Source organism: Oculina patagonica, chromosome 9 (assembly GCF_052425735.1).
Source record: "Oculina patagonica isolate OP01 chromosome 9, crgOcupat, whole genome shotgun sequence".
Classification (NCBI taxonomy): domain Eukaryota; kingdom Metazoa; phylum Cnidaria; class Anthozoa; order Scleractinia; family Oculinidae; genus Oculina; species Oculina patagonica.
Genome location: NC_135766.1, coordinates 4,393,630 through 4,452,946, shown reverse-complemented (window position 1 = coordinate 4,452,946; position 59,317 = coordinate 4,393,630). Strand labels below are relative to the sequence as shown.

General features: G+C 37.9%; 3 protein-coding genes, 1 long non-coding RNA gene and 1 pseudogene across 4 annotated transcripts; 2 read left to right on the top strand and 3 right to left on the bottom strand.

Moving 5' to 3' along the window:
• Positions 1–2,593: 2,593 nt before the first annotated feature.
• On the bottom strand, positions 2,594–43,958 carry LOC144665218 (uncharacterized). The gene is made up of 15 exons (XM_078526411.1): positions 43,320–43,958; positions 41,630–41,880; positions 40,684–40,798; positions 40,409–40,531; positions 39,646–39,771; positions 38,625–38,750; positions 38,295–38,420; positions 37,805–37,930; positions 36,667–36,792; positions 35,792–35,917; positions 35,456–35,581; positions 35,245–35,361; positions 5,939–6,172; positions 4,159–4,326; positions 2,594–3,832 (listed from the first exon to the last, which is right to left on the bottom strand). The coding sequence occupies exons 1-15, from the start codon at positions 43,390–43,392 to the stop codon at positions 3,516–3,518; spliced, it is 2,280 nt and encodes a 759-aa protein (XP_078382537.1). The 5' UTR covers positions 43,393–43,958; the 3' UTR covers positions 2,594–3,515.
• LOC144665441 (uncharacterized) lies at positions 18,302–19,145 on the bottom strand. Its single transcript, XR_013572934.1, has 2 exons — positions 18,759–19,145; positions 18,302–18,669 (listed from the first exon to the last, which is right to left on the bottom strand). It is a non-coding gene; the product is annotated as an uncharacterized LOC144665441 (long non-coding RNA).
• LOC144665209 (uncharacterized) lies at positions 27,189–30,823 on the top strand. The gene has a single exon (XM_078526397.1). The coding sequence runs from the start codon at positions 27,281–27,283 to the stop codon at positions 30,002–30,004; it is 2,724 nt and encodes a 907-aa protein (XP_078382523.1). The 5' UTR covers positions 27,189–27,280; the 3' UTR covers positions 30,005–30,823.
• Positions 32,094–33,802, bottom strand: LOC144665247 (uncharacterized). Its single transcript, XM_078526454.1, has one exon. The coding sequence runs from the start codon at positions 33,692–33,694 to the stop codon at positions 32,144–32,146; it is 1,551 nt and encodes a 516-aa protein (XP_078382580.1). The 5' UTR covers positions 33,695–33,802; the 3' UTR covers positions 32,094–32,143.
• Positions 43,959–45,324: 1,366 nt separating the features above from the next.
• On the top strand, positions 45,325–46,227 carry LOC144666548 (uncharacterized; annotated as a pseudogene).
• The last annotated feature ends 13,090 nt before the right edge of the window (positions 46,228–59,317 follow it).

Here is a 59,317-nt window from a genome sequence, read left to right as displayed (position 1 = left end):
AATCTTATATTACAAGGGACGATCAACACACGGGATATGTCACCGAGGAAAGTGCGTAAAAAGTCACATGACCAATATACATCAGGCAATTGAGACCAATTAGCCGTTTTCGAGATGCCTTTCCCTTTGATTCAAACAAGTTGTTTCATATGGAAATGCGTTCTACTTCTACGTATGTTTTCTTGCAAATCAAACTCCAAGAAACAAAAACAACAGCAACATTTTTATTCGCACGCGTGCCACACTTTAAAATTAAGTTTACAGAACGTAATAGTAAGCCATCAGCCATCCTTTTATTAGGGCCAGGCACTAATGACGTAAACACTTCAACAACACACAAACACAAACAAAGACAAATTTCACTTAGTAAAACATTCTCATTGTACACAATTGCCCTGACACGGGAAGCTAAGTTATGGGAGGATACCCGCGACTGCCAGGGCAATTGGCGTGTAGAATGTAGGATACAGCAGTGATCGACCGCCACCAGGGGAGGTGGGAGGGGCGAAACTTTTACAGTCACTTCACCGAACTCCGTTGAACTGGCCACGAGGTGACTGAAACTGTGATATTTGAAGCGAAGGTCGCAATGCATCATCCTACTAGTGCGCAGGAGCAACACGCCGGAATTTAACGTACTTAAGCCATTCCCGCGTGACGGGCTAAATATGTATGCAGTGAGAATAGTCTCTTTTTCATAAACTAATTTGCATATGAATGGTTCAGGAGCACCCAACGAGGGAACTCAGTCAGGGCCTTTTAAAGGGATATTTGTGTAAACTAACATAGTTAAATCTTTTTAGATTTTCTAGCTATCCCCTCTCCCAAAAAGAGGTGTCATATTTTCCATATTACAAAAGTTAGAGGTGATATTTGACTAAAGAAAATCCGAGGGGATAACAAGCCTTACGAAAAAGATATTCACCTTGCTGCTGGAAATTATGCACCGATACCCGTTTTTGCAAAAAAGAGGAAAAAATGCTTTTTTATGTCTACTTCGATTGGAAAGACCTGAATTTGTTTGTTTGTTCGTTTTCTGCAAATAACAAACGCGAATAGTTTACTTTTGCTCATGTTTCATAAGTTCGACCGTTACTATTGCCTGAGTGGTGTATAAGATGAAGTTGAAATTGTGTTTGTGAAAAAATGACACTGGAAACTAAGCCTTGAGTAAGTAGCTTGGAAGACCCCTCTCGCAAAACAAGAGGTATGAACTAAGATGCTTACTCTTAATCTACCGCCGGTTGAGAAAGTATCAGTAGAGGTCGGATAAATTAAGATATTAGGTCGTTGGCATGGCGACCTTTATGGCAACCTTCGGGAGACCGAGACTAGTTTACTTTTAATTTTTAAAGATCTCTAGAGAAGTGCAAAACCACCCAGATGCACATCTCTATGCACTTGTCTCGTGTTCTTAAAAATCCCCGCGTGCTAAACTGGGATACGATAAGGGATCTTAAACAAACTACGACGACAACGTGAACGAAAACGTCGCCAAACAAAGAGTTTAATGAGCAGAATAATTACCTTTCACGCGCGTTTGAGTCTTGGTACATTTCCTAGCCGTTCTCTGCAAAACAACAACTCGAAATGATGCGTAGTTTGAAGAAAGTGAACGACGACAGCTAAATTTTTAAATTTCTACTTGGGATTGAGCGATCTCTATACATATTAAGCTGGTTCTAGTTTCTGACCAATTGATACACTGAATACATCAGGATCATAGCGAGATTCTCGAGTAAAAAAAAAACATCATATTTTGCTAGGCGTTGTCCTCGGCGTCACCGTCGTTATTATTTAAGCTCCCTGTAACTCCACAGTTCACTCGGGCGCGTTGACTTATCTCTTATTACACTACATTGACGATCCTGAATGGTTAATGCTTTTTTTAATAACACTTACCTTAAGGTATACTTTACATATGCAAACACAATTTTTATACAAATAGATCTTAAGGAAGATAGCTTCGATTGCCTACTCTCTATTCGTTGAATAAACATAATAAACGCTGTAGCTGCAGTAAGGAACGCAGCGTTTGCAAATTCCCAATCTTATTTTCCTACAACGTTTTATAATGAAGATGAAGTAATCAACATGACACGAGCATGGGACAAAGAAAAATTCTGAGTCCCCGACGGGAATCGAGCCCATGGCCTCCCGGATACCGGTTGGGCGCTCTAACCAACTGAGCTACGACAGACTCGTTGTGAGCTGGGCTATTTTTACTAGGTTGATAAGGGGGGGGGGGGGGGGTTTTTTGTTTAAAAAATTTTTTTTTTTTTTGTTAAATTAATTTTTTTTATAAAGTTAAAAAAAAAAAAATAATTTTTATTTTTTTAAAAAAAAAAAAAAAAATTTTTAATAAAAAAAAAAAATTTTTTAGTCGGCTGAGAAAAAAAAAAAAAATTTTTTTTTTTTTTAAAAATTAACCCAATTTTTTTAGTTAAAAAATTTTTAGCGTAAAATTAAAAAATTTCAAATTTTACCCCCAAACGCAAAAATTTTGGCCGTTTTACGGCTAACGGTTAACCCCAATGAGACCCCCTGATAAGTGACACGCGTCCTGCATACTGCTAGGATCAGCAATGTCGAATTCATCAAGTTTGTAGTAAATAATAAAGATGGTAGATTTTAAGCTCGGTATTAAATAATGAAGATTAAATATTTAACATGACACAAGCATGGGACGTTTTATAATTAGTAATGTGTAATGTACTAATGTAAAAAGCGAGATGTAAATGTTTGAATTTTTCCTGTCTCAAATAAATTATTATCATAAAGAACTATTCTAAAGAAGCCGCAAGGTTAGTAATGGCCTTTATACAAGAATGCCGCCACGTCTGCCGCTACAGGCAACGGTGCATAATATATTGAATATTTTAAGCAAGCAATTAAATAAGCATTAAAAAGTTAAATATAAACATTAAATTGCTTCCACTTGACGAAAGAAAATCTTTGATTTCAAAACGTCGGACACTCCGTTTTTTTTTTTTTTTTAAATTGCAACTTTGCATGTCTTTCGTGTTTTTGTCTATTTCAAAAATTACTGTTGCCTCTCCGAGGATGACACGGGTATGACATTATATTATTTGGTACTCAGATCTGACTTGGTTGAGATAATTAGCTATTTGGTAGAGCCGATTTTCCAGGTTGAAAGAACTGCTGGGAAAATTGAGTGTTGCAAAAGGGGCTACAAAATGCAGTGGTCTTTCATATGAAGGCAATTATACAAGTGGGGAATAACTGAATTCAGAACTCGAGTTAATCTCATAAAATGAACTTCTATAAAATTGGAGCACGTATTACAGAAGGTGCTCAAGGTACATGTAGATAGGATTATGTGAAGCTTATTTTGTACGAAGGTATGTGATTCTCGGAAATAATCTTTGTTCTTAACGTAACTACGTACGATAATAATAACAAGACACATGGTTTATGACCATTTGCAAGTTCGCTCCTCCCTTAAAATTAGAGTAACATATTCCCTTTAGCACTGTTCGTGCTCATACAATAACTCAAATGAGATAAAACACTTCCACCTCATCGAGCAAGAAGTGATAGGTCCCAGCTAGGATTGTCTGCTGGTCTTTTACTCCATCTGGAACGTCATAAGACCAGCCAAAGTTTGTATACGAACCATAATTAGCGTTTGCATTGCTCGCAATGTAGATGTCCTTCCCTACACCAAATGTTGGACCGAGACTTGGATCGGTGTAAATTGCATGTGGTGCATCTTTCACCATAGCCTGAAATGGTTCCAATCCTTCTTTATTGCTCAGTGAATATATAAAAGCTTTAGTAGAGCTGCGGTATTCTAAATAGGGCGTGGAATCTAGAAGGGGAAAAACAAATTGAGAAATGTGCATTATTCTTAATATTGAAGAGAAGGGATGATACGAAAAAAGAAGCACGAAGATGAAAAAGGCCAACAACAATAACAACCTTTTAAAGTGTACTCTTTGCTCTTACACGAAAAGATTGATACAGAGAGGAAATTTAAAACAGTAATAACAGTACTGGCTGCGTGGAATAACGATAGGGGCTAATGAAGCCAGGCAGCCAGTTAACATTAGCATTAAATGAAAATAAATTACAGGTCGGCAAGAGAACAGATTCACACATAAAATGAAAGAAAAAGAAAAAAAAAAACACTCTTACCGCAGTCAGCCCAGTTATTATTGTAAACAGCATCAAATGAGCACCACAATTTGTAATATGCGAAGCCGGCTGTTGTGCATGTGTGGTAAGTCTTCTTTCTATATTCGAACGGGAATACACAGCATCGACCTTGTGGATCTATCGTCCTTGCCCCTGGCGGACAATCCGCTGTAAAACAAAGATAACAGCAATGCGTGAAAATTTAGTACAAAGGTTTTTCTAAATGATCTGAATAGCGAAACTGAGTGAGTGACATATTACTAAATTGTGCAAAGTTTCTTCTTTTTTATATGGGGGACCGGGCGGGGAGGGGGGGGGGGGTTCAACGGCATCGAAAGCACTACGGTTAATGAGGCTGCATTCAGACCTAAAAGTAACTTAAAAATAGTGAAGCGGAATTGCGCACTTTCACTTCGATATACTTGATGCGCGAGTACCTGAGTGAGCACTAGGTTGATTTATGGAAGCTATGCAGAAATAGAGCAAAGACGTAAACAAAGACAAACAATAACAACCACAACAACAGCAGCAAGACAGACCTTCATAGATTAATTTTGTTTTTTACAGGCATTAAATGGCTTGATTGACTGGGATTTTAATTTTTATAGCTTTAAAGACATTCATAATTATAATACTCGTGGACGAAATGACATTTGTAGGCCCAAGTCATGTCGCTCCTGGGGCCAGAACCGTTTTATTAATCAAGCTGCTCACGAATGGAACATTTTACCCGACAAAGCAAAAAGCGCATTTGACATTTTAACTTTTAAAAGACATATTAGAAGTATTTGATACGTTTTTTAATTTCTTATATTCATTTTTTAAAATTTAACTTTTTCATCTTCCATTTTTAATATTCACTTTTTAACCATTTTTATCATATTTGTTATTTATTTTATGCAGGGCCCCACTGAAAACCACCTTTTTGTGACGTGGGCTCCCTGCTAAAATATCTTTATTATTATTATTATTATTATTATTATTATTATTATTATTATTATTAGACAAGATCGACAAACATACTGACAAACATTCGTACAACATAAATTAAATTTACAGGCACAGAAAGCGCCATAGAGATATCTATGCAATAATATACAATAACCGAGCTATTGCGCGCGTTGTGATTGGTTGATGCCTGTCATCTATTTGAGTACAGACGCACAGATGACGTCACGGGGTGGTGTGACTCGCGAGCCTGATCAGAGTTCAATGTCCAAATCAGAGTTGTCGGCAAAGTTTTTCAAACTCGCGGGGCCACAACAAGGCAAAAAACACAGCTTAATTACAAATCTACAGTGAGAAATAATACGCCAAACATTGTTCACCTTTCAAAGCATTTAACTGGACTAAAAAAGCTTGAAGAAGACAGTGACTTATTCGAGAAATTATCGAAATCTGTATGGAAGTATTTGATCAATGTTCTACAGTTGGACGACGCCACGGGAAACAAAATACGAATGGCGGTTGAACGCTTAGGTTAATGCTTACAGATTTATTGAACAACTTTCCAAGTGGACTAAAGGTTATTTTTTTCCCATTAACTTTCAATTTTCAATTGTTCTGTTTATTTAATCGGTTTGATGGTGCTTCGTGGTTACGGAAACTTTATGGTGAAATGAAAACACCTTAAGATCGCCGGTGAAGTGTACTGAAGTCTTGTGGTATTGTATAAAACAAATATATTCCATTTTGCCGTGGGTCTGTTCAGTTATAGATCACAGAAGACGTCAAAATGTTTTCATACACAGACAACAAACACGAAGAAGAATTTACTTACCCCATGGAATGTCCGTGTACCCTCCAAAAACGTAGCTATCCTTTTCTATGATTGTGACAGTGTTTTTCTTTCCATCGCACCGACTGTGAAAGGTACTGGCATCCCAGCCATGTAAGGAGGCGCGGTAACAAAGCAGCCACTGAGAGTCATTTCCAACAGCAGTTGAAAGAAACCGGTGAAGATGTGGGAGAAAGGATTCATTTTTCAACAATATCGTTGAATTAATTCCAAAACCTGTTTAAAAAACATTATGAGTATGACTTCGATTTTGTGGAGACCTTCTTCTTTCCATTGAGTAGGGAATACTCTCCAATTTACGCAAATGCAGGCACACGCGAAACCACTATAAGACAAAATATCTTTCAGTGTTCAAGGTAATGCTTACTGTCTTTGATTTCTTAAAGCCTACTGAAATTGTTACACATATAATTGAGTTGATATTCCTGTGTGTAAATATTTTTTCAGTCATACTTTCTCGGAGCTCGCTGTAGCCCTTGCCGCGGCTCGGGCTAAAATGAGCCCGATGGTTAAACATAAAACGTATTTACATCAAGTCTATTGTTATACTATTGGACGAGATGGAGCAAAGCTGGGAATAAACCGAGTTTCGCTTGACGATGACAAAACGTAGCGTGGATTAATTTTGCACCCATGATTCTTTTTCCAGTTCCTGTAATTCCTCTTCATATAGATGAGAAGAATGAGAATTTGCTTTCACGTTAAGTTTTCAGCCTTCCGGCGTTTTAAAAAAAGTAAAAAACAGTTGACAGCTGCAGATGGAAATGCCTCTATTCGAACAAAGCTTGAAATGCTGCCAGTCAGCAAGAAGTTAAAACAGCACGAGCAGTTGACTATTTTGGCTTGCTTCGTTATGTTTTGTTTCTGATTGGCTCACAGTTCATAGGTTCACGACGAAATTATTATTATTATCGTTAACCTTTTTAACACGATAAAGGACACAGAAAGATGAACGGCGAATGGTACTAAGGTATTTTTTACTCCAGTGCAAATAACATATTTAATAAAAGTATCAAAGAAGATAAGGTTCACGATCCTGGATTACTTTTAACGTTAGCGTATATATATTTTGGATTATCTGATTCTGATAAACTGAAAACCGGTATAAATTATTACATCTTGAAAGAAAATATTCTGGCTGAAGTTACGTACTTTGCAAACGTCACGTCTCAGTGCAATGACAAAACAGCGTAAGGATCATAACTACGCTTGTTCATCACTTTTGGTCGTGTCTTCGTTTACAAGATATTTGGTACGAGTACGATAGAGCTCTCACCACTTCGTGTTCCTGACCAATTGAATAAGAGAATATCGGTATACGACTGGTGTAAAATTTGATTGTCGAAAGCATAACTGCTAGAATTGAAAATATGTACTCGCATCAATGTAGTACTAATTTTCCAATCTAAAGGTCGCTAATATTACATAGCATTTTGCCAAAGAAGGGTGGTGGCTCTCCTTATGCAGAGCCACATAGTGTTGGAGGCTCTCCTTATGCAGTGCTGCTTGTGATGAGACTGAAACTGATACTGAGACTAGAAAGTTTAATTTGCAGTTTGGTCTTTTTCAATTGTGTTAACATTTCTCCTTTTACGATAACTGACGAAAATGTTTGCATAAGGATTAGTCAATGCAAATTTTAATAACTTTAACCTTAAAAAAAAAGTTTCCAAAGATAGCCACCCCATTTGTTGCTTACATACACGGAGTAAAGAACGACTTGGGGATAAAGAAAAAAGACCACAAAATTCTTGCAATCCACTCGGCTTAGGATGTGATGATTTAACTGCAGGATTTATGTATACGTACCTAAGCAACTGTGGCCATCGCCAGTGAATCCAGGTTTACAAGAACAGACAAACGATCCCTCGGTGTTGTTACACAAACTACCATTCTTGCTGCAGTTGTGGGTATTTTGAGCACACTCGTCGATATCTGAAAACGAAATAAACAAAGTTTGATGAGACCAAATCTAAGAACATTTAAAAGTATAAGGTGTACTTGGTGACTACAGTAAAAAGGAGATTTTCCGAATTGAGCTAAACGGCAGCGAAAAACGCAATCGTTTGTTGGGCTTTGAAATTCGGAGTTTGCGTTTTACTGAAAGGCGCAATAACAGCAACCTTAAACATTTACATGAAATGATCAAGTATAGAAAGGAAGCAATTTACTCTTAAATGTCGGCTCTCTTATATTGGCATAATCTTCTGCAGCATGGCGTGACTAAGCGTACTCGCTCCCTTTCCGCCTCCCACGCCTTTCTTGACGAGGGGACTCCAGCGCATGCCGACCCCTTTTTCGTTTGTTTTTTTCCAACAATTCGTCGCCATATTTTCTTCTCACTTTTGGATGGAAAGATGCCCTCAGCATGTAAGATTAAAACTGTTTAGCGCCACGATCTCGGCCATGGTTTTACCCGTAAAAAGCTGTCCATGTCAAGAGTATCCAGCATTACATGTGCAATTTTATGATCCCTTGGTATTGTTATATACGGAATTGGCATAACAACTGAGGGGTTTTCATATATGTTTAAAAAAATGCAGTTTACATTATATAGATACTGGCAACTAAACACATCACATTTTTTCCATTCGTGCTGACCGTTACAGTTAGCGAATTATTACTTTTTTATTTACCATGTTCACAGTCTTGACCCGTAAATCCAGAGGCACATACACAGCGATATCTTTTACTTGTAAAACCAGCTTGACAGGTTGCATTGTTCTTGCAAGAAGTCTTACTACAGGCATTCTTAATAAACAAGGAAAAGTTTTAATGAATTTAAGAGATACCATTCTCATAGATTTCAATCTCATAGAATCATAACACATCCAAAATAGCACATTCCCCTCTTGCAAATATATACATGAGTCTACAGGCATCCTATATGATCTCTTGACGAGAGCTCGAGTGAAATAAAAACAATACGCCTTGAAAATGAAAAAAAAAAAAATACCTTCAAGATGTTGCCTTTGCAATATTAAAGATAAGTCTATCTCATTGTAGTGGTTATTGTTCTATGGGACACCGAAGCATTCTTCTATTAAATATGAACCATTTGAAACACATTTGAATACCTAAGCAATGATATAAACATGTAAAAGTTGTTCTTACATCTGTTCCATGATATACGAAACCTTCCCTTTTAACCAGGTCCTTATCGTGCTCTTTATGTGTTGAATTGTTCAAGTCGCAGATTTTTGTTCCTGTAAATTCAAAGTTGATACTGACACAGTTGTGCTCCAGGTAGCATTGAAATTCACAGGAATCCTGGTCCAGTACTTTAATGCTTCTTATCACGTGATTAATCAGACGTTTTCCATTGAAGAAGTACGCGTTTGGGAACTCCAATTCACGGCATTCATCTAAAACATTTTAATTATGTCACATTACCTCAATAGTATGGACATCTACTTGTTTTCGGCACACTCAAAGTGTTTTTTCCCAAGATAATTACGTTATCTTATCCTGCTCCATATATTTATATGATAAATTATAAATCTATCTTTCGGCCCCCGGAGACTTCTCAGTACCAAATTTACAATTGAATTGTTGTAAAATGTTGTTCGGCGCATTTTGACATATTTACGGCTGTTACCCCACCAACCCATACTGCACAGCAACAATTTTTTTTAATATAGATCCTTGCAATTGCAAACTGAGTACCTCAGTTTTGAAAATCAATGAATTATTCTTCCGTTTCTCCACTGACGAGAGAAAGCAAGAAGATGAAATGAATTTCTCCTGATTCAACTAAACTCACAGCATGCTGTAGATTCAGTGATTTCGGTTTTACTTTACGAACTGTGCGGTTTCTGCACCCTTCCATTTTTTCAACATTAAAAAAAAGTTAGAGATTTTTTAACATAAATCAGTATTTGAAAACAAACAAAAAGGACACATTTTTCGTATTATTGCAATGACTTTCTAAGTCTCATCTCGAATCTGTGAAATGAAATCAACGAATAGCACTCGCCAGGAACGCACACGCCTAGAAAATACACGGTTCATCCACCTTTTAAAAGGCCGAACCCTTATTTAGGAAGCAATTAATTGAACCTCTTTGGTGAGAAGGTTGTAAAATGTTTTCGTGAATGAAAAATTCAACGAAATACTTAAAAAGAGTCACAAGGTATAAATAAAGTTCATTTGCAACTCAGAACGACTAGATTTTTTGATAACATATATTTTTTTACTGACATATTAATTTTCATTTGGCGTGTGTCAAAAAAATTGCCGGTTCTTTTTTGTGTATTCCAGTACAAAAAACATATTCCAGCATAATTTTGCTTCGCAAAAAAATGTTACTCCTCCAAGAAAAATTTCGGTGGGAAAGAACTATTGTGGGATAATCAGACATCGTCCTTAATAATTATTTAACGAGTGGTGCTGTTATCATCACTTATATCTTACCAGAGTCATAATAATTCACCCCGAAATTTAATGTGTTTTATATCTACACGTTACGTTGCTTCGTTTGCCATTGATATAAAAATACCAATATTAGGCGCCATTCAGTTATGGATATGTCGTAGTTAGTTGCAGCCTTAACCGGTTGTGTTAAAATCGCAACAAATAAAATCTAAACAGCAGTCACCTCAAGACGTATATACCACTTTGCACAAACACACACAAGAAATGCCTAACTCAAAAAAATATATTCGAGAAGATTAATTGAAATTTACTAATTTACACATTTTTACATATAATTACCTTTTAAGCTAAAGTTTAGGGACAAATTTTTGAACTTACCGCCCAAGCAACTTAAAATAGCTTTGACAGAAAAGAGAAGGAATAAGATTCCAAAACGAATATGGAGGTCCATGTTCACAGCTGCTTTGCAAAGTGTGTCAAACGGCGCGTAATGTCGAATTTAAATACATTGCTTCTACAGGTACCTCAATTCAACCCTGTAAGCAATTGGCAGGTAGTTCCATTCTTTAAGCGGTAGTGTTATATGAGATCTTATTAACTTGAGATATCTATAAATAGCGGATTCAAAACAGTCTTGTTTGTGATTGAGATTATTTGAAATTTTTCTTATGTCAGATTTAAACTAAGATAGGACAGAACAGAGTCACGGGGCTTACCCTGATGTCGATGATCATCATGTGAGTCGTCCTCAAAATATGGCTACAAACGTTGTTGAGGGAAGAGCAAAACGATAAATAAGCAGGAGGCAGCTGTTATAAAGAAAAAATAAATTAGCCAATATATAAGACCGGTTAAGTCTTCGTGTTTAGTGTTTATTTTATAGTGAATATAAAGCTCAAACATAAATTACTAATTAGAAAAAAATGCAAACACACACGCGCGCTGGCGCACCCACACGCACACACACTAAGAAGACTGAGGGAGATGACATCAATATCAGTTTTCGCTATTCGCAAACCATGAAGCGAATAATTGCTTCAGCATTTACCGAACAAGTAAAATATTAGTTGGTCCCAAAATAAACGTCTTATTTTACAAGGAACGATCAACACATGAGATACACGACCGAGGAATGCGCGGGGAAAAGTCACATAACAACATCAGGCAATAAAGATGTCTATTCCCTCTGCTTTAAATAAGTCGTTTCATATGGAAGTTAGTTTTAATTGTATGTCTGTTGTTTTGCAAATAAATCTCGTTTCCATATGAAAAAAATCGTGTTTTGTGTGTTGAATGAATTAATGTCAACTTCGACCTGAAATACCTGAAAACATTTTTTTGTAACCGATAACTGAGGTGGCCTCCCCTACATGTATAAGCACGGTGGTTTCTTGTAGGTCTCTTCGACCAAATTTATATTAGATATGTAACAACATCTATTTTGTAGGGTCAAATAAATGATGAAGATGATGATGATGATGATGATGATGATGATGATGATGATGATTTTTCTTTAAATATACCAAACTCAGAGAGTTTACTTTTTCTCGTGTTCATTGGTTCTGCCGTTACAATGGCTGTTGCCTGGGAAACGTTAAGACTAGGTTGAAATTGCATTTTGTGAGAAATGGCACTAGAAACTGAGCTTTGAACAAGTAGCCTGGAGGACAAGAGGTTCAACTATGAGCAAGATGCTTTCAATTGATTTCGGCTGGTTGAGAAAGTTGCAGTAGAGGTTGAAGAAACCACAATATGTGGTCATTCGTTGGGAAATCAAAATACTCTGGAGCTTCATGAAACCGAGATTACTTCCTTTTAAATTTGCAGAGAGCTTTAAAGCACTTAGCAGTACCCTGCGCTTCTCGGTGACCTTCTTAAAATTTTTGCTCTTGCTAAACTGTAAAAGCCATACCTCTTATTGTGCAACATTTATTTAACAACACTGAATTTTCAAAAGCTTATTTTTATTAACACTAGCCTAGCTAAATGATTCCTTTTTATAAAGAGAAATTGAGATTGTCTAATTGGCGTGGGTCGTGGGTCGTGGGTCGTGGGTCGTGGGTCGTGGGTCGTGGGTCGTGGGTCGTGGGTCGTGGGTCGTGGGTCGTGGGTCGTGGGTCGTGGGTCGTGGGTCGTGGGTCGTGGGTCGTGGGTCGTGGGTCGTGGGTCGTGGATCGTGGGTCGTGGATCGTGGATCGTGGGTCGTGGGTCGTGGGTCGTGGGTCGTGGGTCGTGGGTCGTGGGTGTATAAGCCGAATTACCAGCTATCTCTGGATTTTAAATTTACCGAAAAATGTGTGACGCTTAACAAGGCCGAAAATTTGAACTCACTCATTCAAAGACCTCGGATGGAGGTGTTACAATATACGTTGCATGAGACTACCGCTTGAACTTCCCCTCTCTTTCCTCTTTGAACGCCGGCCACGCAGTTAGCCACGCAGGCTACTAGTTCGCAGAAAAACTGAAAAATCTTAAACAAAAAAGAACACTCTTAAAACGATTGCATCGACAAGGACAAGTTTCTTCAGTTTGGCTGATAAGCAGATCAGCTACTTCTATTTCTGCCATTTCATCTGTGTAAAATCGGAATTTTAATTAGGTACCAGTGTGTCATCAGTAGCAAACTAGTGTCGAAATATTTCCACTGGGTTTCTTTGTTAAATATCGAGAAACCTTTGGATGGTCTCTTATACGGCTGATTAGGCCAGATGAAACACACGCTCACAACACACTACATTTCAACATGGCGGCCATACACGAACCCGGTCCGCCCTTTATTGAGCATGCGTACACAACTGCTGACCAATACATTACATTCTTGTTTCTTGTTTTCGCAGGATATATGCAAGAGTAACATAATCCTTTTTATTATAAAATAATGGTCTAAAATATAACTTTAGTCAGTTCAATAAAATGAAACGTTTATTTCGCTACAGTGCTTGACATTGCAAGTTTTGATTTCCCTTTAATCTCTTTAAACGCAGCCTTCGATAGTGCATCTGCAGCCTCAAGCTTCAATTGATAACCGAAGGTCAAATCTCGACGCACCATAGCCGCATTCAAACGTCTTTATAGGCAGCTTTTCTTCCTATTTCGGGGAATTTCGTTTCGTATTGATATGTTAGGGACGGACCATTATTTTCTTGGAAGGGGGGATGAAAAATTCTCCTCTGCAAACATTTTTTTAGTTTATGTACCTCTGCAAACAATTTTTTTCGAAATTCTTACTGTTTTTTGTTATACATATCGTGTTTGCAAACAATTAATTTTGTCTTTCCAGGCCCTGCAAACAATTTTTTTCAATATTTTTCATCCCCCCCCCCCCTCCAAAAAATAATGGTCCGTCCCTTAGTATGAGAAAAAAATAGCTGCTGAATGTAAATAAACATATTCCCTGTTGCGTTGATGGAAAGGCATCTCAATGAACACAATGTTTAATTGTACAACATACAACAGTGTACAACAATTACTGCCTCGCAAATCCTTGACACCTTTCTTTTGACATCTGTCACTCATTTATACTTTGACCTAAAACACAACGTCACGATAACTTAGTCACGCGAGAGTCACGCTTTCCTGAACATTCCCGTTTTCCCAGGTATAAGAGTGTTTTTACTTTTTAAATGCTTTACATCTGAACCAAAGTGCTTTGAAAAAATGGCGCAAAGAAGTCCACATATCACCATTTTCAAACATTTTTTAATAAAGCCCCAAAAAGCTTCGTAAAATGTCACGATACCGGTTATGTATGAAACTTTAAATTGTAAAAATTAAAACCGTATCTTCGAAGTACTTGTCTTGTTTTTGGCATATTTCTGTCGTTTGACCGCGGTCGACGACAAAACTGCAAGTTCGGATTCTGAAACAGCAACATCGATTTGGCCTTGTGAAACAATTATTAAGTCATTTCAAGAATATAAATAGTTCCTTCCGCTATAGCCCCAGGCAGTGCAAGTTTTGATAATGCTTCCGCGAATGCTTTCAGCAAACATGTACATTTCACCTATTTTTAACATTAGAGGAATAAAAAGTTGGCCATGCACAGGAAAAAAAAATCCATTAGGTGTTCTGTAGAAATCCCTTAAAATTAGACTCGAAAAGTTGTAACTTTTTCACTTGAAATGATCAAGAAAAGCCACGAATCTTTAAAAATTATAAAATATATTGGCTAGCGTGACTTCCCTGATAAAATTGGAAAAACAAATAAATAAATAAATAACATGATAATTTAATCGATATGGAATGAAGAACCACCAAGCTACGTACATGAAATCGTTCAATAAATTGGTTGTTACCAAAACGGGACCAAAACGCCGATCAGAAAATTCTCATTCGGAAAACAGCCTACACGCCAAGGTCAAGCAAATACTTGCAATTTTCGGCCCACTTCCGTAAAACTGTCCGGCAGACATGAAGGGAAAAAAGCGAAACGGTGCGCCAGACATAAAAGAAAAACATGTTTTTGTTAATAAGAAAAACCGTATCCAAAATAACAAATCGGTGCATGAAAATGCTCCTTTGCATCCGGGGCGAACTTGCCACGACCCAAAACCCACGACCGACCCACGACCCACGACCCACGACCCACGACCCACGACCCACGACCCACGACCCACGACCCACGACCCACGACCCACAACGCACGACGCACGACCCACGACGCACGACCCACGACCCACGACCCACGACCCACGACCCACCCACCCACGCCATTTAGTTTGACCCAGAGAAATTGATTATATTATATACAAACAGGTCTTACGTAGAAAAAGGTTAAACTAAATGTTGTTATCTCATGCATTACGACGTTAGCATTTTTCAGCCAGCCAGCTTCGCAGAATCAATGCGGTAGCTTCTGTAATGGACGCCTCCTTGCCCTGCAAATTCCCCATCAAGTTTTTTCTACAATTTGTTTGTAATAAGCAATGTATAATGTACTGAAATAAAAAGTGAGTTGTAAATGTATGAAACGTTTAATTTCTGTCTCAAATAAATAGTTATTTTAAAGAAGTTTTCTAAAAAAACCACTGTGTTAATAATTTCCTTTATACAAGATTGCCACCACTAAAGCTATTTCAAGTTAACAGGACGTAATATGTCCGGTGTACACGAATAAACCTCGACGTCAACAAATCGATTTTGTAGTTTTTGTAAAACGATATATCTGACCAAGTAATTAATTAAACAAGAAAAGGTTAATATTAAATGCATTGGAATCACGCGAAAAACAAAAGATATATTTGTATGTCTTCCCTGTTTTGTCTTAATTACTTGAGCCTTAACTGACTATCTCGAGTCTGATATTTTGTTTTTTGGTCCGCAAATATGAATTAGTAAAGATAACTAGTCGTTCGGGGAAGAGCCGATTTACTAGTACAAAAACTACAAGTGCAAAAACTGTATGTCTTCCCTGTTTTGTCTTAATTACTTGAGCCTTAACTGACTATCTCGAGTCTGGTATTTTGTTTTTTGGTCCGCAAATATGACTTAGTAAAGATAACTAGTCGTTCGGGGAAGAGCCGATTTACTAGTACAAAAACTACAAGTGCAAAAACTGAATAAAAATTTCAAGTTGAATCTCAGAAAGGAATTTCTTCAGCATCAAATGGGAGCACAAATAACAATTCGTACTCAAGATAGAAGATATAATTATGTCAAGCTCGTTTTTTATGATAGTTATGCTCAGAAACCATGCGCATCATTCCTTTCAACGTGGGTACGTATGATAATATAACTAGACAAATGATTCATGTCAATTTGCAAGCTCGTGGCTCTTTTCTTATTTAAATATACCCTATCCCTTTTAGCACCGTTCATGTTTCATACCATATCTCAAATGAGATAAAACACCTCCACCTCATCGGGTGAGAAGAGGAAAGTCCCAGCTAGGATTGTCCGCTTGTCCTTTACTCCATCTGGAACATAGTAGGACAAGCCAAAGTTTGTATACGAATCGTTGCCATGGCTTGTAATGTAGATGTCATACCCTTCACCAAATGTTGGACCGAAATTTGGTGCCGTGTAAATTGCGTGTGATGGATCTTTCACCATAGCCTTAAATGGTTCCAATCCTTCTTTGTTGCTCAGTGAATAGATGTAAGCTCTAGTAGAGCTGCGGTATTCGACATAGGGAGTCAAATCTAAAGAGAAAATAATGAAGAGAAAAAAAAATTAAATGTTAAGTAGGAGTACAGAGGAAACGTTTTTCGTTTTGTAGTGTGTGGTGTGTGGTGTGTGGTTTTGCTTGTCTTACTCCACGGGATATCCGTATTCTAAGTCACCTGATACCGGCTAAGTCAACGACTGAGGCCAAGATGACAGAAGCCAGACCATATTCTGCAGGTGTGTGATTGTTGTATTATTCTAAGTGTTAAATAGGGAAACAATACTACAACGAAAAAAACACACGAAAAAAACAACAATAGCTATAGAAAAAGATACTAAAAACAGTGCTAATGAAATCGTATCACTCTATCACGTTTTTCATATAAAGCGAGATTATATCCATTATTACTGAATGGTTACTCTGCTCAACACTGTGATTACCTTACCGCAATAATCCCAGTCGTTCTTGTAGACAGCATCAAATGAACACCATACTTTGTAATCTCGGGCGTTTGTGCATGAGTGATAAGTCTTCCCTCTATATTTAAAAGGGAATACACAGCATCGACCTTTCGTATCTTTCGTCCTTGCCCCTGGCGGACAACCCCCTGTAAGACAAAGATAACAGCAATGCATGAAAATTTGTACTAATAATGAGCTTAAAAAGGCACAAACAGATCATTTGAATGGCGGAATTGAGTGAGTGACATAAAACTACACTATGCGAGGTTTTTTATTTATTTATTTATTTATTTATTTATTTTTTATTTTTTTATCCATTTCAGTACACACAAACCAAAACAGATAAAAGAAAACCTATACACCGATTTCACAAATGGCGGACGTGCGGAAAAGAACTGGTACTGAAGTATGAAAACGAGGCGTTTTAGGATAAACAACTTTCGTGTTACAAGGGGAAAAGTGAAAATTACAGGAGTTTGAAGCTCTCCTCCGTTAAATGGGGGTATTAGATCGCTTTCTAGGTTGATTTCGAGATTACCGAGGTCGAAATAAGTTCGCGGTCTAATATTTGTCGTTTTGTTTCGGGTTCTAAGCAAAACCCTGGGCTGCACATGGCTTGAAATACGGCGGGCCGCCAAAGATTTAAACCTCGGACTCATCAAGAAAGCTCCGGTATCCAGACGAGTGTACACATTTTCTTAAGGATTTTGGTGAGTCATTGAAGAATATCGAAAATAAACACGCCAAAATGTATTGCCTTTGTAAACATAAATGTACGTTGTGAAAAAAATGCGTAACAATGATTTTTCGGGCCGGTTTCTTTATTTTTTTTCTGGTGAAATAACCATACGTGAGCACTATACGTACCTGAAACGCATCAATAAAAACGTGTTATTCTCAATCGACTTAGTAGTTTTTTGGGAATTAGTAGGGGTAGATTTTTTGCATTTTAGAAAAAAAATTGTATTCAAATAATTCAGACAGACTAAAGCGTCTAATTCGATTAAATATAAAACATCAGTTGGCTCTACGCAAAGGATTTACATTTAAAGTGAAGCGGACAGTAAATGTTCAACACAATCCCCAGTGAACAAGATCATCACAATGTTCCCCAAGTCATGAAGGAAAATAATGCTATTAAGAGGCTGTATCTGTAATAGTGGTCTGCCCGATCTGGCTTGTTAAATAGATTTCGCTCTTTTCTAGTGTGTTGCAAGACTTTCATGTACTTATACTAAAAACACAATTCACTTGACCGGATCATTAATTTTTTTCGAGTTTTTAAGGATTTTCGGTTCACCCGAACGAGCACTTGTAACGACCACTGTCAAGGCTTAAATTTACCACAACTTTGAAAATTAATTAAAAAAGAACTAACAACTTCTGTACCAAACAAACACTACAGCCTGTTAAATTATGTCTTTTTAATTTATCACACCAACTTTCACGAACATTGAGCTCGAATCAAGCTAGCAGCAAAATATTAATGACACCCCTATCACACACCTTGATGAAACACTTGAAAACGGCTCAGATTCAAACTTTTATTTTTGAAAAAGTGAGGCGGTCTACTTCAATCAAACCAACGCAGCCGAAAAGTAGATGTAATAGAAAATGTTCCTATCGAAAAAAACCTTTTGGTATCGTCTTAATGAAATATTTACAGCTGTGTAAACTTGCCCAATTTCGAAGATCTTCATGTTTGCAGCCATTTTGAGGGACTCGTCAGGACGAGGAGTTTCATCAACTGGCCTCGCAGACATACCTCACACCTTCAGAAATAAACAAAGATTAGATATAAATGCAGTGCAGTTCAACTGAAAGAGAATAAATCGTGTTTAAAAATGGAAGCTCGACTTACATTTTGACTGTTACGGACGTCTACGGACGTACGGTTGTTACTATTGGAATTTCGCTCGATGATTCCACTAGAAATAACAATATTTGACATACAAACTTCGACTTAATGTAACCTATGAATCAGCTCAAGGCAGTAACTTTGTGCTTTTCCTTCCTTACTGGCGTACAGCAAAGATTTTCCATCGCAAAACGTTGAACGTCGAAGAAACAGCTGAAGAAACGGCCTGTCGGTCACTACTTCATGTATGAGGCACTATACGGTACACATACGGTACACAACGGTACTCCATACATGAAGTATATAACCGACCAATCGATAAACATGTCAGTTTGGTCTTCTTTACCTGATGCTTGCTGTTTTGTCGTGAAAACAACTTCGCTGTACGCCGGTAAAGAAGGGAAAGCACGAGGTTACTAGCTTTAACTGATTCAAACGCTACATTCAGTCAAAGTCTGCGTGTCAAATATTGTTATTTGTTGTGGAATCATCAAGCGAAATTCGAACAAGAATGACCTTACGCCCGTAGAAATCGTTGAAATGTAAGTCGAGCTTCCATTTTTAAACACGATTTATTCTCTTTCAGTTGAACTGCAATGCATTTATATCTAATCTTTGTTCATTTCTGATGGTGTTAGGTATGTCTGCGAGGGCAGTTGATGAAACTCCTCGTCCTGACGAGTCCCTCAAAATGGCTGCAAACATGAAGATCTTCGAAATCGGGCAAGTTTACACAGCTGTAAATATTTCATTAAGACGATACCAAAAGGTTTTTTTCGATAGGAACATTTTCTATTACATCTACTTTTCGGCTGCGTTGGTTTGATTGAAGTAGACCGCCTCACTTTTTCAAAAATAAAGTTTGAATCTGAGCCGTTTTCAAGTGTTTTATCAAGGTGTGTGATAGGGGTGTCGTTAATGTTTTGCTGCTATAGCTTGATTCGAGCTCAATGTTCGTGAAAGTTGGTGTGATAAATTAAAAAGACATAATTTAACAGGCTGTAGTGTTTGTTTGGTACAGAAGTTGTTAGTTCTTTTTTAATTAATTTTCAAAGTTGTGGTAAATTTAAGCCTTGACAGTGGTCGTTACAAGTGCTCGTTCGGGTGAACCGAAAATCCTTAAAAACTCGAAAAAAATTAATGATCCGGTCAAGTGAATTGTGTTTTTAGTATAAGTACATGAAAGTCTTGCAACACACTAGAAAAGAGCGAAATCTATTTAACAAGCCAGATCGGGCAGACCACTATTACAGATACAGCCTCTTAATTCTGTAAATTTAGTGAAATCTATGGAATACTGCGTCGGACGACATGAAATTTAATCTCGGGAAGAAATTAATCACGTGCTAGGCAACCACGACGAAGGTCCATCTGATAGAACACGCTTTCGCTTCATTTTACAAGCTTTTACGCCTTCCGCTATAATTTATATAAAGCTGAGATTATTGGAGGCGATTTTTATTTATTTATCAAGTATTCTCAAATATAATGGTTTATTACAAAGAAGAAACATATCCCCGAGGGGGGGACTCGCATATGAAAGTGACGGGGATGCTCGTCGTCTCGCTTAGGGGTGTAAATTTCGGACTTTTGGTCTCGCTTAGGGTGTTCCGGGAAAAAACGCCCAAAACGCCAATATTTTTAGCCATAATGGTCTCGTTTAGGGTTACACACAAAGAAATATACAAATATAAACTCCATTCTTAGTTTTTTTGTATCTTTTAGGGGTCAAGAAAGGCTTGAGCCACACCCAGATTGGTCTCTTTTAGGGGTTCTTTTCAAAATTTCCGACGAGCATCCCCGTCCGTTTCATATGGGAGTCCCCCCCCCGGGAACATATCATAGCATTGGAATTCAATACCGGTAGTCTCCGTCTTTTTAATTAATTTGTCAACATTTCAACGACTTGCCTTGGCACAACAAAGGTATTTTATGAAGTATAAAAAGAATTAAAAAGCGAAGGAATAATAGTAAATAAAATTTGCTTAAAGGATATGTGACCGAACAAGGTGTCTTAAAGTTGAAGTTTGACTTGTCAAGTCCCCATAACGCAGCTGTTATTTCAAAGCCGGTCTTCGTGCTCCACTAAAGATCCGCAAGGAGACAGAGTTAGCATTTTTCGTTTGCTTTCACAAAAGTAAAAAGAACATACATTGACAGCGTCTGGAAAAGAACCTACCTTGACAGCGTCTGGAAAGGAATGTACCTTGACTGCGTCTGAAAATTAGTTTCGATGTCGGTCCGTGTAAAATTTTACCGGCCAACAGTTGTCGAAGCTCCTTTGGAAAACAAAAACTTTAACTCTGTTTCCCTGCAGATCTACGGTCCCTTTCTGCTTGCAACACGGAAACAAGAATAATTACTAGACTGTAAACTCGTTAAGAATTCCTTAATTTCGAAAACTTGGAAGGAAATCGGTCTATTTCCCCGTTTAACAAACAAAAACTTCGGAACTCGCGTAATTTTCACTCTTCCCCTTGTAACACGAAAGTTGTTTATCCTAAAACGCCTCGTTTTCATGTCTCGTACCAGGTTTTTTTCCGCGCGTCCGCCATTTGTGAAATCGGTGTATAGATACAATAACAATACTTCTTAAATTACAAGACAACACGGTTGTTAAAATACAATACAGTGCAATACTGTACTGTGAGGTTTTCTTTTTTAAGCATACTTCGATTAATGAACCTACATTTAGAAATTTACTCTTTAACAGAAGAGCGTAATGGCGCACTTTTATTTCGGTGATCTCGATGGACAGATACCGTTGTGATCGCGGGCTGCGCAAAAATAAAATAATCAACCATAGACGTAGACAAAAATAAAATAATAATAATAAAGGCAATACATGTCAGACAAATCTACTGACACAACGCATACCAATCTCGTCCCCAGAGGCTGCGATCCTTCTGGTCTACGCCAGGGGTCGGGACCTCTGGGCTATTCTGAAAGCCTGTCACAAAGGCGTCTGAATCTGATTGGCCGTTGAAAACTTGTTCGTTTCACCACAAACTCAGGCGCACGCACACAATCAAACCTGAACCAGGATTTCCTGGTTCCGGTTTTGGAGAGAGAGACCCTGGGAACGAGGTTGGTTTTGGATTCGTCCAGAGCCGTTGAGTTTCTCGACCGCTGGTCAAGGGGAACACAGCCTCTGGGAACGAGATTGAATGCGTACTGTCATACACGTACAGACACAGAAATATTTTTTTTTATACAGCATACCACAATTCGCGCGGACACCGGGGCAAAAGAAAACACCTGGCGACTAAGCTGACAGTATCCGAAAAACCGCGCGTGTTATGATTGTTTAATGTCTGTGATCGATTAGAGGACAGGCGCACACATGACGTCACTGCACCGTGTTACTCGCGCGCATAATCAAAGTTCATAGTCTATCTTACCGGCGAAAGTTTTTCAAAACTTGAGGCCAAAACAAAAACAAAATGTTAAGCTAAATTGCAGGTCTTTAATGAAAAACAAGCCGCCATATATTATTTACCTTGTGAGGCAGCTGGACTAAACAAGCTTGAAGCTGAGTCGAAAAACTATCGGAAGCTGTAAGTGTTTGTCACGGTAGTCTGAGGACGCCGTGGGAAATCCATGTAATCAATTATCTTAAATAAAGCTCATTAAGTTAACTTTCAAGCAGTTGGTTACGAGCCAACTGCTTCCAAGGTAACTTTAGTTTGATAACTGTCCACAAAAGCTACTTTTCTCGTTGAAGTTTCATTTTCAGTATCATTCGGTTTATTCATTGGATTTTATTTACAGTTCTCCGTGATTACTTTATTACCGATAGTGCCCTTGCTTTAAAGTGCTACTATGACCAAAATTTTTGTTTTTCTTTTCGTCTTTTTCTAAAGTCAATTTGTTCAATAAGTCTATATTTAACTAGCGCGCTAGAATTTAGAACGTTGCGAGCAATATAAGCCTTGAAATAGCTTGCCGAAAATCGTGGAAAACCCGTCCGCCATTACTCGGACGTCCAAAGTGAGCCAGCGACTGTACTGAAAAGCGGATTTACGCATGAGTTGGTCCGTGACGTCATATGCGCATCGTCGCTTCGAGCTTCGAGTGTTCCAAGAGAGAATATACTGAGAATTAACAGGGTTATAAAAGATATCTCTTCGACAAATTCTTCGTCTAGTTTGCCCGGTGGCGAAACCCAAGAGAGCCGCAACGAGGAGACATTGCAATTTAGCGGTATCGTTTCTTATAATGAGAATTTAAAGCCGTTTGACGTCGGTCTAAAGGGCAATGTTTGTATGCAAATACTTCAATATTTAAATTCATTCGATGAGGTTTTGGCGCTGTATGACTACAACGAAGCTGCCGTCTTCTTGTCCAATCGAAGCACCGATCGAAGAAGCCTCGAAGAACGAAGAGGAACGGCGATTCATGGACTACATACGTTTGAATACATGGTATGATGAGAACGACATTGAATAGTTAGGATAAAATGTCTGCAACTGAATGTTTGAAATAATAGAGAGCTCTGCGTATATATACATGTAGGTTGCTATTGCCGTTTGCGAAGGATTGAAATGATCTTTACTGTTGTTTTCATTCTTGTAATCTATCATACACGCCATGGGCATAAAATCTATCTCAGCTGTTTATTCCGAAAAAAGCTTTATAAACATGAAATAATCTAAAATTTATACAGAAAAATAAAAGTCAACAAGATGTTGCAGGTGATCAATGGATTTAGCTCCTTGAGTTTTATACAGTTTTACCTTCCTTGACTACAATACAGGTAATAAACCTTTTTAAAACTAAGTGTTTTAATGGGTAATAACACTTCAGACATCTAGCTTCAGCCAGCATTCAGTATTCCTGTTTCTTAAAATAAGAAAACCATTTCAATGCTGTATAGAGTCCTTCACTCTATTTACTGATGTTATGAAACTGTCCCACAAGTAGCAGCAAAACTGAGTAGGAGTAGTTTTTCTTATTCATTTCACCCATTTGTTTTCCTCTTGGCCCCGTTTTTATGATAAAAATAACTGAAACAATATATGCACAACATGGGAACAAGTAAAATAATATTAAGGGTATAAAGTTTTAAGTTCATAAACGGGAACACCTGGACCTCAAACAAACACTGGAACCTTGATCAAACGTTTCCAGTTTTGAACCGGCATTTAAATGAAGCCTGCAGTGAGTCGGGGTCTGGCATCTACTCAAGAATATATTTTTTTTATGGTATCATATGCAATATGACAGTGGCTCTTTCTAGAGAATATCACTGGCAGTACATTGTGCATCTGCAGTATGTGTATGTAATTGAGAGTTCAATTTTGGGACTAATCTTGTGTCAACTTAACGTGACTGTAAACAAGCCAGCTCCGTGTACCACCCTGAATAAAATGCTCCCTTTATGCAAGAAGGCAAAGTCTGCATGCAAGCCTGCTTGCCCATCAGGCCAAGTACAATTGCATCACAGGTTTAACCTCCCCACTCCCCCCACATACATGTAATGACACTGGTCTGGGCTCACACCTGAACAGCTTGATTCAGAGTCTTGCGCACTGAGGTCACCGCACCTAAATCAAAACAACTACCCCATTGCTATGCAACGTTTTTATTTATGGTACACGTTTGACTGTATTTGTTGTCGGCTTCGCAGTTTGTGTATACTCTTTAAATAAATACATATATAATGGTTGCAAGGGTCCTGTGTGACCTCAAAATTGCCCCCTTCTTACAAAAGGCAAGGTCTGCATGTAAGTCTAGTTGCCCACCAAGCAACTAGACTTGCATGCCCTCGTCACACCATCAATTTGCCAATTCCCATTCTACACTTGGAGAGGAGGCACCATGAGAGTAGTCTTGCCCAAGAACACAGCACAATGACACCATTAAGAGTCCACACCTGAACCGCTTGATCCGCGGCCGTAGTCCGACAACTTACACTTAGGCCACCTCACCTCAATCAATACAACATTTTTATTTATGGTACAGATTTGACTGCACTTGTGTTAGAAATTATGATGGATCAGCAGCTAAGGGGTTCTCTGGCACATTCACATGATTTATTGTAGGCTACTACATTCTCAACTTATGAACAAAAAGAGCATGCCAAAAATAAATATATTGCAAACTTAAAATAAAGAGTAGCTAGGATTTCAACGGTGCTCTGTTGCACACAGCATGAGTGATTGGCACAGGTCATAATTATAGCTCATGGCTCCTGTTGTACTTAAATATAATAAAGATATACTGAGTAAAATCCGGATAGCATGAGACAGGCTAACACTGTTCTATCCTGAGATTACTTCTCAAAAAATGTTTATGAACACTATAAGTGCACAATGAAGTACAGTCCTTCTGTAGTGTTTTATATTGCATGGCAGAAATAAACAAGTGAACAACACTGAAGACGTGCTGGTGAGTTTATTAAGACTACAGTGTATACAGAGGACTACAATGGAAACATTTTCAGTACATAATCAGTAAAAAGATATTGCTATTAGCTTTGCATCCTATGTATGTACTTTCGCATAATGTACCGCCTAGTGCGAATTTAGTTAAGTTTATTTGTACAATAGAGGATATATTTCAGGAACATACAGGCCGATTTGCCCAAAAATTACCTTTTGACAAGAAGTATTTACAATAAATTTAAAAATGACTATTCTAGAACACGAGAGCTTGAGCAACAGAAGTAAATTACGCCACTCACCCAATGTTTTGCTTTTAAAAAGGAGCGAATACAGTAAACTCACTGTAGATAATTCGAAGCGTTCTATTCTATTCACTTCCCTTGGATAGTTGAAGAAGTTAACCTCACAAAGGTTGCAGGGAGAAATATCTATAAAGCATTTCCAAGAGTACAAGTTTCCCTCAAAGTTATCAGACGATCTATATTTCATCTTGCGTGGTTCGGGCGAGTTAAAAATTCCGCCTCTTGAAATGTTTTCTGCCACTATGTTGTGCAAAAGTGACTTGGAGATGCCCTGAAGTGTGTTTAAAAAACATTTGCGCAGTAGATACGGCTTCTACATCACTACAGATTAAAAAGAAAACCAATGGTTTTCCAGATCGGTCACTCCAGCCTTCGAAGAAGCCATTTTGTTGATGCGCATATGACGTCAGCATGCTCTCGCCCCAACTAGTTCCAGATCTCTATTTGGTCCTCGGACATTTTTGAATCTAGCAATGGCGGCAAGCCAAAGCCGAAGTTTACGCGTGAAATAAGTGGTCTTACAATTCGAATTTGAACTTAAAATTTTGCAAGGTTACTATTTAATGTAAGTACTTTCAAAAATCGAAGAGAAAAGGGAAGGTAAAATTTTGATCATAGTACCACTTTAAACGACGTCTGTTATTGTATAACATCAATGACAGACCTGTTCCGGGCGTTTGGTAAGCTGGGGATCAACACGAAAAACTGGATAGGCGTGAAGAACGGCGAGAGACAAAAATAACTATCCCCTTACTTATCCCTCCCCTTTTTTCGCGCTACTCCCCAAGTAATGGAATGCCAGAAAAAGGCTTATCAAAACAGTGACCCACTTGGCTAACGGTTCGTGGGTCACTTTTGTGTTCCTACTAGATTCTGCCGCCATCTATGATCTGTAACTCGACAGATGTAAAGCAAAATTAAATATATTTATTAAACTAGCATCGATATACAGAAAACTTACAGGGATTAAAGGTATATATAGACAAAAACTTTCAGACAAAGAAAAACCAACCCACAGATAAGCAACAAGCATATATTAATATAATTTGCTTACCCCATGGAATGTCCGTGTACCCTCCGAAAACGTAGTTATCCTTTTCTATGATCGTAACAGTGTTTTTCTTTCCATCGCAACGAGTGTGAAAGGTACTGGCATCCCAGCCATGCAAAGTGGCCCGGTAACAAAGCTGCCACTGAGAATCATTCCCAACAGCAGGCGCAAGAAACCGGTGAAGATGGGGGACAAATGATTCATTTTTCGACAATATATTTGAAGTAAGTCGAAAACCTGGAAAAAATCAACATCAGTAGAGCCCTTTTTATTTAACGCGCCCTCATAGAATAATAAACCGGTCCCCTAAAATCTCAAGTCTCAGCTGCAGGAGTTTGTCTTTAATATAATAAAGTATGGAGGCCCACTTCTCGGCCACTTCAGACGAAAACTTGTATTTCCTTCCTCAGAATAACCAAAGAAACTTGGAATTTCTCCCAGAGCTAGCTTCATCATTCAGCTTTTTGGTGAGTGAAGGTATCGACCGGTCAATAATTAATTTGCCTTAGCAATAATAAAAATAAAAGCTCCATTTAAGAGCCCAGCTCTCGGCCACCAAAAAGCCTGTGCGTAATTTTCTGTATAAAAATGCTCAATTAATTTCCACAGTCAAAAAAATCACTCTCTAAACTTATTTATGTTATTCTCGGTTTTCAGCTGACGTCATAAAATTATGCAAATTAGGTTTCCGCCATGTTGGAGCCCAGGTTAGGTGTGAAATTGTATGCAAATCTATGCCATTTCTAAGCGCTCACGTTCGAAGACTCGAAATAATTCCTCTTTTCAATGGATATTTCCCAAGAAAGCGACCCAAAACCACAAGATGAGGTACCAGTGCTTTCATCTTACGCAAAAAGCCTCGAAAGCCACGTCCAAGAGCGATATTTGAAGAAAATTTCTGTGGTTGGCGTAGATCCAGCGGCCATACCGAGTGAGCAGTTCAGCTCAGAATGTTTGCCTCCCATAGAAGTCTCGGACTTGCTGTCGTATTTAGTTTTGGAGACAAGCTATTATACAAACCAGCAGTTTAAAGCCTTCAAAAGTTTGGAGGCGTACAATCAAATGGTTTCTGGTTTCGTTGCGTCGGTTCAAGGGAAAGAAATCGCGGGCAAGATTGTTGTTGTGGCCAAGGTGAGACATTCTCAGCGAATGAACGATCCTCTTGTGAATATTTGGATGATTGTAGAAAAAGACGGAACGATTATCTCTGCGCACTGCTTAGGCTGCAAGGCAGGACTGGCTGAATCCTGCTCACATGTAGCGAGCGCGATGTTTTACATCGAAGCTGTGACAAGGATTCAAGGAAAGCTCGCTTGCACCCAAGCAAAATGCACTTGGATTTTGCCAACATATGTGACGGAAGTGCCATATTCAAAGGTAAGAGACATAGACTTTTCCTCAGCAAAGAAACTGAAAAGCGCACTGGAACAGAAAATTGAAATATTTCATTCAAATACTGGGGAAGGAGGCAAAACCTCCGAAGAACGGTGCGATCAACCATCTGCGCCCAAATCCATTCCATCAGATGGGGAAATGCAGGAAGTCTACGCCAAACTAAACTCTTGCAAAATCAAAGCTGTAGCACTTAGCCTAATCGATCCCTTTGCCGACCAATTTATTGATGAAAGCCGCACACTGCCGATTATTCCTGACTTGTTTAAAACGGAAAATCTTGGGCTGGACTACCCGGATTTAATCAAAATGTGTGTTCAAGTAAATCTGGGTGTTACGGAGGAACATATTAATAAAGTGGAAGTGAATACACGAGATCAAGCAAGTGGCTCAGGCTTTTATAGACATCGTGCTGGCAGAATTGGTGCATCTCAGTGCTCTTCAGCCTTTCACACAAACCTGGCGCAGCCCTCCCAGTCTTTGATTAAGACAATCTGTTACCCAAGCCTTTATAAAGTGAATACCAAAGCTACAAGGTATGGCCAGAAGCACGAAAGTGATGCCATAAAGGCATATGAAGCATCCATGAAAGAACGTCATGTAAACTTAGAGGTCAAGAAGTGTGGGTTATTCATCAACAAAGAAAATTCATTTCTTCATGCCACCCCTGATTTTCTCGTGTCATGTGACTGTTGCGGAAGTGGATGCGGAGAAGTTAAATGTCCAGTAGTCATAATTGATGGCAACTTTGAGGACTATGTTAAACATAAAAATTCCTGCCTTGAAAGGGTAAATGGGAATTTAGAGCTGAAAAAAAGCCACAGCTACTACTATCAAGTACAGCAGCAGCTTTTCTCAGCTCCAAATCTCCAATACGATGACTTTGTGGTATGTGCCATTGACAAAGCAAAGAACATTCACTTATTTGTGCAGCGTAAATATCCAGATGAGCAGCACTGGAAATTTGTTGTGCCTAAACTAGAAACATTCTGGAGAATATGCATTCTCCCAGAGATTTTTGCACGGTGGTATACCCGAAGGTGCACAGTACCGCCTACATTACCAAGTAAGGATGCCATTTGTTTTTGTCGCACAGAAAAAGATGAGGACAGCATTTCATGTTGTAACAAGGACTGCCCTTATCAAAGGTTTCACCCTTCTTGTCTCTCTCTCACCTCCGTGGCAATGCCAAAGACCTGGTACTGCCCTCACTGTTGCAGACTTCCTCAGTTCAAGAGGAAAAAAAGTAGCAGAAAATCCGTACAACCTACTGTTGTTTCAGATCATGCAGCCATGAAATGTGACAGCATTTGTATTTGCAAGGCTAAGCCTACCCCTACAGACAAGTTAGTTGAGTGCCATGGAGAAAGCTGCCAAAATGGAAAGTACTTTCACCTTGCTTGTCTTGGTTTGAAGCGGTTGCCAAATAACCACAGAACCACCTGGAAATGCCCTGCATGCAAAAAGGTTGTGCCTGCCCAAGCTACCACCACCCCTACCACTTGTTCTTCTTCGTCAGATTCCTCCAGCAGTGATGATGAAAGTGATGTTGTTATCACGAAAGTCACCCACAGTGAAACTGATAAGACCAGTGCACTGGCAAATCTCACAGACTACCACTTTGATTTAATTATCAATCCTACTGGCTGGCTAGACTGTGATATTATCCAACAAGCACATGTTTTATTACAGCCTGAGAATCCAGCAATCGCAGGTTTCCAGCGACCAACACTTGGCCCTGTTAGAAATTTTGACGTTGTAAGTGGCGAATTTATTCAAATTCTGCACACTGGAAACAATCACTGGGTGTGTACAAGCTCAATTGGATGTGTGCCTGGCTATGTCAACCTTTTTGATAGCCTCTATCATGACTCAGTAGTTCAAGAAGTAGAGGAACAAACGAATGACTTATTAGGGGGACGTTTAATTGCTCTTGACCCAAAGCCAGTGCAGCAACAAACAAATGGGAGTGACTGTGGGGTTTTTGCAGTTGCATTTGCTACCTGCTTAGTCTTTGGAGTAGACCCCACATTCATAAATTTTGATGCACAAGGTATGCGACATCACTTAGTAACATGTCTAAGAAATGGCAGAATCAGCTTGTTTCCTTCATTTTAAAAACAAATGCCTATTTTACAGAGTAAAAGGAACCTGGATAATCATCTTTAATTTTGTATAATGTCATTTTCAAACATTTTAATCCTGAGTCTGTGGATTTGATTTAAAGCAATTCAGACTAAGGTTTTACAAAGGCAGTCATTGTGTGGCTCCAGAAAATAAAATGTGTTGTTCCCAAAAAAATATCCATATAGATACAGAAGGTTCCCCCCTCCAGAAATTCCAGTCAAGCTCCATACTTTCCTTTAAACATTTGGGCATTTGAGACCCCCACCCCCTTCAGAATTTCGAATGACCTTCCATGGGCTTGATATGGATATTTTCTGGAACCTCACAATACCTCCCCCATAGACAGGTTTTTTACCCCCTCCTTTCCCCTGGAAAGGTTCATACTTTTCCTTTAAAATTGTAGCTGTTGAGCCCTCCCTCCCTCCCCCATCGGAATTTGCAATGACCTTCCATAGGGGTGTATGGATATTTTTTGGAACCACACATTTCCGCCACCCTATGATACATGCATACACTGCATGTCAGTCAGTGTGGGACACCTGTATTTCATTTGCAAAGAACACACTTTCAGTCATACAGTATACCACTAAAGATGTAATAATATATTATGTTAAACAGCAGGTTCAAATGATATCACTCAGTATCTTTTCCCAACACAGATCACAATGTTGTGTAAATAACTAACACATTTATTTTTACAAATAACATTTTCACAGTTATCTAAACAACAAGAAAATTCTACATTGAAGTTATATTACTTCATTAAAGTTATCCTACTTGTTTACCTCATAAGTGGATATCCTACTTATTTCTGGCACTTGCAGTCTAGATCAAAATCTAAGAAGTTTGTAACAAGCTGTTCATTATTTATAATATTCTTCACTGTATTTAAGCAATAAATAGAGTTCCTTACCATAGGTAAAGAACCTTAGCATATCAACCAAAGCTTTTAGTGGTGTAAACAGCCTAGAAGTTTTGAAGCAATTCTCATGTTTCCAGAGAAATGAATTTTGGGATCTAGTTGTATCTCACTGAGGATGAACCTTGACAAATGAATACATACATGTATCATAAATAGGAATATGCATATCATTTACATTTTGTTCCTTGGCTGCCTCATTGGGTAATAAAACTTGGTACATGTATATTCTTAATGGCAACTTGACTTATGTATTCTCTTTCATTCAAACAAAACTTCCCCTTGTTTTGTTTGCAATAGCAGAATTATTCAAAGAAAAATAATGTCTACACCTAAACCTAAAAGCATAATATAAACAAGCTTTCAGATTTCTTTTACAAAACCATTCCAATTTCTCTTAAGCCACCCCTCTTTAGAAGAGGGGTGCACCCCTTTCGCCAAAAAAAAAAAAATATAACAGTTATTTATTGAATGGAATTTCTGCGAATTCGGGGTTCGCATCTATTTTTTCATAACATTTCAAATTCTTGAGCCACTTTATTTATGTGTTTTAGTGAGACATTTTATTTTCTTGGCAATGGTATGTAAAAAGTCCTTAAATTATTAAAGCTTTTATTGTTTAAAATCCCAAATTTCACAAAAAAAGTGTCATGAAATGCAATAAGATACTGTCATGGAAACCTGTTTATTAAGCAAATTTAGAGTCAAAACTTTGCAGCTTCACATGTAACTCATATCAGGACCTAATTTCTGATTATAAAACAATTATTCACCAAAGTGAAGGTGAATAGTTGTCTATATTTACCGAGCCGCGAAGCAGCATGGTAAATATCCATCACACTCTGAAACTGACACTGAGGTGAATAATTGTTTTAGTATTTACCAGACAAGTAGAATAACTAGTGGACCAAAACATCACTTTTGGTAAACAAAGCGAGGTGCGAAAGCAGTTTGTAGCTCTTTTGCTGCTCAGAGGTAAATAGTACTTTGCTAAATCACCTTTGAGTAAACCAATCAGCGCGCAGGAAAAGCACTCTTCACTTGTGTGGTAAATACTAACATACCCTCTGTTACCCTGAGCTGCTCTTTGCTAGATTTTTATTCTACCTTTTTTGAACAAACGAATCGGAAATCGAAAAACAGAATCAAAACTTTGCAGCTTTGAAAGTGACTTAATTGAAAGAACAAAGGAATCTAAATGTCAAGTTTATCTAATCAAATGGTACAATTGGAGGACAAAAATTAACAAGAGCCGCACAAACTCTTATCATATGATCGACCAATGGAGTGTGCCTGTCAGAGTTTTCATGATTACATATCAGAAAGTCAGTTGGCAAGGTACCTTCAAGAATAGTAAACTTCCGTCTAAGCAGCCCAATAACACGTTCAACATGAATCCTGACATTCGCGATGCCTCTTGTCTGCTCCACGTCCACTGGGTCAAGCTGAGATTTGCCCTTCGTGAAAGCTGGTATAACCAGTTTAGCATTTTTCAGTCCAACACTGTCAGTGATGGTGAATCCGCGATCTGCCATCACCATGTCTCCAGGAATCAGTTTGTCCAGAAAGCCACAGTTCTCCGTTAAAAATTTATCTGAGACACGACCTCCCCAGGCTTCAGAAACAAATGAAATTGTTCCTTGTGGTGTTATCCCTACCAGAATTTTGATTGTATTGTGATGTTTGTAGCTTGAAAATGTCTGTGCCCTGGCTAGCAAGTTTGAAGGTCTTTCGATAAACACTTCAAAGCAGTCAATGACAACAGTAGTTTTCTTACCAAATGCATACTGAAAGCATTGGGGCATTGTTCTCCACAGTTGATCCCTGTCTGGCCAGTACACAAAGCGAAATAACCTTGTGTCCATCACAACAATCCAGTGGGAAACTATTCTGGAAATTGTTGACACTGAAACAACAAACCGGTATGCAAGATCCTGCAACGGTGCATTTAGTCTTAGCTTCATTAGTACAATGATGAACTCTTGGAATCGGTCGAGCGACTGTGTTTGGCGTGTAACATGTGGGGAGACATGCTCGAAAACAACCATAAGTACCTCCATAGACGGTAGCCCAGTGTAGAAGCGAATTTTGTCGTCAGTGTCAAAGAAATCCTTATTAGGAGCTTGATATCTGCTTGTCTGAAACATGTAGTCAAACTCAGTGGTTTGGCACGCAGCATCCTTGACAGTTTCCGGTTCGATTTCTTGACCGATTTCTTCACCTTCGCTAACTGCTATGGCCGCCAGATCAGAAGAAAAGGCATCCTCATCCCCTTCGTTTAGACTTCCCTCTTCTTCTGTCGAAGTACTTGGCTTACTAAAGTCGATTTGGGCAACAGGAAGGCTGCTTTCCAGAAGCTTTTGACGTTTCTCTGCTACTTCGCGTTCTTGTCGTTCGACCGCAAGTTGCTCTCGCTTCTTTGTCCTTTCTGCTCTTTCTGCTTTCGCTTGATGGTTCAATTCAGGGCGATAATTTTTCTTGCCAAGTTGCAATGTGGGCACCCAATCTACGTCGTGTTTATTCCAGAAAGGAGCTGGCTTCCCAGAAACAAAATGCTTTCCACAAACCCGTTCGCTTTTTAGCACGTCTTTCGATTTCGTGTCTCCGCGACTGATGGCTTTTATCCAGTTTTCTCTCCGCTCTGTAGTCAGTTCTTCTTCAAATTCACCCTTGTTGGTTACCACTGAAGGTATTCGATAAAATCCAATCCCTTTATCTCGGTCACTTCTACTTCCACATCCAAAAACAACGCAAAGAACCATTGCCACGCTTACTTTCTCACTGTGATCTCTATATCGAGCGAGTTTGTTTGGACACCAACATGGCGGATAGCAACCGTCGTCAAGGTGGAGGTCACGTGGGTGAAAACAAAGAATATCGATCCCAAATTATTTTTATGAGGCTTTGTTTTACTTTAGAAAAAGACGGTTTTTAACGCGCCAAGTTGCTTGCCTATGTGTTCACCACGGTCAAACGTGTCAGGCAGCTTTTCTTTCTATTTCGGCGAATTACGTTGCATTGAAGTGTTAGTATAAGCAAGTATAGATAAAATAAGTGCTGAGTGTACATATTTCCATTTCCTCAGGTGAACGAGTGTTTTACTTCTTAAATGCTCCGCATTCGAGGCAAAGTGCTATGACAAATGGCGCCACATATCGCTAATTTCAAAGACGTACAACTTTTTTAGTAACGGTCCACAAAGTTTAATAAATACTCAGGATACCGGTAATGTATCGAACTTTGAACTGTGGAAACTAAAATCTGAAGTACTTTTCTTATTTTTTGTATATTTCTGTCGTTTGACCGCGGTCGAGTCTATGCGCAGGTTCTGGCAAAACTGCAGAATTGCGTCGTGTAACCAATGCATTTAGAGAGTTTATTTTGCGGTGAAAAGGTCTTGAAAGAGTTAGGTGCTGTAGAAATAATAAACTTAGAGATTTAATTGAACTTAATTTTTATATTAAAACCGTGATTTCTTACTTCCATTCTGGCTGCAGTAGATGAAATTATATTAAAAACCAAAGCGCTCAGCTGTGATAGCGAGCAGGGTGGCCGACAACTGGCAAGTACGCAAAAGTCGCACGAAAAAATTTCGAAGTAAATTAAGACCAAAAAATACAAAGGTTCAACAAAAAGTTAACTTAAACAGAAAGCTGAATTATTCTACGTTTCACATGCAAAAAATTAGCTCGTTTGGTTCGGGCTTTCGGATAAAATACGAATTTAACATCCATGAGTTTTAAGGAGCTGTAAACAAACAAGTTTTCGGGAAAATAAATTAACCTACCTCCGCGTAAACTCGACTTGTGAGCTTTCTATAGCAAGTTGAAGAATCAAATTCAAGATACTTAGAGCACAAGAATCAGACTATCGTTTGATGGAAATAACGTTTTCTTTTAATTCAACTGGGGCGTGAAAAAACGCGTTGAACACAAAGTGGCCGAAAACTGGACCCGGCCGAGAATTAGGCTCCATACTGTATAGCCAGATGCTTCACGTCAGCTAATGGTTAACAATATTATCGACTAGGAACACGAATCTGTTGCCCCTCCATCCAGCTCCCTAACCCTAAAACCACCCCCCCCCCCCCCCCCCTCAAAAAAGTATTTCATTTCGTTTATTCATGTGTAGTTATCCATCTTGAAAGGCAAAAAAAAAAATGCCGTTATGAATAAAAAGAAATTTCAAGAAAGAAATTATAGAACTTGTAAACCACGGCGTTGAGGATCTTGTGCATCGGATAGATTTGTATGACGTAAACTATCACTCTATATTGATTATCTATATTTCAATTTGGAATATGACAACTTACTACTCTCGCAGTGTTTTCCAGCGAAACCGACTTCGCACCTGCAGAAGTAACTGTCACCTGAATTTTCACATTCACCTTCATTCTGGCATGGATTCTGCACGGCGCAAATATCAAAGGCTACAGTGAAAGGCAAACAAAAAGAGGTTACAGCTTATCCTACTTGATTACTGCTGTGAAGTTAAATAAAAACAAAAACAAGAAAATACTGTACCTGCGCAGTTGTGCCCATCGCCAGTGAATCCAGGTTTACAAGTACAGTAAAAAGATCCTTCGGTGTTGTTACAAAAACCGCCAACCTTGCTGCAGTTGTGGGTATCTTGAGCGCACTCGTCGATATCTGAAAAAAAGTTTTGACGTTACATTAAAGTGACCACAACTTCACATTGTATATTACGAACCCGGGGCTAGCTGTAGATAATTTTTTTAATCTACAGCCATCTGTATGTATTTAAATCAATGGTAAATTCGAAGAAAGATCAGATTAATATCTAAGTCATGATCATTTTTTGCTTTTATCGGAGCAAAACAAAACAACAGCAATATTTACCTGTGCAATTATTTCCGTCTCCAGTATAACCAGGCTTACAAATACAAATGTATGATCCGTTGGTGTTGCTACACAGAGTTGTAGCATTGTTACAGCTGTGGATATTCTCAGCACATTCATTTATATCTGAAAAAACGAATGAAAATTGGAACAGTGCACTCGATTAATCAATTAGTTTATTCATTTTTTTAAGATTCTAAGGCAAGAAGCAAAAAAAATGTGTCCACTTTTAATCGATCCACATGTTTTTCATACAGTCATTATCCAATCAGAAACTAAGAACAGAAACAGCTGACTTGCCATTCGGATTAAATTTGAGTGGTACAAAAGAATGTGAATAATTTGGAAGTGGTCACTCTTCCAGGGGCTACTTGCTGTAATAAGCTTACAAATTATTTTTATTTTATTTTATTTTTTTTTATTTTAAAATTTTATTTGCTTTTTACGATATTACACTACAAGAGAAAAAAAGACAAATTCGCTGATGGAAAAAAAAAAAAACTCACAGTTGTATTGTTATAACACCAATACAATTACACTTAAGTTGAAATCAGCAGATGGTTTATCTTGCTAAGCCCTATGGCCCCATATTGAATCACAGGACATCCACAGACCCATTCCACTTTCTCCTGTTCTGGACCAACTAATTGATTGTATTCCAACAACTTTTCTACTGCTCTTAACTTTTTAACCTCATAACTTCTTCAGTTTCGTTTCCTTAGCCCTCGTTTTATTTTACCATGAAGATTCCAGAGCAATACATACTTTTCTTTTCTGGTGATGGACGCTTTTTGAGCGGATGCCCAATCCACCGCCTTCTTAGTCTAAGGACCTGGATTCCCATTAAAACTCTTCATTATTTTTAATTAACGTACCTGTACAGTTGTGCCCATCACCAGTGAATCCAGGTTTACAAGTACAGTTAAACGATCCCTCGGTGTTGTTACACAAAGCGCCAATCTTGCTACAGTTGTGGGTATCTTGAGCGCACTCGTCGATATCTGAAAAAAAGTTTTAACGTTAAGTTCAAGTGACGCTACCTTGACATAGTCATGGTATATTACGATTTTGAGGCTATCGAATGATTTTCTTTAATCTGCAGAAATCTGAATTTAAAATGTTATTAATGGTAAATTCAAAGGAAGACCAAATTGACATGTGAGTCATTTTCCCCTTTAACCAGAGCAAAAACAAAACAGACAAAAAAAAATATTTACTTCTTGTACAATTATTTCCGTCTCCAGCTAATGTAGTCAGGCTTACAACTACAAATGTATGATCCGTTGTTGTTGCTACACACCCGGAGTAGTCAATTGATAAAAATAAAAATAAGAAAATTATTCGATAAATCGATATCTATCAATAAATTGATTTTAAGGGTTTACAACTGTGGATATATATTCTCGACACATTCATCTAGATCTCCAAAGCGAAAATTGGAACCTCGAACTCCATCATTAATCGATTAATTTATTGAGTTTTTCAGATTGTTCGGCAAGAAACCCAAAAATGTGTCCGAATCATGTACCTGAGAAATTGTGGCCATCGCCAGTAAATCCAGGTTTACAAGTACAGTAAAACGATCCTCTGTTGTTGTTATACAAACCTCCATCCTTGCTGCAGTTGTGGGTAGCTTGGGCACACTCGTCGATATCAAGAAAAGGTTGATGTGATGTATGGTACATTGCGAAACATTAATTATATTGATAAAAAATATATTATTGCGAATACTCCGCAAAAAATGACCAAATGCTCTTTAAATTATGTTGTGAAAATTGCAGGGGAACACAGTATATCCGTTTTTACAGGTGCATTTATATGATCCTTTGGTATCGTTGCACACAGCGTTCAAGTCGCAAATCTGAAAGACGTCTGTGCATTCTTCAATATCTGAAGCATATGACGTCATTAGAGCCTCCTTTTTTAATCTGCTATATTGTATGTTACTATTTCCTCTAAACACCTGGATTCTCATTTAGAATTTGCATACTTTTTCACTGACGAATTAGGTACCTGTGCAGTTGTGACCATCTACAGTGAATCCAGGTTTGCAAGTGCAGTTAAACGATCCCTCGGTGTTGTGACATAAACCGCCAACCTTGCTGCAGTTGTGGGTATCTTGAGCACACTCGTCTATATCTAAAAAAAGAGTACAAAAAAGAGTTATGGCACAATGCGTAATATAAGAGACATAATGGCAGACGTTGAATCTTACTTAGCCCATGGCCCCATAGAGGAGCACATGGCATTCGATAACGCGCGGCACTTTCTCTTGTTTTGGACTGACTTATTAACTGCTGTTAACTTTTCAACCACTGACCTCCTTTAGTTTTGATTAGGAGTTCTCGCCTCCTTTTACCTGGGTATTCTGAAAAAAGTGCTTGTTTGGTGATGTCACGCCTTTCTATGCGCGTGCTGCAATCCACCGCCTCTTTAACTTCGACTCAACACCTGGATGCCCAATACCTGTTTGCATATTTTTTTATTAACGAATTACACGTACCTGCACAGTTGTGTCCATCACCAATGAATCCAGGTTTACAAGTACAGTTAAAATATCCCTCGGTGTTGTTACACAAAGCGCTATCTTTGCTGCAGTTATGGGTATCTTGAGCACACTCGTCGATATCTGAAAGAATGTCAGTTTAAATTTAACTTCAAGTTGCCATAAACTTGACTTATAGTATATAAAGAACCTGGAATTAGCGAGTGATTTTTTTTAATCTGCAGTGATCCCTGTTGAATTAACAGCAAGTTCAAGGGAAGATCAGATTTATGTGAAAGGCATGCTTTCGCTTTTACCAAAGCAAAACAAAACAACAGAAATATTTACCTGTGCAATTATTTCCGTCCCCAGTATAGCCAGGCTTACAAATGCAAATGTATGTTCCGTTGGTGTTGCTACACAGAGCTGTAGCACTGTTACAGTTGTGGATATTCTCAACACATTCATCAATATCTAAAAAAGTGAAAATTTAAGCAGCGAATTTGATAATTAAAATATTTTTGTTTAGTTTTCAGTTCCTTAAGGCAAGAATCCAAAAATGTGTACACTTTTAATTTATCCATATCTTTTTTTCATATCCAACGAGAGCCCAAAAACAGCTTACAGCTCACTTGCGACTAGTGACTAGTGACTAGTGACTAGTGAGTCTGATGGCCTTACTAGGGTTGATCCGTGTGCATTACGCACCGGCGTTACTTAATTTTATAAATATCTCGACACACCCTATCTGTACTGTAATATCATGTTACTGGTCGTTGCCATTTCAAATGTTACTACACTGAAGAGGACCGTTACGGTCGAAAGGCCTATGTAGTTTATTAAAATCGTAGCTGTATGGCGATACACAATTTGTTCTTTTTAGTATATTGGATTAACTTTAATTTGTACGAAAGGATGTGATAATTAATTTTTGAAGTGGTCACTCTTCTGGGGCGTATGGCTGTGATTAAACCACAAACTTTATTTCTATTATTTTTGTTTTTATTTAGAATTTAATATTGTATGTGTTTTCTTAGTCATCAACTAAAAGATATAGAAAAAGAACACTCACAGTTTAATTTTTATAATACCAATGCAAGATACACCTAAAATAAGGCTCAATGGTGCCCAATCTACCACCTCTTTAGTCTAAGCATATGAATTCCCTTCATGACGTTGCATACCTTTTAATTGATTTTTTTTTTTCTTTGTAAATACACTTTGGCTGTGGCGATCGGTAGACTTAATTTGAGAAGAGTGATTTATCCGATCTAAGATGTTTTAAACACTAAATTTTCGGTGGCCTCTGTCCACCTTCATTAGAGTATTGAAAATTATTTAATTATTTTTTTAATTATTTTCTTCTAACCTCTACAGTTGTGCCCATCTCCAGTGAATCCAGATTTACAAGTACAGTGAAACGATCCTTCCGTGTTGTTACACGAACCGCCACCGTTGCTGCAGTTGTGGATATCTTGAGCACACTCGTCGATATCTAAAGAAGAAAAAAAACGAGAACTATTTTAGCTATACCCTTTAAACCTGGTATATCAGTTAGTTGCATTTAGTACACAGTCATTCTTGTGCTGATTTTGACAAGCTTCCAACACGTTTACAAAAGGTGTACAATATTCCTCCTGTAGTGCTAAACAAACGAATTGCAACATTTACCTGTATTTTGACTTACAGATGTATTTGTTTTACCCTTTGATAATGTCTACTGAGCAGTAGTATTGATGCAATGCTGAGAATCATCGACGAACATGAGATACAACTCTATTGCATATCATCGCCTGGTATTTTTCTTCACGTTTTGCTCCAACAATTTACAGGTATGTGCAAATTTATATCGCGGATTGAAGTAAATCGAATGTGAGAAGGAAACGTCCCTAATTATTGAACAGAACAACCCCTGGCAGGATCAGTAATCTCACGAACTAACCCTTGGGCCAACTTTTCTTCCATTGGCAGTAAAAAAATCCAGAAAAAAAAGCTTGGAGCAACTACATAATTCAGAGCCACTTTGCTCCACCTCATTTCCACGAGAACGAACTGCACAACACAATAGATGCTACTCATATTCAATGGCAGGCGAATAACTGGACAAGTATTTGGTATGGCCAAAAAAATACCTGTGCAACTATGTCCGTCTCCAGAGTATCCAGGTTTGCATGTGCAATTGTATGATCCCTTGGTATTATTACACTCGGCATTAACATCACAACGGTGAGTATTTGCTTTGCATTCGTCAATATCTGAGGACAAAAATAAACATTTTGATTATAGTGAACAGCTAACCAAGACCAGTCAAAGAACCGAAAGTACAAATGAAATCTGCTCATAAATGCAGGACTGACAACCTTGCAGCCAAAGTTGCTTGCTGAAAACGATAACAAATATTTCTCACCATGTTCACAGTTTTGACCAGTGAATCCAGAAGCGCACAAACACCGGTATCCTTTCCTTGTAAATCCAGTCTGACAGGTTGCGTTGTTATTGCAAGGAGCCTTGCCACATACATTCTTTAATATGAGACGAAGATTCAAGTTAGATCAAATGCAAATTTCTTATCTTCATTTTTTTTTTTACCTCAAATAATCCCCAGGTTTGTTTTCTTTTTTATTTGTACAATTAATTTTAATTCGACAAAACGTAAAAATTACCAGCCCCAAAGAGGCGAACAGAGACAATGATTTATATTGTTCAAACTGAAACTACACGTTGGGAAAGTAAAAATACCTCAACTCCGAGAATGTTCCCGTTGAAACCAATGACAAAAAATTAAAGTTGTTGGTTGTTGATTGATTCATGAAAAGGTCGTCCATTTAATAACCCTCTCTTTCAAATACAAAATTAAATGGCGACTGAATATCCAAAATTACAAAAAAATATATATCACGCCGTGGCTGGGAAATTGTGTTGCTTCTTCAGAAACAAAAAAAGGTCTTGTTTTGGCTTCAGGAGTGAACTATTGACATCGTGGTGATGTTGTCCAATCAGAGTAACGTTCATTATTGACAATGGTATGTAAACCTGTTTAAGCTGTGCAAACAAACTCGTAAACGTATGTTCTTCAGATATTGCATGCTTAAATGACCGTCACGGTCCCAAAAGAAATTCGAATATTTTACAAATTATACGATTGGACAACTAAAGTGATTCTAACACCTCCCTCTACCTCTCTGTTCCAAGTTAAATTAAAATTATTTTTATTGGAAAAATCCAAAGGAATCTCCTTCCGCGTTAAATTATAAAGTAAAAACGGCGGGAAAAATTACCGAGTCGCACGACAATGTTGAATAGCGAACTTAATTATGTCAAGTGTTGGCTCGTTAACTATACGTTATCCTTACATTTGTTCCATGGTATACGTAACCCTCTTTTTTCTCCAGGTCCTTCTCGTGCTCTTTATGTGTTGAATTGTTCAGGTCGCAGATTTGTGTTCCTGTGAATTGAAAGTTGATGCTGACGCAGTTGTGCTCCAGGTAGCATTGAAATTCACAGGAGTCCTGGTCCAGAGCTTTAATGGTTCTTATCACGTGATTAATCAGACGTTCTCCATAGAAGAAATAAGCACCTGGGAACTCCAACTCACGACATTGATCTGAAACAGTCAAATTACCAAATTATGTTGATTTGAATTTTTGCTCACTTCGAATTCGTGGCATTCAATTCAAAACGTATTACGCTCGGCTTAGTCTCGAAACGTACTGGTTATGATGTGTTATTCGTTGATGTAAGGATTTGGGGAGTCACCAACTCAAACGATTTTAGTTAATTAACTTTTTCAAAGGATATATCTCTGCAGGAGTACTTCAATTTTCGAAGATTATTCCAGAAGACTGTGAAAATGAGATGGATTCCTTCTGATTGATTGAAACACATAAACAGTGTGCTGTAGATTCAGTGATAACAACATAATTTGCAGCGTTATTCTAATAAAGCGCAGGCTTGGTGGTATAAATTTGGGATATCTTTACAATATGTAAGCACACGCTTCCTTTGTCATTTGGCATAAATATAGACTCTCAAGTAAAGCTTTTAACAGCAAACAAATTGCACTTTAGAATCATTTCTGTCAAAGTTTTCTTAAGCCATTGTAACATGCACTCGGCGTGCTGCAATAGAATAATTTTAAAATATCGCATTTAATAGTTGGTTTCGAAGCTTAGAGGAAACTCAGTCTTATGTATTAAATTCTCAACCTCATGAGATATCTATTGGGGTAAACGTGAAGACCAAGTTAAAATCCTATATATATATGGACTATTATTCTTTGCTCTCCTCGTTACATACATGTCCATGCGTTCAAATTGAACAAAACTGACTTCGACTTGAGCCTACAAGAACTGCGGAGAACAACAGCTAAACATGTTGCTACGGTATGACAATAAAAATACGATGGCACCTGCTTAATTTCTTTTATCAACGCTATGGCAACAAGACAAAGAGAAACCTAATATATGGCACATCCACCTGTTAAAGGAAGTTCTAGTGCAAAATTGTGAAATGTTTCGGTAAATGAAAACAAATTAAAGCGCTCAAAATGTGGCTTAAAAATCTAAATAAGGGATTCAATTTGTGTTTATGACCAACCGAAAATATGTATTTGATAGTGTGCAAGATAAAAATTGACAGCTGTAAAATCGCGTGGTGCACAATTTAAAATGGTTCTAATTTGTGCAATCACTTTGCGTTTCCTTCACAATCCTCAAAAACGTTTCTCAAAAATTGTTGTCACAAAACAAATCTTCCGCTAACGTTTTCTTCACTCTAAAGACGAAGAATTTCGGAAAGACTGGAACGAATAAAGAGGCGACCGGAAAAAGATTTAAAACATCTAACAGTTTTACAAATGTATTTATTCCTAATGTGATTAAGCAAACGATGGATACAATCTTAAAATAATGAAAAGATAAATATTTTCAGAAAATTAAATCGTTTTGCAGAGAATTTCGAATACATTGGCGGAAGCATATCTTACCTATATGCCAACCCGGTGGACCAATATCAAACTTTACAAGAGTTTAGTTGACAACTTACCATCCAAGCAGCTCAGAACAACTTTGGGTGAAAGAAGAAGAAAGAAGATTCGAACACGAAGAAAAAAGGCCATGTTCACAGCCGTTTCTTGAGACGTGTCGATTTGCGTATGATATTGAAATTTAAATCGTAAAAAGATGCTTCCAAAGATAAATAAATTCAGTCTTGTGACAGGCAATTGACATATATTTCCATTTAACCAGTTGTTTTATTAGCTTTTCAACGTGTTCAGTTATTTGGACAGTATGAAGATACCGGTTTGAGATAAGTCTCAGACTAGTAATAAGACCAGGGACATGTTTTGGCTATATTGTTTACTTGAATCGTTCCTTGGGGAAGATTTAAAACAGTGTGATGTCCAACACCCAGTTCGTCCTTGAAATTTTACTGCAAAGTGGTTTGTGCAGGTAGTAAAAGGACGACATGAAAATAACAAAAAAGCTGCAGGTGGCAACTGTCTTTTATACACAATTAAAATGATCCATTATATATCACAATTCAAGCGTTCACGAAGCCATTCCTGTGCAAAAGAGTTCTGTCTGTTGAAAGAAAAGTTCCATAAGTGAACCTAACTGAAAACACTGGAACCAGTATTGCGATCGGTAGTGAACCACCTAAAACAGATTTTAAGCCGATCTAATTTTGGTTTTTATTATCAAATTTTCCGCCTTCAACAGAGCGAAAATGTTTTTTGGTAGCCGCTCTACCACTCCTCGTGAGTTAGTGGTAAATGTACTGACCATAAATCTTCAAATCATCTGTAGTCGCTGTAATATCAATGAATTCGAAATCTTATGCAAACAGGACGCGTTTCGGAAAACGTTTTCAATTATTATTTTCTTCACTTTTTTTTTTAAACTGAAGATCAGTTTCGCCATCTTTTCATGAATGGCACTAAGAATAAATACATTTTTTACGTCTTTCCCCGTCCCCTTTTTAATCCCTCTTTAGAGTGGAAAAAATTCCGGGAATGTTTATCATTTGAGGATGGTGCAGAAAACGCACATTTTAGAAACTTTCAAATTGTGTGCCACACGATTATAACACGTTATATAACTGACAAGTTTTATTTTGCACGTTTTAAAAATACAAAATAAAAACTATATGATCACTATTAAACAAATATTTTCGGTTGGCCATAAAGGACTCCCCTATTTATATTTTTAAGCCACATTTTGAGTACTTCATTTAATTTTCGTTTACCAAAACATTTCGCAATTTTGCACTAGAACTTACTTTAACAGGTGGATGTGTCATATAATTTTTTGTCTTGTTGCCATAGCGTTGAAAATCCATCGTCGTTTTTGTTCTTAGCACAAAAACAGCTTCGATTTCATCCCTCCGGGACCCTCCGTCAAAGGCGTCGCTGTCCAAAGTGGAAAGAAACAAAATATCAAAAGCAATCATTGATTTTTTTTTTAAATCATACGGCAAGGAAATTATTTATATGTTGAGTTAATTTATTCATTTATTCGTGTATTTTAATTTAAAAGAATAACAAGCATACAAACACCACAGTAACAGAGTAGTCATTAATTTTATTTAGATCATATTTTAAGGATATTGTTTATATGTTGAGTTAGTTGTTGAATACCGAAAGAAAATATTTCGTGGAATATTGTCTGACCGATATCGGGAGTTCAATTTTTAGTCAGTTTTTTTTTGTTTTTGTTTTTGTTTTGTTTTACCGGCTTGTCTTCTAACAAGTTAGCAATAAAGTTGTTACAGCGTCATGATGGAATGATAGACAAAAAATACCAACTAATTAACAAAAGTGTCCGGGATTTCAAGTGCAGTCGAATCTCGATTTCTCGAACCCTCGTTTCTCAAAACTTCCGATTTTTCAAACCAATTTCCCTTATATAGTAATTTTACTCCCGATTTCTCAAACCTCCTGGACTTACTATTTTTTAAGAATTTTCAGTCAAGCTTAGGTTGATGTGATGCGCTCTCCACTAATGCCGTGCCTGTCCAACCTTCTAATGGCAATGCTGAGGAATCTCGAATGTTAAATCAAAGCGTTAAGAAGTTTAGCTCAGTATTGCCATCACAACGCGGTTTTAAATTCGCCTATTTGAATATCAATAAATCAACCACCCACATAGATGAGCTTAGAAATCTTCTAGCAAATAACGAAATAGATTTTATATCGATTAATGAAACAAAGCTCAATGAAACTGTCGCTGACAGTGAGGTCAACATTCCTGGTTACGATCAAGTTCGACGTGATAGAATTACAGACGGTGGTGGAGGAGTATGCTTTTATGTCAAAAAATCCATAAATTTTACCATACGTAGTGACTTAAATATGAATACTCTTGAAACTTACTCTTGAAAATCTATGCCTAGAAATTCAAAAACCGAGATCAAAGCCGTTTGTTATTGTCACGTGGTACAGACCACCTGATTCTCCCATAGGTATCTTTTCATCCTTCGAAACTCGTATTGGGAAACTTGACTCTGAAAATATTGAATTTATATTATCTAGTGGGAGATCTCAACTGTAACATGAATGCTACTCGACATGACTATGACAGGCGCAATCTAATGAGTATCATGGATGTATATGGACTTCAGCAACTTATAATTGAACCAACGAGGATAACTCCGACCTCTTCAACTTTAATTGATGTGATCTACACCAATTGTCCTGACAAGATTGTATGCTTGGGAGTCTGTCATAGTCTGTCATAGCCTTGTTTTTGCCTATAGAAAATGATCCATTAATGGAATATCTAGTGACCCATCAGGCGGGAGGTTATCCCGGTTAATTACGAAACAGTTTAATTTATCTTTACAAAAAACTCTTAATGAATGGACACACATTTCACGGATAAAAAATAGCAGAACTGTATACTGTGACGCTAACTCTTTCTGGATTATCCAGCTACAGGGAACGACCGGTTAATATTTTTGAACAGAACTTTTTCTTAAACTAAAGAAAACTGCAATCAACTATTGAGCAATTGGATACGTTAACCTTATTACTAAATTATGCTAAACAAATGCTGAAACATGATACAAATACTGGAAAAAGAGGAAAGCACAGAAATTTAGATCAATTATCGATTTCATCTTTGCCAAATCAATAAACTGAGTTTATAGTGTCTATTTATGTACTGATTTATTGATAAATGAGTTAAAACGATGAAAAAAAGTGTTCAACTCTGGCACTGATCGCTCTCAATCGCGAAACACGGAAACTGAAAAACGACATAATTGATGTGTTTTATTTTAGGTGAAAAGTGGGAGGCGCGGTGGCCTAATGGTTAGTGCGCCGGACTCCGGATCGAGCGGTCCGAGTTCGAGACCTGGCCGGGGTCATTGTGTTGTGTTCTTAGGCATGACACTTTACTCTCATAGTGCCTCTCTCCACCCAGGTGTATAAATGGGCACCGGCGAATTTACTGCTGGCGGGTAACCCTGCGATGGACTAGCATCCCATCCAGGGGGGAGCAGCAATACTCTTAGCCTCCTAATGCTACAAAAACCGGGATAAGCTCCGGCCTGATGAGCCACTTGGCTCGGCAGCAGGCTTTACCTTTTACCTTTACCTTATAGGTAAAAACATCAGGTTTCTAGTCAATCGACGATCACAGTTTTGATATTAGTGAGTTTGTTTATTTCGAAGCTTTGCTGTAGAATCTAGCTATGGTGAAATATTCTTACAATCTTCCATTGAGCGAGCTACTAAACTTTGGAAAGTTTTCAGTCAGTTACAACGTAACTCAATTATTTTATTTAACACGACGCTTCTGTGGGTGATAATTTTTGTTTTGACTTCGGGGAGCCAAGCTTTGTTCTACATGAGCAATAAAAAGGAAAAGAAAATGTGGTAATGGGTGTCAGTTTAACATTAGGGAAAAAAATCAAATAACTTTGACTGTTCTACAAAAATGCTAGGGTACAGAGTTAAATATGCAATGGCCGTGGTGTCTAAAAGCTTTCGACAGATAAGCCTTACTGTGCAATTCCGATAATGGCTGAATTAGTGCTACCATTGCAATGCTTGTAACAAACTAATATCGAATTAGTAAATGACTTTTATCTCAAGGCTATAGAAAGGTTCTATCGAGCGATAGAAGCAACTCAGTTGATTGTCAAAATTAATGAAATGACCAACTCCGTTTTGACATGAAAATGTTTCGTTTAATTATTTTTGCCCTTTAACGAGGACCCCCAGAAGTCTCTCTTGCAAAAACACAGCCCACGTTGATCGCGGAAGTTTTTATTTTTATCAAAAATAAACGAAAATGTAGTCAGAAAATTCGCTTCCTTGCATATCCATGCACCTAGCTTTTTTTTTTTTGTTTTGGTTTCCACGCGGCTTTTACCAAGCTTAAAATTTGTGTTTGACTACAAAAAGAAATGTTGTTTCTGCATGGACTGTAAAATGGAAAAGAAAGTTTCAGGATGAGTGACAGCTACATACAATAGATTTTACATAATTTCGACTGATTTTGTCCTCTCGATTTTGGAAGCAACACAGTTTAATTTTGCATCTATGGCGCTTTTTTCATAGAGGCCGGGATAAACAATATGCCGGGGAATGATTTCATGTCATACAGTGTGACAGCAGTGACCGCAAAACGCAAATCCATTTTGTTAGGCAGCGTTAATTATTCCCAAAAATCGTATCGATAGTTCTCCGGCAAGGGACGTCCTGAAACTTAATATTTATCGACATGAATTGTTGTACATTTCTGTATGACCCGGTAAGTGCAGTTTGTTCTTATTTCTTTGTTTAATCTAACAACAAAAATTGTTTTAAGAAAGTATAGATTATACTTTTTTCACACGAATTAATTCGCGATGCCCGAAGAAATGGACCGAAATGTCATCAGGCTTAACATCATAACATCAAGCTTTTCCGTTTAGATTTTAAAGGAAAAAAAAAAATAGGTTTAGTGCTTTACATTTCATTTCCAAATAAATATATATTGAAGCGAGGGATTCGTTTGTGTGGAATCGCTGTTACACATTGTTAACCAATAAAGAAACAATTGCTCGTTTTGTTAAGATATGATTCAATAAACAAATGCCTTAAGATGCAAATTATGAAAAAAATAAAACAGGAAAATTAGAATCGCATATCGTATTTATCGTTGCCAAAATGAATAAATTGATTCATTGGTAAACCAGTGACACATAAAAAAAAAAGATTAGCTCTTAATCGTGGAGCACGACAACTTAAAAACAACATATCTCATGTGTTAATAAAAGAAGCGAGTTTACCAGAGAAACGAAAGCGGGTGGTAAAAACATCAAGTTTCTAGTCAATCGACAATGAGAGTCTAATTATGTTATGTTCTCTTATTTTTAAGCTTTGTTTTAAAAACAAGGTGGTGTAAAAAATAATATTATCTAGGATTGAATAAACTTTCTTAACTTGTAGTCAATTAGGACGTTCGCTCGCTCACATGTTCAATAATTTGTTTTGTTTTTTGGAAGCTCTTAATTTTTGTTTTGACTTCATGGAACAGGGACTGTTCCGCGTGGGCAGTAAAACAGAAAAGAAAATGTTACAATGAGTGACAGTTAACTCAGTAAACATTTGCATAACGATAACTGGCTACAAAGGAACTAAAAATTAAAAAAAAAATATTTGGGTCCCTGTCCGCATGTGTCTTGGAACTTTGGATAGATCGGCCTAACTTGACGTCCTGTGACGTGAAATTCTTATAGAATCTAAATTATAACTATTGCGATTGTTACAATACAATTAAATTACTTTAATCACAAGGTTAGAAATTTTCATCGAGCGATATACCTCAGAAAAGTGTCTGTGACAAACAAAATGCGTGGGCGAAAAATAAACAAGCGGTATAGCTGGTCGAAAGTGTTAAAGAGTTGGTTTTTCAATCAGTCAAGAGTGTGCCCAATTGCCCACAGTCAATCGAAAACAATTAACTGCTTGCTTTAATTTGAATATTGCTTCAGTAAGGATGGTTGACATTTCAGTTAAAAACAAAAGCGATGAATGCGCTTTGTGCTTCTGTCGAACTATTGCGATGGAAACCGGGCTAAATTGGTCTTCTGCAGCGTACATTTTTGAAAACTACCCTCGACGCGGCGCCTGAATTGTTTCATTTATTGGTTAACAATGTGTAACAGCGATTCGACACAAACGAATCCGTCGATTAAATTAATTTTACTTCGGAAATAAAATGTCACATGCTAAACAAAAAATAAAAGGTTCCTCTTTAAAAAAACGGAGAAGCGTGATGTAAATTATTCCTTGTGAACGCGCGATGATATTTCGGACGTCACTACACGAGTGAATCGAGAAAACTTTCAAATGTCAGCGAAATCATCAGCATGAATTCATGGCTGATTCATGAACTTTCGCAAATGTATTATTAGGTTATTTTTTTACTTTTAGAATATTTTTGACATATTTATTGTAATTATAATTATACTTATATTTTTAATTAATCTAAATTTTTAAATTTTTAATCTGTATTTGTAATTTTATTATACTAGCAACTAAACGGTTTTGAATTTTATGTTGTTCTAACAAATATAGTCAACAAACTGAGACGAAAGCTTGAACTTATAACATGGCAAAATGCACTAATATGAAAAAAAATATTTCGTGAAAAGGCCGAGAATGCACCTTTCTTTGGTAAACTTTCATCTTGTAGACAAGTAGAATCTATACCTTCTACAAACAATTTCTTGTTGTTAGATTAAACAAAGAAATAAGAACCAGACGCAGTAACCCGGTCATACAGAAATGTATAGAATTTCTTGTTAATAAAGGGGAAAAGTGTTCCATGATTCTCGGGCATATTGTTAATTAAGGCCGTTAAGAAAATGGTCAACAAAGGAGGTAAAACTAAACTTCATTGTTTATAAATTCGAGAGGACGAAAGCAGTCGAAATTATGCAAAATCTATTGGATCTAGCTGTCACTCATCCTGAAACTTTCTTTTCTATTTTACAATCCATGCAGAAACAAACTTTCTTATTGTAGTCAAAACAAAAATCATAAGCTTTGTAAAGGCTGTTTAAAAAAGAAAACAAAAAAGCTAATGGATATGAAAAGAAGCGAAGTTATTCACTATATCTTCGTTTATTTGAAGATACATCAAATATTCCCACAATCAATCTAGGCTCTATTTTCCGTAAAAATATATTTCTGGATGTCTTCGGTAAAGGCCTAGAGAGTAAAATGAACTATTTCCATCGTTGATTATCAACAAACAAGACACGTATGTACTTCCTGGCTTCGTTTCTCGTTCTAACTTGTTTTGTTTAACGCATAAATTACTCGAAGACTGTGGTTCTTTGTTTAGTAGCAGTTCGGACAGTAAGTGAAACATTCTACTTTCCACGTTGGCAATCCAATTTGCTGCTTTTGGATAATACTTAATATTGAATCTGTCGACTTCTACCGAGATGAAATTTATTATACTTCATCTTATCTTCCTCAGTTGCCTTGCTGATATATCAGGTAATAATATTTACATATACCTACGATTTTGCCATCGTCTCAAGTACGTTGAGATGTTGTTCTGTTTGAGCTTACATCATGCTTTCCTTAGTATGGAAAAATCGATTAATCCTATTAAAATAAAATAAAAAATTGTGACCGCGGTTCAATCGAGAATCCGGGGTTACTACATATCTCTGATACGTTTGACAAAGTTTTGATCAATCTGTGTGTCATAGGCCATCGTTGTGAGAAAATTTGTTTTTCCACTTTATAGCCTTAGTGGGATCCTTAGGATGGCTAACATTGTTTTTTCTTCTTATTTCTTCAGCTTTGCCAAATAATTCCAAGCGGACTCGCACAGTGATGGAAAACGATGCTCAAAGCACGGGTACGTAAATAATCTGTCGTCTACAAATTAAACGCAAAACAAAGCGAAGCAAAACTTTTTTTAAGTCTAAATGCCCGAGCTTAAGCAGATGTATCTATGGGAAGCCTTAATTTCGTGACATCTAAGCAAATTCACAATGAAATAACGTGGAAATTGTCTTATTGTTGAAATTGAGAGAGCTTAGAATTTGTGGAAATTGCATAAATTTTCAACATCAAGGAAATATCGCAAGTTCCATGAAAAATTGAGTGATGGTTAAAGTGTGAAAATTGCGCAAGGCAAAATACTGAAAAAATGTCCCAATCTAGAAACTTTAATAATTGCGTCATTCTAGTCAATAATAATAATAATAATAATAATAATAATAAACTACACCTGTCTTAACATTGTGAAAGATTTGCCTGTCTAGAATCTTTGAAAATCGCACCAGTCTAAATACTAAAAATATTGCGCCAGTATAAAGTGACTGTGCGCCTTATTTCCGACCACTGAATTTCGCTCGTAATATAGTTTGGGCTGATTTTTACATTATAAGTTAAGGTAACCAAACCATAAATAAAAATGTATTTCTTTGGTTTTAGGATCCTTTCTTTGCGAAAATATTGACTCGCGAAGTTTGGTCGGCTGGCGAAGTCAAAATCTGGCCAAATTTAGCCGTTTCGAAAAGCGCCTCAGAATTCCTTTCCGCACCGTGAGTAGGACTAATTTCACTGTTAAATGAAAGAAAAATACTTACTTATGGCCTCTAGCATGATAACGATCAAAATATTTAAAAGTGAAACTACGAAATAATTATTTGAATGTACAGCACTAAGTAAACAATAGCGAAGGGACTGATTTTCAGATAATTATTTCTCAAAAGTGGCACCAGCTCAAAAGTGCTAATACCCCTACATCAAACACACTAAAGACAAACTTCAAGTAAACATTAAAAAAATTTGCGGCCGGTGCGAACTTATTGTGTGAAAATTCGTTAAAGTTAATGTAATTACCGTCATTTTCTTTAATATGCAAATTACTTACGATTTATCGAAGACATCGATAACACCATGATTTCGACTTCTACAAGACACGCCAACCATCCTGAATATAAAAAGACTTATAAGGAACAGTGGAAAGGACAAATGAATGCACAGATAGCCGAAATTATTGAAGTTTACCGGCCATTGAAGAAATGGATTGCTGCAGTTTCGTTTGCGTGACACATCGTTCGAGACCTTCGACTCTGGAATGCCAACTGGAATGTTCCGAAGCGACGCTTCAAAAGCTCTGTCTCGGCAATTTGAGAATGCTAAAGAATAGTGGCTACTGACATTGTGCTTCGCCATTGGAAAAGTTATGAATAGAGTTGAAATGAAATCACAAATTGCCCCGGTCTTTCGTCTTTTTGACACAATAAATAAGTCACGGCTCACTGTTGCCTTTTACGATATGCCGCTGCCCAAACTGACTGATTGTCACAAATGGCAAACAAACGCTGTTTGGGCATGGGAAGGGCGTTTTTTTTTTGGGGAGGAGGAGGAGGTGGGTTGGGGGAGGAAGATGGAATGTTTTCCTTTGCAAACTTTTTTTAGTGTATGCAGTCTGCAAGCATTTTATTTCAAAATGCAAACTGTGTTTTGCTATACATATCGTGTATAGCAAAACAATATATTTTGTCGTTCTAGACCCTGCAAACGAAAATTTTTCTCTTCAAGACACAACAACCATTCTAAATACAAAAAAGACTCATCGAACAGTAGAGATCAGAAGATAAATGAATGAAAAACCCCAAACCTTTTAAAGTTACCGGCCACTAAAGATTTTCAATTCTTGAAGTTTCGTTTTTGTGACTTTGCGTAACGCCATACTATTGTTGATGATTGTTTCAGTTTTAACTGAGATGATGGCAAAAGTGAGCCTCAAATTATCAGTCTAGCTCAGTGTTAAAAAACTGATGCTGCAACCTGCCTCCACAAAAATAATAACGGCTACATGTAGCAATGTTGCAGCGCCATCGCTAACATTAATGTTAAAAGCAGGTCAGCGGCTATTGAAATCGACATCTGAATAGAAATCTGGATATTTGGGATCTAAATAATTATGGCTGAAGTTTGTTCGTTGTTTAAAAGAGGTTTCATTGATTGTGGGCCCTCTCGTGGACGTACTGAACAGGTGTTTTTGTACGAGTGCCGTGATGATATTAGTGTTCATTTGAAAAGTTGTTGTTTGTCACGAAGCAATCTGAAAGAGTACGAGGTAATACTTCAAAGAGCTGGCCTCGATGGAACATCACTTGATGATGTGAAAAAAATGCGTGTCTGTGCCCGCCATCGATATGGCTTAGGGAGGTACTGGAGGGCTTCAAGGTCATGTCAGTATCCAACACATGGAGGTTCATCCACAAAGGCCAAAGGGCGAGACGTAATCAATGTAACTATGGCAAAGGAAATACATCAGATATTCGGGATACACGTTTCCATTGGCTCACGTAAGAAATATGTGATCGTTTGTTAAGATAATGAAATACGATGTATCGTAGTAGATTAAATTAAACTTTGTAGTAATATTCGAAGAACTTGCAGAGGGAAATTTTTATAATAGTAGGTGTCTGCTATTTAAATCGATTCAAATGTGTCACGAGCGTAAACACGCGACAAAGTGTTGACAGGATAGACAAAACGTTGCATGATCCTAGAAAACCCACTGATTGCAATATACCTAAATAAAGCCGAGAAATCTTAAGTTAGCTTTCGTAAAGCTTAATCACTTTTGCGAGAAAACCTGCAAAATGCATCTTTACTGGTCTACACTTGCCCTTTTGATTTGTCCTTTTTTATCAAGATTTAAAATTCTTGTAATTAATATAATAAACAATCCATGATTCATCTGTATTTTCAAGCTCGTATTACAAGCTTGTAATCTGTAAGTTCACCAATGCAATAAGATTTACTTATCACATTAGTACACGCAATATAAAAGATATAAAACATTTCATGCACTGCAAGTTGTACTGCTATTAAACATCGCGGAAATATCAAATATAAAACACTGTGCGATGCTTGGTCAACCAAGAAATAGCCAACCACAACACGTAGTGGCATATAATTTGTGGATCTAGGGAATATAACACGTATTTTTAAAAATCTTTTCAAACAGCAATATGCTCCCCCTGCCGAAAAAAACACAAAGCTGAAGTGAATGTCACGCTGCTCCCCACAGCGGAGCCAGAAGTACCACAGGTTGACGAAGATACAAACAACAGCGTAAAATTTAGGTATGTTCTTGAAATCTTAACCCTAGGACGCACCAGGAGGGGCTGGGGAGAGGGGGTGGGGGGTGGTGGTTAGAGGTTTTTTTTCAAAATTTTGACAACGGTATTTACTATGTAAAGCTGGAAATGTCAGTAGCTGTTTATTTTTCCATTGCGGACTGAATTTTGATATGTAAATCATGTTTTCCTGATATTTGCCGTTGCCAACCCAACGTTATAATGACAATCAGGTCTGGCCAGAAATTGTCATCTTTAACATTTTCCCGTATTTTTCCCAGTCGCTTTAAATTAAAAATGCACGATTTGTTCAATTTACATTTTGCAAACATTATAGCTTGATTTTCTAACAAAAATTATGCAATCTAAGACGTCACGGCCTAAAAAATATGTCATTTTGTAGAGAGCTTTTTACTCAGTGGAAAATAATTACGCTGCGCGTTGATAGAACAAAAAACCTAGGAACGGGTTCCACCCACCCACCGTGAAAGAATTTGCTTCTACGTCAGAGGGTTAGGGGTATTCCTGGGGCACTTAACAATAGCCTCAGATAATATGCATTTATTATAACATGATTTTTAACTGGCAGGAAAACAAAAACGGGCAAATCATACACCGAGCCCCGCCTAAGTTTCTGTGCCACACCTGAAACTACTAGGACGCAAGACCCACGCTGGACACCAAGTGTCTTAAGTGGGCCTGAAGAAGATTCAGAAGAAGAGAAAGTGGTCCCTGACGATCACCAGACTGTTCAATTGTATAACACAGCAATGGCAAATTTGGCAGCATCCGTTCCTTCATCTCATGAGTTCACGCCACTATCCTCGCGTTTAAAGACCACGTGGGGAAAAACAGCCGCATCCGATCGGGAAAAATGCCGGGAAAATGCTCTACAAGGTTGTCTTGTTATTTGTGGTGTAGTGGCACCGAATGCAAAGGAAGAGTTATTTCACGCAATCTGTCAGCCAATCCAAAGTGAATCAGAAAATGTAGTAAGTGGAGAACTCTTGGCACTCATGACCGCCTACAGAGATGCTCCGTCAAAAAGCGTGAAACTGCAAATTCTGAGCATCTATGCCTTTAGATTCTCGGCTGAAAAGCTTATGCTATATCACGAGCCATTTGAAAAAATTACACGTTGGCAAATTAAGCAAGCCAGAAAGCATGCCAAAGAACAAGGTCCAGGAGTTCCTGAAGAAAAGAAAATCCATCACCGCGTACGTCTGCCAATACCCAAAGTCGATCATTTCATTGACTTTGTAAACAGGCCCTACTTTTACCAAGATGTGGCATATGGCACAAGAGTGCTCAAACTAGATAGCGGAGAGAAGGTTACTATGCCTAATGTTGTGCGCACTGTTACAAGATCTACTATGATTCATCAGTATCTGCAGTACTGCGCTGAAGAGAGTTTCACGCCCTTGAGCCGCCGAACGCTATTCAAGATTCTTGAAGTGAGAGAGGCTTCACAGCGCAAGTCTCTTCGAGGGTTAGATAACATCGCTACTGATGGTGCGGCTGGATTTGAGTCCCTAGAGAAAATTGTAGACGAGCTGCAAACACTAGGAGCAGCACAAAAGTGGTGCAGTGAATGTAAGGCAGCGCTCAAAGAAAGTAAATGTTACCTCAAGACAGAGTATCCAGTTCACTGTAAAGATCAGTCTAGTACCTGCCCGGACCACTGTCGAACCTTTGCCCTCAGTGACAACACTGATAATTCTTTCAAGATTGAATGTGATCACGCCCACGATACAGTTTGTAACGACTGCGAGGCCCTAAAAGGTGTTCTACAGGAAATTGAAGAACAAGTCCGAAGTGGTCCCATTTCGTTTTACAGCGACGAACACAAAGATGATGTTCTATACGATTTGGCCAATGCAAAGAGAAGCATACTTGACTGGAAAGCACACATCCTGAGATCTTGCCATCAAGAAAAGGCAAAGCAAGATATGCTGCAGAACCTGGATACTACAGAGGCTATCGTAGTCCTGGACTGGGCCATGAAATTTCAACAAATGAAGTTTAGAGAGAAACAATCTGATTGGTTTGGAAAACGTGGCTTAAGCTGGCACATCGGCAGTGTCGTTTTTAGAGAAGAAAAACACCAAGAGCTCGAAGTCCAGTCATATGCCCATCTCTTCGATTCTTGTAACCAAGATGGCTATGCCGTTGCCTCTATTGTGGAGGATCTCTGCGTCAAATTGAAGTCCAGAAATCCAGCAATTTCTCACGTATATCTGCGTTCAGATGAGGCCGGGTGTTATCAAAACAACTACCTTGTCGCCGCATTAGCTAGTATCGGAAAGCGCACTGGCATTGCCGTGAAGCGTTTGGATCATTCTGAACCACAACACGGTAAAGACATCTGTGATCGTATATTGTGTCCAATGAAAGCAGCTCTTCGAACTTACTGCAATGAGGGTCATGACATCCTTAATGCAAAAGACATGCAAACCGCACTGAAGGAGCGACCAGTAAAAGGCACCACTGCTGCAGTTTGTACTATTAACCGGGCACAAATGAACGCTGAGGTGAAGAAAATAGAAGGTTTTAGCAAATTTCATAACTTTTGCTTTGAGCGTGATGGCGTGCGTGTTTGGAGATGCTACGACATCGGAAAAGGGAAGCTTATTCCCCACAAGTCGCTCATCGTCAAACCTCAGGGGCCTACATCAATTATCACGGAGAAACCATTTTTTGACATAGGCCAGTCTCGAGTTTTGAAGCCAGAAAAGAAAAATGCTAAAGAAAGTCCGTCGGTGTTTGTCTGTCCTGAGCCTGGGTGCAATATAACATTTGCCAAATTTGCTGACTTTGAACTTCATCTGGTTGTAGGAGAACACAACCTGCAGGATGCAGTAAGTTCACAAGATTCGAATGTTCGAGGAGACATGATAGAGGACGCACAAAGTTCAGAAGAGTCAAATATTGGAGAGCGAATCATGCAGGACGCTGCAGGTTCACAAGGGTCGAATGTTTACGACAATTTGAGAAAAGATTGGGCTAATAGGTTTATAACAATTCAAACTGAAAACAGTCAGCTGAGATCTTGCCAAATCAATTCCACACTTCCAAACGCAAAGAAAAAAGGCGTGGAATCCCAGGAATGCCTTGGATGGGCTCTGCCAAAGATAAGAAGTGGTGCAACAAAGTTCTCTGACAAGGTTAGAGATTATTTGACAGCAAAGTTTGATTTGGGAGAGAAGACAGGACAGAAGGAGGATGCAGAACAGGCCGCAAAGGACATGCGCAGCGCAAGAACTGTTGACAACGAAAGGATGTTCAGCAGAGAAGATTGGCTCTCAAAAACACAGGTCCAGGGATTCTTTTCTCGCTTAGCTTCAAAAAGAAGAAAGCAAGCTTCTAAAGGAAGCAGTCATTGTGAAGAAGAAGACGACGAAGATGACGAAGAGGACGAAGCCGAGCAAGAACACCGCCAAGTTGTTGAGAAAGTTATGAATGATTTGGGACTTAAACATCCAATCGTGTTTGATATTTACAACATATGTCAATACTACCACGACAACAAACTGTCGTCCTTTAATGTCAACATGTTGCGGGAAATTTGCCGTCATTTCCTGATTCCATTTAAATACAGAGATCTTAAAAAAGAACTCATGGCGAAGGTCGCAGACGTTGTTAAGGAATGCACCTGTTACAATGAATGACTGAAATTTCAGCCCGTTTAATAAAGGTCAATCATTCAGACAAAATAAATTTTGTTTACAATCAATACCTGAGCGTTTAAACATTTAAGTATTAGTTATCCATAATCTGACTTTCGCAAAGGTATTTAATGAAAGCAGCTTAAAAAATTTAGTATAAACGTTAAATAATTCGAAAAAAATGAAATTTGTTCAGTGTCCCAGGCGTCTGTGCAGAATATCCTTTACCATGCGTTTTTCATGTGTCAAAAGTTGCACTCTTTTGCAGCCAAACAACAGAAGTCAAGTATCTAAAAGTAAATATTTTCAAAATAAAAGTTTTTGGAAAAAGGTGTGGGGGTGGGGGTATGAAATATGAAATAAAAAAAATATTGAAAACATGTTTGCTGGGCCAAGAAAGACAAAATATATTGTTTGGAAACACGATATGTATAATAAAACATAGTTTTCATTTCAAAGAAAAAAGTTTGCAATGGATAATTTTTCATACCCCTCCCCCCTCCCCCCCCCCCCCCCAAAAAAAAAAATAATAATGGTCCGTACCAAACCAACGTTTGTTTTCCATTTGTGACAATCAGTCAGTTTGGTCAGCGGCATATCGTAAAAGGCAACAGGGAGTCGTGACTTATTTATTGTGTCAAGAAGACGAAAGACCGGGGCAATTTGTGGTTTCTTTTCAACTCTATTCATAACTTTTCCAATGGCGAAGCACAATGTCAGTAGCCACTATTCTTTAGCATTTTCAAATTGCCGAGACAGAGCTTTTGAAGCGTCGCTTCGGAACATTCCAGTTGGCATTCCAGAGTCGAAGGTCTCGAACGATGTGTCACGCAAACGAAACTGCAGCAATCCATTTCTTCAATGGCCGGTAAACTTCAATAATTTCGGCTATCTGTGCATTCATTTGTCCTTTCCACTGTTCCTTATAAGTCTTTTTATATTCAGGATGGTTGGCGTGTCTTGTAGAAGTCGAAATCATGGTGTTATCGATGTCTTCGATAAATCGTAAGTAATTTGCATATTAAAGAAAATGACGGTAATTACATTAACTTTAACGAATTTTCACACAATAAGTTCGCACCGGCCGCAAATTTTTTTAATGTTTACTTGAAGTTTGTCTTTAGTGTGTTTGATGTAGGGGTATTAGCACTTTTGAGCTGGTGCCACTTTTGAGAAATAATTATCTGAAAATCAGTCTCTTCGCTATTGTTTATTTAGTGCTGTACATTCAAATAATTATTTCATAGTTTCGCTTTT

Coding starts and splice junctions, on each gene's coding strand:
- LOC144665209 (XM_078526397.1), top strand. CDS start 27,281: ATGGATATTTCCCAAGAAAGCGACCCAAAACCACAAGATGAGGTACCA.
- LOC144665247 (XM_078526454.1), bottom strand. CDS start 33,694: ATGGTTCTTTGCGTTGTTTTTGGATGTGGAAGTAGAAGTGACCGAGAT.
- LOC144665218 (XM_078526411.1), bottom strand. CDS start 43,392: ATGGCCTTTTTTCTTCGTGTTCGAATCTTCTTTCTTCTTCTTTCACCC. Junction 38,421..38,624: donor GGACGGAAATAATTGCACAG/GTAAATATTTCT, acceptor ACATTCTTTCAG/ATATCGACGAGTGTGCTCAA. Junction 35,362..35,455: donor CGATGGGCACAACTGCGCAG/GTACAGTATTTT, acceptor CTTTCACTGTAG/CCTTTGATATTTGCGCCGTG.